At 57.4% G+C, this 68,838-nt stretch overlaps 2 protein-coding genes across 2 annotated transcripts; one reads left to right on the top strand and one right to left on the bottom strand.

The window, feature by feature from the left end:
• Positions 1-10,829: 10,829 nt before the first annotated feature.
• Positions 10,830-46,247, bottom strand: CSPG4 (chondroitin sulfate proteoglycan 4). Its single transcript, XM_043489401.1, has 10 exons — positions 46,052-46,247; positions 27,265-27,428; positions 22,023-25,550; positions 20,401-20,883; positions 19,905-20,081; positions 18,105-18,303; positions 17,891-18,025; positions 17,625-17,791; positions 13,859-14,042; positions 10,830-13,581 (listed from the first exon to the last, which is right to left on the bottom strand). The coding sequence occupies exons 1-10, from the start codon at positions 46,137-46,139 to the stop codon at positions 11,747-11,749; spliced, it is 6,960 nt and encodes a 2,319-aa protein (XP_043345336.1). The 5' UTR covers positions 46,140-46,247; the 3' UTR covers positions 10,830-11,746.
• Positions 46,248-57,090: 10,843 nt separating this feature from the next.
• ODF3L1 (outer dense fiber of sperm tails 3 like 1) lies at positions 57,091-60,959 on the top strand. Its single transcript, XM_043434317.1, has 4 exons — positions 57,091-57,458; positions 58,472-58,582; positions 59,702-59,815; positions 60,435-60,959. Exons 1-4 carry the CDS (start codon positions 57,338-57,340, stop codon positions 60,911-60,913), a joined length of 825 nt encoding a protein of 274 aa, XP_043290252.1. The 5' UTR covers positions 57,091-57,337; the 3' UTR covers positions 60,914-60,959.
• Positions 60,960-68,838: the final 7,879 nt, after the last annotated feature.

Consider the following 68,838-nt stretch of genomic DNA (forward strand, 5'->3'; position numbering starts at 1 on the left):
CTTTTTCAGTTTGGGGCACTCCAGGTTCCCTCAAGTGTCCCCTTGCCTTCTGGGCCTCAGGGAACCTCAGAGTGAAAGTGAAAGTGAAGTGGCTCAGTCATGTCCGGCTCTTTGCGACCCCGTGGACTGTAGCCCGCCAGGCTCTTCTGTCCATGGGATTCTCCAGGCAAGAATACTGGAGTGGGTTGCCATTTCCTTCTCCAGGGGATCTTCCCAACCCAGGGATCGAACCTGGGTCTCCCGCATTGCAGGCAGACGCTTTATCCTCTGAGCCACCAGGGAACCTCAAGGGGCTGGCAACATCGTTCCACAGCCTCCACCGCACATCCAAGCATCAGGTGCTCTGGGAAGCTGTTTAGAGACCCTGTGCAACCCTTTGTCTTCTGAGGTCTGGTTCTGCCTGGGAAAGGCATTCAAGTCCCCACTGTGCCTGGATCTCCCAGCATCTGGGGCATCTACCACCCCCGGGGCAAGTGGTACTGTGGTGGACAATGGATGGCCAGTGTTTCACAACCACCCAATATGCAAGAGGTAATCAACATCATTTCACAGACCGGGAAATAGGGCCCAGTGAGGGAGGTGCAGAGTAGCAGACTGGTGTGAGTGGTACCCAGGGTCTGGGATACATCTGGTGGGGAAGCAAATGGCTGATGCCTGAGGTAGGAGCTGGGGGCTGGCTGGTGCCTGGAGGTACCTGAGGCCTCTTCTGGGCTTAGTCCCTTGGCTGCCATGGAAGGAGTGCTCTGGGTGAGGGTAGCATGAGGCTCCAGCACACAGCCCTGCTGCCCCCCAGACACAAAGCCCCTTTCCCTCCACCGCTCAGAGGCAGGATCCGCGTGGCTGAGTCTGAGTACAGATCCACTCTACACCTGCTTGTCGTTGGGATGTTACTCAACGCTGCCATGCTTCCACTTCTCCATTTATAACAGGAATTCCAGATGGCTATGGGGGGGGGTCTATGAGCCAAACACGTCAGCAGGACAGTGCCTGCACATAGCCAAGGGCCCAGTAAGGAGCAGCTGGGATTACCAGCCTCTGAGCAGCCCTAGAGACAGGCGGGACCAGGAATACCATTACCCCACTACATGAGTGAGAAAACTGATTGGACGAGCTCTCTAAGGCCACCCAGTGGGTGGATGTCAGGGCTGGACCCGAGTGCACAACAGCGGCCACTGAATGGCTGCCACGTGCTGCTCTGTGCTGGGCACTGGCCTCAGTACCCCCGTAAACTCTCTCCTTGCTCACCATGGTCTGGAAGGTGAGAACCACTTCTGGACCTCTCCAGCAGACGGAGACTCAGAGGCAGAGTCACCTGCGTGAGACGGTGCAGCTGCTTGGTGGCAGGCAGGACTGACTTCTGCCTGGACACAGCCGTGCCCTTCCCATGGCACCAGGTGCCCTTCCAAGGCTGGCAGGCTGGTTGGTGGGCAGGGGTGGGTGGGCAACTGTCCTGTGGTAGAGACAGTGCAGGAGTGCTAGGAATCGAGGGGAATCACGGGGGAGGTGGTGGGGATTGGTGGAGGTGACCATGCGCCTTCAAGGCGTTAGGTGGAAAGGCAGAGGGCTTGGCCCACAGAGAGCGCTGAGCAAATATTTATTGAGTGATCATTTTCTGTGGGCTTCTCTGATGGCTTAGATGGTAAAGAACCTGCCTTAGGCTGGGGTGTGGGAGCAGGATCTGAAGGCAACTGGACAGATGAGGCTGGGGGCGGGGGGGGGGGCTGGGTTCTGGTGTCTAGGAAGAATGTGAGTCAGAAGCCTCCTTGCTTGAGGGGCTAACATGGGAGGTGGTGGTGAGGGTTGGTAAGGAAATGCTAGGACTGGGGACCCTGTGGGTGCTGCGGCTGAGCTGGAGAGCACGGGGGCTACAGTCCTGGGGCTTCTGTGTGGGGCCGGGTGGGGCAGGCAGGGTGGGGCGAAGGCTCTGTGCCTGGTGTCCCAGAGTGTGTGTGCATCCCCCTGTGTGCTTGCTGGGGGGCTGACCCTGGGTGTGAGGTCCCCACCAGGGCGCTCTTTGCCTGTAGCCAACTGGTTGCACATCCTCCCCACTGTGTCCCTAGCCCTCACTTCCAAGCTCAGGTCCTGCTTCGGAATCATGCTTGAAAATGAATATGAAAGTTGCTCATTGGTGTTCGACTCTGTGCGACCCCATGGGCTATACAGTCTGTGGAATTCTCTAGGCCAGAATACTGGAGTGGGTAGCCTTTCCCTTCTCCCGGGGATCTTCCCAACCCAGGGATCGAACCCAGGCCTCCCACATTGCTGGCAGATTCTTTACCAACTAAGCCACAGGGGAAGCCCAAGAACACTGGAGTGGGTAGCCTCTTCCGTCTCCAGGGGATCTTCCCAACCAAGGAACTGAACCAGGGTCTCCTGCATTGCAGGTAGATTCTTTACCAACTGAGCTCTCAGGGAATCGTGCTTAGCTTCTCTCTTTTTCTCGCTTTACATCCACCCATGAGCAAAGTGCCTCAAAAGAGACCCCACATTGGATCCATCTCACCATCTCACCATGAGTCCCAAGCCAGTCCCATGCTTGCCCAGACTACTGTAGTATTCTCCAAACACTTCTGTTGTCTCCTCCTCCCAAGGATCTAACAGGAGCCAGAGTGAACTGTGTCTCTTTTTTCTTTAATATTTATTTGTTTGGCTGTGTTGGGCGTATATATGTGTACCTGCCACATGTGGGCACGTCCTTGCGGCCACTACAACTACTCTAGTTGTAGTTCATGGGCTTAGTTGCCCCTCGGCACGTGGGATCTCAGTTCCCTGACCAGGGACTGAACCCACGTCCCCTGCATTGGGAGGCAGATTCTTAACTACTGGATCATCACAGGAGTCTCCAGAGTGGTTTTTAAGACCATATTCTAAATCAAATCACATCTGTCCCTTGCTTTCGACCTCCAGGGCATCCTGCTGTTCTTAAGAGAGATTCCTAACTCTTATTACAGCCACAAGGCCCCTGTGATCTCACTGTAAAATCCTGTGTATTTTGGTCACAGAATTCCAGACCTACTGAACTGCCATTTCTCAAGCTTGTTATACCTCAGGACCTTTCCATTTGTGGGTCCCCTCTGTCTGGAATGTTCTTTTTTCTGCCTTCTAAAAAAAAGCTATATGTAGCATCTAACTTGGGCACTTTTAAGTACTTGTAGAGGAGACTGTGTGATATCTAGAGTTTGCTGGAAGCAAGGAATGCTGGGAGTAAGACACTGGCCCAGGGTTGATAATTGTTCTTCCTCCCAAATGTTTGTGTGGTTTGAACCTCAGTTAATTCAGGTCTTTGCTTAAAATATCACCTCCTTGGAGAAGCCTTCCTTGACTTCTTAGTTCTAGTGCTTTGTATCTTTACCCTGCCTTCCCCCCTCCGCTTCATTTTACTTATTATCAATTGCCAATTAAATATGTACATGTATTTAACTTTTTATTTTGGAAAGTTGCCAGCATATACAAAATAGAGAAACTAATACAGTATCATGGATCACTGTGTGTCCATACCTGAGCTTCAACAATTATCAACCCTGGGCCAGTATCTTACTCCCCCACATTTGTTGCTTCCAAAAAACTCAAGATATCACACAATCTCCTCTGCAAGTTAGATGTTAAATATATCTGTTTGTTAGAAGACAGCCTTCAGCGGACCTGGGGTAACTCTGTTGTGCCCAGCATGGTGCCTGGCTCATAGCTGGTGACCGAGAATGTCTACATGGGAGTGTCTCGGGTCTCTGGGGAGAAGGTGTGTGTGGGTTCTGGTTTGCACAGGTCGGCTGCTGTCAGGGAGTCAATCTGCACATGTCTGCATGCACGGCCGCATGTGGCAGTCCCTTAAATTGTGTGTGTGTGCACACACGTGTGTGTTGCCGCAGCAGCTGGTGGCTGAATGCATGCTTCCCGGCTGATGTCATCTCCCACACCCCCTAGGAGCCAGTGACTTGCTCTGGGGAGTCGTTCCCTCTTCCTAAGCATAGTGTGGGTATGAATGGGTGGGAGGGATCAGATCCTATCCACTGCCCCCACCCCCACCCCGCCCTGCTTTCGAGGGCTGGGTTCAAGGCCAGAGTAGAGAGCCCCTCCCTGCTCCTCTCTGGTTAGCGGGAGGCTGTGCCGTCCTAGCCGGCCGAGCGGGCAGCCTCCTTCCCTCCCTGCACCGCAACCCTGCCCTGTTGGCTTGGCTGGGAGGGGTGTGGGGTACATACGTGAGGGTGGTGGTGTTCCAACCTGACCAACTCTTCAGGCTCCTCGGGTGACTCCTGGGTAATTGGGCAAACAGGGCCACTCACACTGGGGGTGACTGGGTGCAGAGCTCTGGTCCAGGTCTCAGAGTCCCCCACTTCCTACCCTGGTTCTGCGTCATAAGAGGTGGACCCTGGGGGCATGGGCAGTGGGAAGGAGTGCTTCCAGCTCAACACCAGGCTTACTCTTGGGGGCTGCTTCTGCTCAGACCTGGCTTCCACAGGAGCGTCTCTCAGTCTGCCCCCAGACTGTCTGCTCCAGGGCCTGTCTCCTCCTCGCTCAAGCTCTGCATCATCTTCCTCCCTCTTAATACTCTGACTTAACCTCAGGTAAGTCCTCTGACTCAATGGGGAGGCGGGAGGTCAGAGTGGGGCTGCTGGCTTCTCCTACCCAGAACCTGGCCCCTTGCTGCACACCTCACTCTACCTGCCCAAGCCCAGCAAAGCACATGCTCCCACGTCCATCTTCTTCAGGTGGGGGATGCATGCATCTGGCCTTCCAGGAAGACTGAACATTTGTTCAGCACCTACTATGCACCAGGTACTGTGACGGCTGTGATAAATTACAAAGATCACAGTGACACCAACCTGGAAGCACCTACAGCAGGCCAGATCCACGCCAGGCAATTCAACAACAATGGCTGTTACAACTGCGACTCATCACAGTGTCAACATTTATTGACTGTTTGTTTACAAACGTACTGAGTGGTCACTGCGTGTCCGGGGCTCTTCTAAGAGCTTTGCCACAGCCATGACCCTTTGAAACAAAGCCTTGGTCAGTTGCTCTGCTAGGTCCTAACTCAGGCAGAGGAGCGGGAGCTGGCCTGGGCCTCTGGCTGGCCACATTGCACAGATGCTGGAAGGGACAGGAGATGGGGCAGAAATGAAGCAGCAGGGCTCTAGGCAGAAAGCAGGCGGCCTGCTCCTCCCAGCGGCTCTATCCTCTCCGGTGTCAATGATCCCATCACGAATTAAAACAGGTGGGTGGACTTGTACAAGTTCACTGGGCTGGCACAGTCTCCACCTGTGCCCTCCCTCCTTCAGTTCATGGATTCCGCCCCCAGACTCTGAGGTCCTCAGGGCAGATGATGGGGCAGAAGGGCGAAGGTCCTGAGGCCTGGAAGCTTCTCGGAGTCCTCAGACCTTGCCCCAGCCATCTGTGCAGGTGCCACCCTCTCAAGGCAACCTTTTAGCCGGGTTGACTCAGAAGGGGCCTTTCCCCCGAGTCACCGCCTTCCAGGAGTGCCCAGGCTCTGCCAGCCTCGCCCACCTGCCTGCTTGCTCAACAGCCCTTTACAACAGGCTCCACCTTCCTCAACAAGACCCAACAGGGTTCCCCCTGCCGCTCTCTGGTTCTTGGCGGTCTCTGCCCCGGTCAGCATGGCTGGCAGCCCTGGCCCACCTGCGCTTGCCCTGCTGCCTTTGTGGGAACCAGGAATCCCACTGCTGGGAGAGGCATCCTTGGCATCTGGAGGGGTTTGGAGACTGGAGGAGGCCCAGCTCTGCCAGCGGATTGCTGTGTGACTGTGGCAAGGCACTCCTGTAAGATTGGGACTCTGAGCCCCCAAGCTGAATACAGGCGGTCCCGCAGTGGTTAGACCAGCTGGGCCAGGAAGGTTCTGGCAAGGGGCTGGAGTAGCAGGGGAGCCTGAGTGGTAGGGGTTCTAGTTTGTCTCTCCCTCCTGCCCTGTGTAATCCATTTTGACTCTCTCTCTGGTGGGCTTCCACATTTAACTTGGTCAAAGTGTTCTGCCCATGAGACTCTGAGCAGATAGACCTCTTTGGGTGGGAGGGAGCCATGGTTCGGGTGTGGAGGGACAGAGAAGAGTCTGGGAGGGAGAGAGTCAAACCTGCCCTTTAGAAACCTGAGGTCTGCCTGGGCTCGGGAGGGGAGGCAGGAGCCAGAGCAGCCGTGGGGAGCCTCGTCAGCTCTCCTGGGGGATTAGGGAAGCTGGGAAAAGAGGTCTGGGTGGGCCTGGTGGTGAGAGACCTCTTGGGTCTGTGGGGAGGGGCTGTATTCTTGCAATAGATGTTTCCTGACCATCTTTGCATGCCTCGCATTGGGCTGGCATGACCCTGCCCTGAGGGAGCACACAGCGTTGAACTATGCTTCCTACAAGGTGTAGACCTCCTGCAGGGAAGGGCTGCAAGGCTGGGACCTTCTCCCAAGCTGGGGGCCTCTGAGATCTGGGAGGAGAGGGGACTTGGGTGCTCCAGGGACAGTCCCACTAGCAGGGCAGCACACAGACTGGAGGTCAGAGTCAGCGTTTATTTAGGGGGTGCAGAAGAGTTAGCTTGGAAGCCTCCGTCCAGTCCCTCCTGCTCCCCACCCTCTCCACCTTCTATGGAGAGCTCTGGGGAGGCCCAGCCTCACTTCCTGATCATGCTGGGAGGTAGCGGGCCAGCGGCTTCTTCCCTCTTCTGACGGGAGAAGGGAGCAGGCCGTGTTCTGCCCTGGAGGAGACCCAACGCACTGACTGGTAACCTTGGCTGGACACCTCCCTTCTTCGTCCCTCCCTCTGCAGGTGGGGAGGGGCCAGGGAGGGAAGCGCGGGCTGGATCGCAGACGGCGGGGTGCACAGAGTTGCTGCACTGGCCGGGGACCTGTCTGTCGCTGGGAGGTAAGGGTGGGAGTGGGCAGCTCCTTGCCGACTCTCTTCACTGGATCAGACCTGCCTGCCAGCCTCACCCCTGCTTCAAGGACTTAGACAGCCTAGCTAATTTGGACTTCAGGACTGACACCTGAGCCCTTTGTGACCTCACAAAGCTTCAGAAGGAAGCCTTGGGTGTAGCTCCAGGCTAAGGGCTAGCTGAGCTGGCAGTTCCTAGGTTGGGGGCCCAGGGAGCCGTGTTAAGGTAGAAAAGTCACTTCTGGGCCACTGGTTGATTTAAGCAAGGGCTGCTTCTGTCTTTAGGGGCTCCCAGGACATCAGAAGGGTGAAGGAACACAGTACCACCCACCAGTTATCCTGGTGGCCACAGGGGGCTCTCCGAGGAGTTGGCACCTTTTATGACGACAATAGCCGTCAGTTAAATACTGTACCTCATTGCACAGAGAATGCACATGTGAGCAGTAGGTGGGTTGGGCATGCTCGGCATTAGCACTGCGTGGCTGCTCCTGGTGTGGAAAGACCCAGCGCTCTGTAAGGAGAAAGGAAGCAGCCAGAGCCGGAGGGCCTCCCACCAGCCAGCTCACGCCGCTGGGTTAGGGCACACACGGTGTGGTAGTTACTCACTGGCATGTCTGGGGCTCTTCAGGAAGGGCTGGGTATATTTCTGTTTGCTTCTCCCACAGGATTTTTGGCACCAAATACCCTTGCCAATGCCTGAATAATCCCAGCGGTGATTACCCAGGCATGACATTAACTATGAGAGGACCTAGGATGGGGCTGTAGAGAGAGGAGTCCAGCACGTCTGGTTGGCCCCATCTTGGCTCCAGTCACTTGTCAGGGCTCCCTCACATGTGCCAGCCAGGAACAGCAGACCCAACCTGAGAAATTGGTGGTGTGTGTATGTGTGGGGGGGTGTTGCTGCTCAGGTACCTCCAGCCCTTTAAGATCTGGAATCTTCAGGGCCCAGAGGAAGATGCTAACACCCTTGGCAGTTCCCTTTGGTCAGGAGAGATTGGTTGTGGGGAAGGAGGACCATTTCTCTTCCTTCCTATTGGAGGACAATGGTTCCAGCTCTGTGGGTTCTACAGCTGCCCCGGCAACTCCACTTAAAGGGCCAGCTCACAGAATGAGGAGAGGGGCTCAAAGGAAGCCCCCCACCCTTTTTTTTTTAGCATCTAAGAGGCTAAACCACTGAGGGTGGTGGGCAAGGCTTCTTCCAAGCTGGGGACCTGGGCCCCTCTGGCAAGCCCTACCCTGCTCCCCACACCCCTTTCCACCATCTTTCCTACAGTGGGGTCACTTCCCCACTGTGCGGAAGTGAGTTCGGACCTAGTGATGGGCCTAATATCCCAGGTACCACATGGCCAGCTCCTGGGACTGTGGGAAGACCATAGGCAAGGGGCGCTCAACTCTGGAGTTTGTATACTTATAAGTGCATGTTTGTGTGTGTGTGTAGGGGGTACACAGGCAAGTATGTATCTCTGTGTTGTGTTTCTGAAGGTCTGAAAGTGCACAGCTGTGAGCACAAGCCCACACTGTGTGTGTGTGTGTGTGTGTGTGTGTGTGTGTGTGTGTGTGTAACAAGGTCAGAGGCTCCCGGACATTCCTGAGTGCTTGTACACAGGCTGGCGCCTATCCTCAGCCTGGGAGGAACCGGCTCCTTAAATGAAGGAATGGTGAGTTATTTTGTAAAGTGGGTGGCAACCTCCTTAAGTTGGGGGTGCTTATCTGAAATCCGCAAGGGATTTACCTAATAAACCGAGGCCCCGCGTTTAGAATGGGCTCTGAGGATGGTGTGCCAGTCAAAGACCCTCTCCCAGGTCCTGGCAGAGACGCTGGCACAACGCCTGGGTGCCAGCCCACTGTCCAGCCCAGGCTTGAAGGAGCAAGAGCAGTATCGGCCTGTGCCAGCTCGCTGGGGGCAGGGCAGGCTGGGCCACGTGAACAGAGAGGGTGTCGTCAGGCCTCTTGGGGGAACCTGAGCCGAGCCAGATCCTGCCTGGCGGGTCCGTCACCTTCATCTCAGCTTACACTCCCAGGGAAACTGGCTGCTCTGGGTGGAGGCTGGCCCTAGATATCAGGGCCCTGAGGATGCAGCCTTGAACTCCAGAGTGAAGCTAACCAGAGAGTGGGGCGTGGCATGGAGACGCCCTTGGCAGGGCCCCTGGGTGAGGCTGGCATGGGGTGGATTGGAGAGGCCAGGCTTGAAAAGGAAGCCAGAGCCAGGACTCTGAGCTCCGGGTACAGAGGGATCTCTGCAGAGCCGCCACTTATGGGTCCTGGCCACCTTCCATGAAGGGGAGGCTTTCAATGTGGCAACAGGAACTGGCTGTGCTCAGGGTTCTTGGTCTACCCAATGCAGGAGACATGAGACACAGGTTCGAACTCTGGGTTGGAAAGATCCCCTGGAGTAGGAAATGGCAACCCACTCCAGAATTCTTGCCTGGAGAATCCCCATGGACAGAGGAGCCTGGTGGGCTACAGTCCGTAAGGTCGTGAAGAGTCAGAAAGAATGAAGTGACTTAACGTGCACGCATGGCTGCCTGCTCTGCGAGGCTCTAGACAAGCCTCTTGCCCTCTTAGTCCCCCTGGGTCCTCTGGGGGCCCTTCCTGCAGTGACCCACCAGGATTCCAGGTTTCCTTCCCAAAACTTCTGAGAGTGGGGGAAGTCCTAGGAGGCTGGATGCTGAGATGTGAAGGGCATCGTGGGGAGGGGTGGCCCAGGGACAGAAGCGTGGGAGGGAGGGAATCTCCTCTCTTGCCCTAATTCCTGGTTCAGATGCTACAGATGTGGAAACAGCAGAGAGGTGATGCTGCTGAGCTGCCAGAGGCTGGCTGGGGCCCCCCACCCCCAAAGCAGCTGTGCTCAGGTCCCAGACGCCCCTCCCTTCCCCCTTCCTCCTCCCCCGGCCTCCCACGTCCCCCCAGAGCTCAGACCACTTTCCTGCTGTTCTTCTGAGGACTCCAACCTGCTCCCAGGGCCTGGGCTCTTCTCTGGGAGCTAGAATCTGTCTCCATTGCCCACGACCCTGGGAGACCCTCTGAAGGGAAAGGACCAGAGAGTGGTGGCTCGTCAGCAACTCATGAAAGACCGTCTGAGGCTGCTTTGTCTCAGATCTATCTCTGGCTACAGGGACAGACGACTTTTTGGAACATTTGCTGCTCGCTCTGCCTTTGAAAAGAAGCACTCTTGGTCCTCTCGTTGGAAGGGTTGGTTGTTCAGTCCCTCGGTTGTGTCCGACTCTTTGTGACCCCATGGACTGTAGTCTGCCAGGCTCCTCTGTCCATGGGACTGCCTAAGCAAGAATATACTGGAGCGGGGTGCCATTTCTTACTCCAGGGGATCTTCCCACCCAGGGATTGAACCCGTGGCTCCTGCATTGACAGATGGGTTCTTTACCTTTGAGCCACCAGGGAAACCCTGTTGGAAGGGCAGAGACCAGCAGAAATCTTCCATGGGAAAATCTCCAGGGAACCGAGCAGGGGCACCTGTGGTGGTCCCCTTCTATCCCTCTCCCCATGCCCCAGCCCTGGGATCCCCAAGTCCCCCTCTATCCCTCTCCCCATGCCCCAGCCTTGGGATCCCCAAGTCCCCCTCTGTCCCTGGCCCCATGCCCCAGCCCTGGGATCCCCAAGTCCCTCTCTCTCCCCATCTTTGCTGTTCCAACCTCTTGAGAGGTGGACAGAGAAATAGGGCTGTGGAGCCCAAAACTGAGGCTAAGACATCTGCAGCTGGGGCTTTGAATGTTTCTTGGTTTTGTTTTTCTTTTCTTCAAGCTCTTTGAAGAGGGCCTAGTTATCTCTACCAAATCAAAGCCCCATCCCACAAAGACTGGCCCACCTGCCCGCACACGTGGAGGCAGAGATCTGAAAGGCTCTAGGAGGTGGAAATTCAGGCCCCATCTATCCTGGTGACAGGCCTGGGGGAGTGCAGGCTAGTGTGGACGGGCCCCCAGTACACAGTCAGACAAACAACACACAGCTGTCCAGAACCTCTGAAGCACCTTTTATCCAGGCCTCACAGAGCCCAGTGCCCCCAAGTACCCACCCCACAGTCCTCAAGGGGCACAGGCATTGCAGCAGTCCAGGGCTTGAGAACCTGCATGCTCCCCAGCCCAGCCCTCTCCAGGGCCACAGACCCACTCTCGCCTAGCCATCAGTCCATCAAGGTGGGGCCTTGGGACTGAGCTGGCCTCAGACCTTTCTCCATCCCTTACCCCAGGGGCTCCATCAGTCTGGGCTGGCTCAGCACCATGTTAAATAGCTTCCTTGCAATCCCCCTTAAATAAAACCATCCCAGAGCAACCCACCCACCTGGCACCCTGGATATATGATTCCACTGCTTATGCTTTTGAGAGAGTAGGGGGGGACCCTCTCCTCCTGCCCTCTGCCCCAGGGAATAGCATCTCCCTGAAAAACCAGGGGAAGTTTTCCTCCCCATCCTGGGGCAGAGATGAGGGCAGGCCTGGCATGGCATGGAAAATCCAGGAATCCCCATCTGGCCCCGCCATCCCTCTCTGCTCCTTGCCCTCTTAGCAGCCTGGGTCAAGTGTGACTTACCCAAGGTCACAGACCCAGGACTCAGAGTCCTGCTTATCTAGGAGGTGGCTCTGGTTTTGATCACCCACACTTGCTCCAGGGCAGGGACCTGACTCTGAGCCTGCCTCTGTTCTCGGCCCCTTGCAGTTCTCTTGGCCGGAAGTGAGCCGGGGAGGTTCCAGCTCTTGTCTCCACTTGGTCCTGGATCCCTGGGCCTGCTTCCCAGCACCCTCCACACCCTGGTGTCCCCAGGACTCTCTGGCCCTGGGGAGACTCAGACTGCACCAGGGCATGGGAGCAATGGGGCCGGGGCCCAAGCAAGCCTGTCCCTGGCCCAATCGGCATCTGGGCCCAGGCCAGGCCTCACACCCAGTACTGGCCGTTCTTGAGGGCAGGGTTGGCTGTCCGGCAGAACTGCAGCAGCTCGGGGTCAGGCTGGCCCCCCGATGGGGGCCCCTGGCCAGGCACTGCCGTCAGTGGGATGGCCTGGCCTGGCTCCACCTTGCGGAAGGTCTCGGCGTCACTGACCAGGCCGTTTCGGGGCTTGGCAGTCAGCACCTGGACGTTGTGCTTGCCTGTCTTGTTGCGTTTGCGTAGGTAGAAGAGCAGAGGCACGATGAGGGCCAGGAGCAGGAGGACCAGGCAAATGGGGATGATGACGCTGAACATGTTGGCCTCCAGGAAGCCCAGGAAGCCCCCGCTGGCCATGGGGGGCACGGGGCTGGAGGTCGCTGGGCTTGGCCCGCCTGTGGGGGTGCCGCTCTCTGGCTCCCCGGCTTCGGTCCGAGCAGCCTCAGGCAGACTGAGCAGGGCCACTCTGTAGGTCCGGGCTGCGTTGAAAGGCTCCGTGGCAAAGTCCAGCGAGGCCACAGCGGGAGGGACACCCCTTGCCCACAGCTCCAGAATGAGACTGTCACCCGTGGGGCCGGGAGAGCTACCCTCTGGCCTGCCAACCTCCAGCCCCAGCCGGCCATCCTCAAGGTCCTGCTGGGTGAACTGCTCCACAAGCTGGCCTCCCCGAGGCTCTGTCCTGGCCCGGGGCACTCGAACCACGCGGCCATGCCGGGGTCCTGCTAGGAGCCGGAAACGCGGCACACTGCCGGTGCGGTTGGCCAGCTCTCCCGCATCTAAGACAGTGGGGTCCAGGCGCAGGGTGGCACCCTGGGGCCACGGCCCACCTGTCCACACGTGCAGCAGAGCCCTCACGGTGACGTTCACCGTGGCGGATGCGTTGGCACCCCTGGCCAGCGCCAGGATGCTGAACTGATCGTGAGGGGAGGAGAAGTTGGTGAAGGCAAAGACCACGTCTCCCTGGTCTACCTGGAGCTGGCTGAAGGCTGTGGCAGGCTGCCCGCCCACCAGCAGATGTCCATACCGGGGCCCCTGGGTGAGGCGGTAGGCTGCGTCTGGCTCCTCCCGATCGGAAACCACGCGGAGCTGCTGCCGGCTCAGGGAGGAGCGCCCTAAAGCTTGGGGCACCTCCAGAGGCGCCCGCAGCTGCACCTCAATGGCTGAGGGCAGGACGTCCACGGCCAGGGACATGAGCAGCGGGGGGCTGGCCCCGTCGGACACGCTCAGCTGGAACACGCCCACCACGCTGCTCCCATTGGCCACGAACGCCAGGCGTCCTGCATCCACGTCAGCCTGCGTGAAGCGGGTCACCGGCCCCGGGCTGGCCCCCGCCAGGCTCAGGAAGCCGTTGTGGGGGGCCCGCTGCACCTCATACTCGATCTCCCCGGGAGTGGAGTCTGGGTCCACCACGCTCAGCTGGGCCCGGGAGACAGGGCTGCGGGAGCCTCGGGTGAGCCGGAGTGGGATGGAGGCCTGAGGCTGCGGCGGCCGCTCATTCACATCGCGCACCGTGATGGCGAAGGCCTCTGAGGTCTGCGGTCCCGCCACGGAGGTCCCCGCCGGCCCTTGGAGGTGGGCGCGGAAGCGGAAGCCATCCTGCTGGGTGCCCCCGCCGCCGTGGGCGTACACCAGCTGCCCTGCGGCCAGCTCAGACTGCAGGAAGTGGGGCCGCCCGGCGTGGAGGGGCTCCTCGGACACCAACAGCTGGCCCCGCGTGGGGAACTGCGTGATCTGGAAGAGTACGTCATGCTCCAGGCGTCGGGGCGATGGGACGCTGGCCAGGAGGTTGGCGGCGTCGAGGGCCGCGGTGGTGATCTCTGCCCTCTGGCCTTCGGAGACCCAGAGACCTGGGGACAGGACACAGGCTGTGAAGGTCCCGTCCACCAAAGGGAGAGCCGTGGACCTTCAGACCAGAGTCTTCAAGGCCGGGTTGTCCCTACCCGCTGAGACCAGGCACCCCAGCCTGGGCCTCAGGGTCCCAGGAGGACTGGGATCATATCCCCCTGCTGACCCCACCTGCCCATCCTCCCTGTAATATACCAGGTCCTCAGAGCTGACATGAGCTGCTGACCTTTGGCCTTGTGCCCCCCACCCCCAAATTTGCCAGCCTATGATGCTGTTCACCTTTGTTCCTCCAGAGGCGGCTGGGGCGCTGGGGACAGGCAGCCTCGAAAGTCACGGTCACGGCAAGGGTGGCGACCATGTCGGGGGCAGGGGGTGAGGACAGCTGGAGCTCCAGGGTGTCATGGGCCTCCCAGAAGGGCTCAGAGGGCATCTCGTGCTCAAACAGAACGTTCCCAGCATATACCTGCGGGGACACCCCACTGGTTGGATGGGATCCTGCAGGGCCTGGGACCCCCTCGGAGGCTGGCGCTGGCACTGGGCCCTGGGGTCTCCCTGGTAGACCCCCAGAGCCCAGCCACCCTCTTGGCTCTCCCCAGTTTGCCTCGCTCTATGTCTCCTTCATCAGCTTAGCAGGTCGCCACAAAACAGTCACATGACAATGAAGAGCTAGGCTCTGGATCCGGACGCCTCTGTCAAACCCCAGCTCTGCCACCTTGGGCGAGTCACCTCATGTCTCGGAGCCCCTGGGAAAGCAGTACTCTATCTGTGCCTCTGTCCACAGCAGCTCGGTCCTCTTTTGTATGAAATCCCTGTCCCTCCTCCCTACTGAAGCCACCACTTCTACCAATGCCCATCTTCTCCCCACGGCATCAACGTCCCCCCAGACGGATCAGTCCCATCATTAGGGAACTATGCTTTCCGTCCATCTTAAAGAAGAAACCTCTCCTGACTTTACTTTTTACACCAACATTCGTTCTTCCACCTTTTAGGCTCTTTGCAGCAAAAAGCCAGAAGGAATAGTCTATACTTTCCCCTATGCAGTCTTGAGCACACTGCCCCCAGACTTGGGTTCCTGCTGTTGCCAAGGGGACCATGGCCTCCATGTCACTGAATCCAGAGGCCAGTTCTCAGCAGCACTGGACACAAGTGAGTGTTCCTTCCTCCAGCCTACCGGATGGCTTCCAAGTGGTTCTGCTCCCTTGGTTGACCTCCAGCCTTACTAGTTGCTTCTTCACAGACTCTCCTGCTGGTCCTGCCCCTTCCCCCCGATGTCTGTGGTTTGGCCTTGACAGTCTGCCTACAGGCACTACCCATGTACTCTCACTGGGTCTCACATCCTCAGATGCCAGCCATGAGACGACCCCTTTATTTGTCTCTCCAACCCCGAGCTTCACTCTCCTGAACTCCAGGCTCATAGCCACCTGCTTCCTGGGCAGCTCCACTGGGATGTCTGAGGGACATCTCAAACTCAGCATATCCGAGACGACCCCTGACCTGCTCCGCCTCTCCCAGCCTTCCCACTATGGAGGGCATGGCTCTGTTCTTCCCATGGCTCGGGTCCCCAGAGCCTGAGTCACCCCTGATTCCTCGCTTCCTCTCTTAACAGTGTCATCTCTGGCCTGGATCATTGCCGGAGCCTCCTAACTGTGTCCTGGCTCTCTCTCTGCCCCTCACGCATGTGTGCTAAGTCACTTCAGTCGTGTCCGACTCTTTGCAACCCTATGGAGCCTAGCCCGCCAGGCTCCTCTGTCCATGGGGAGTCTCCAGGTAAGGAGTGGGTTGCCAGGCCCCCCTCGAGGGGATCTTTCTGACCCAGGGATAGAACCTGCATCTCTTAGGTCTCCTGCATTCGCAGGTGGGTTCTAACACAGAAGTCAGGGTGAGCCTTTAAAAATGTAAGTTGGGTTCTGTCAGTCTTGCTCAGACAGTGCAATGGCTCAGCACCCTTAGGTTTCAAAGACCCGATGTGACCCGTTACCTGCGACCTCACCTCCTCCCTCTCCACTCCAGCCACGCCTGCTGTTCTCTAGGGCCAGCTGTTAAACACCAAGGAATAGTCTCCACTTCCATCAAGAAATCCACTCCCTCCCCTTCTAATCCCAATGTGTCTTCTTGGCTTATCTTTTGTTTTCCCCTTTTAGGAGACACAGGGAACTATTTTCCTTCTCGTGGAAAAACAGGACTTGTGCAATAGTGAGGAGGAAGCCGACTGGGGTCACAGTGTGTGGGAGGCTCTAGGCTTCCATCTCACTATTGCACTGGGGTTGTGGTGAAGTGGGGCACCCTGCCGAGTCAGGATGGGGAGCAGAGCTGGTCCAAGCAGGAGGTGCTCTTCAGAGGCTGTCCAGGAGAGGGGAACACAAACTTTTTAAGAAACTGGAAATCAGGTTGTGTGTGGGTGAAATACCCCAAAGGTTATATCTTGACCACTAATTTAAAAATATTAAATGCATGTGCAAGCCAAATAAAACACATCTGTGGGCCAGCTGTGGTCCACAAGGACTGCCAGTTGTGACCTCTGGCCCGGTGCTGACCGATGAGCAGGAAGGAAACAGAGACCCTCGGGAGCTGAGTGGGGGGAAGCTGGAGGTCTGGGTACATGAGGTACTTGTGGGTGGGGGGGCTGTCTGGTTGGGGATGAGGCAAGTCACAGGCGAGGTGAGGAGGGGTCCCTGGCTTCTGGGAACCAGCAGCATCCTTTGCTGAAAGAATCTTGGACTAGCAATCCGAAGGCATAGCCCCGGGATGGCTTCAAATAGCCACGGGATCCGAATAAAGTCCTTTGACCTCTGTAAGCCTCAGCTTCCTTATCTGTAGAATGGAGACACCTGGCCCCTGTCTCCTCTCCACTCCCCCCAGCTCAGAGTACTGTGCCACCTAGGCACTGTCAGATCCCACCCGGTTCTGCCCTGCCCCCTTCACCAAGGGGAGGGTGTGTCTGCCTCAAAGCCTCCTCCAGCTTCCCTGGGTGGTGCTGCCAGCCTGGCCCCCTGGTGGCCATTCAATCTAGTCCACGGTGTGGGGGAGGGGCCTGAAGTCCTCTTCCTGCTCCACCCCCCTCCCCGGGCATCCTGGGATTCAGGGTGCACAGCTGCCCTGCTGAATATTTAATTGTGGGGGGGGGTGCTGGGAAGGGGGGCCATAGCAGATGCTGGGAGCACAGAGAACACGAGCCTGGGGGACGGTGATGTGAGAGACCTGAGAACCTGTTCCCACTCTCATTAAAGTTCCTTCCTGCCCTCACCTGGAAGACAATCCCACCCCCACCCCCCACCGCCATGCTCCGCCTTCAGGGAGAGCCAAGGCTGCCCTGGAATGCCTGGCGCCTCCTGCGCTTACAGGGACCTTAATTTAAATGATGGCTGCTGGCCCCACTGGCCCAGGTAGCACAGAGTGCTCTGGAACCCCCACAGAAGCAGCCTGGTGGTCTGCCTCTTCCCATGGTTGAGTTCTAGCTTTCACTGGTGGCCTCTGCTCAGGGACAGCTGTGTCCTGAAGCTGCCCTGAAGCATGGATGGCAGCTTCACCCCCAGCTCGACTTACTCAGCTGCTTGTGTCCACTCATCTGCTTTCAGGACCCACTCTGCTTCTTTCTGGCTCTTCACCTGAGCCCCAGGCACACATCTCTGCCCTCAAGCCCACCAGCTGCCTTCATCCCAAACTCTATCCCCCCCAAACCAAACACTGTCCCTCACCAGCCACTGGGGGTGTCTAGTGTCCCCTATGCAGTATACCCTTGCCCTAGTCCCCTAAGGTCCAAGTGCAGTTCCTTCTGGAAGCCAAGTCTGAGAATCTGATCCCTGCTCTGGGCCCCTAGAGCCCTGGTCTCCTGCATCCTTCTTCCTTTCTCTGGAACACTAAGCCCCATCCCTCCCCCACCCCCCAGCCTGGCAGCTTCTGGAAGGTGGGGCATGCAGGGCCTGGACCATGGCAGGCCCAGGGAGGCTGGAGCTGGGACCCGTGTCCACAAGTGTGTCCAGGGGGAGAGTGGGCCTTAGACTGGATGGAGTCTAAGCCTCGAGTGGCTGAAGACAGCGGCCCTTACCTCTGCCTGAGTGAAGTTCTCCAGGGCCTCCCCGGTGCTGCCCTGCTGGGTGTGGAAGAGCCGGCCAAGCCGGGGGCCCCCCAACACCCGGTAGAGCAGGTGTTGGGGGTCAGTGCCCGCACTGGAACTGGCTCTCAGGCTCTGGCTGCTGAGCGGCTGGACGGACCCTGCAAGAGGCCAAGGGGGACTGTCGGCCTCTGACCGGGAGCCAGGGCCAGACCCACGGTCGCTGGGGAGGCAGAGGGGCCCTGGCGTGGCTCGCCCACCTGGGCAGACGGTCAGCGTCCGGCTGCCTTCCAGGGAGAGGAGCAGCTGCTTCTGGGCCGTCACCCGGAAGAAGTGTCCCGCGGAGCTGTGCTCGCCATCAGACAGGCTGAAGCGGAAGCCTCCGTCCAGGGCTCCTAGGACGGGAGGGGAGTTGAGCCTCGCCGGCCCACGCGGGCGCCCAGCCTCGGGGCACCCCCACCTCCCCGCACCCACCTCTGTGTGAGAACAGCACGAGTCCGCTGTCAAGCTGGGCCTGGGTGAAGCTGTGGATCTCGGTGCTCGGCGCTGTACTCAGCACCACCCGTCCATTGCTGGGCCGCTCCAGGGTGTAGACCAGGTCCTCGGGTCCGGAGTCGCTGTCTGTGCCCATAAGGGCCTCCGCTGGGATGGGCACCGTGGTCTCCTCCCACATCTGGGGATACAGGCCTGTGAGGGGTCTGCTCCCACCAAGCCCACCCACTTCATTCCTCCCTGGCCTGGGCGCATCGTCAGGGCTCCAACTGTACCACCATACGGGGCTCCCCCGCACAAAGGGGCCCTCCACCCCATTCACTTTCCCCTGTTGGCCCAAGGTTCCCATGCCCAGGCTCCCAGCTCTCCATCTGCCCTAGTCCAGCTTGTCCCTCAAGACCAGCTCATGTACCCCTACCCCAGGAAGCCCCCAGCTTTCAGCCCCCAGAGACCCCCCAACCCTGACCCATAGTGCCACCTCTGTGGTTCACCAGCAGGGCAGGGGTCTCCCTTCAGACCCTCCATGGTGAGTCTGGGTAGGAGCACGGGATGGGAATCGGATCAGGATACTTAGAAATGGGCGCTCTTTCCAGGTGAGGGAGGGGGTGGGAGGCGTGGTGAGCTGGAGAGGCTGGTGGCAGGCCACTGTCTTGCAGTGCTTGATGGGGGCCCAGGTGTTCCCAGTGCAATCACTAGCCCCCAGGCAGTTGGGTAAAGGCTTCCTGGGTGCAGGCAGCCCCTCCCCAGGCTGAGTGAAGGGGAGACCCCACAAGCCTCCATCCTGTCAGCAGGACAGAATCACGTTCCGAGGGTCCAGTTGGGTCAGCAACTTATGAGCGGTACTGGGAAGGGGCTCCCTGGAAAACCAAGCACGCTGGGATTCCCTCTCCCAGCCCAAGGCTGACCTCAGCCAGAGCTCTGGAAGGAGGGCCATAATGTATAGACCGGGCCTTAGCACAGGGCTCCTGGCACAAACACGGTAGACAGCACCACCTGGTGGCGAAACGGCACACAGCGCCATCTGACTGTGGTCTCTGGGCAGCCCTCAGCCTGAAACCTACCCTCTGCTGGCCTCCCCCGCACCGGGCTGTTCCCCACAGGCACATCCTATACACCAAAGATTCTCATGTCACAGACAGCCCAAATCAGCCCTCTTCTGAAACCTTCCATAGCTGCTGCTGAGCCAGAGACTATACCCTAGAGGTCAGCATTCAGGGCCCTGCCCGTCTGCTGTCCTGCTGTGTGGCCCTGGTCAAGCCACACTCTTTCCGTTCCATCGGTGACTCCCACTGTGACCCTGGAGAAGTCCTGTCACCTGTCTGGGCCTCAGCTTCCACCTCTGCTGGATGGGGACACCACCACCCTGCAGTAGTGTAAGAGTCAGGGGACTGGGGAGTCAAGCTGCGGCCTGCACTTGCTGGGGGTGGAAGTGGGGAACAGTTGGAGTCCACCCCTAAGGGTTAGAAACAGCTTTCTTCAGTAGTCCTGGTGCTGAGAAAGAGCAAAAGCTTCCTGATGAGGGTGAGTCCAGGGAGCAGCGGGATCAAGCATGTCCATTCACAAGGCTGTCTGCTGCTCTTGTAAGTGACCAATTACAAAGCCTCACACCTGTGTTTTATTTTTGGTGCGGTAGCTCTTCTCTCCTCCCAACAACCTAGGGCATCATGGGGCAGGATCCCCATTTTACAGAGGGGGAAACTGAGGCTCACAGAAGGGGAGCTACGTGCTGGGCTTCTCTGGCAGGGACGGGGACAGTGGGAGGCGGTCCTAGAACGCTCTCACCTGCAGGCCTGTGTTTGTGGTGAGGATGGGGGGCTGGTCGTTGACAGGCAGGATGGTGATGGTGAAGACCACGGGGTGGCTTTGGCGGTCCATCTCTGAGGCGTTAGCCACTAGGACAAAACTGTCTGCCAGCGTCTCGCTCCCATCATGCACGTAGCGGATCAGCTGCTGTTCCACCTGTGGGCAGGCCCCAGGCCAGAGGTCAGGCCCCAGCAGGCCTGAGTCCCCTGGTGGGTCTCAGGCCCAGCACCCTTCATGCCCTGCCTTTGGGCACGGGAGACTGACTCCTTCAGAGCCTCTGTTTCTGCAGGCGGCGATGGGGACCGTCATTTCTCCCAGAGTGAAAGAATGAAGGAAATGGGGACACTCATCTCTCTCTGCTGGAGAAGGAGGGTGAGATGAGATGCCCTGGAAATGTGGGCTCCTGCCCCCTCTCCCTGCATACCCCCAGACTTGACCCCCAGAGCTGGGCTGCACTGGGCCTCCCTGACCGTACCTCTCTCCAGGAGAAGGCGCTGAGGCTCCTGTCTTGAGGCCCCTCCTCTCTCTGCAGGGCCCCATGACGCGGCGGCTCCAGCAGCTGCAGGTGGAGGGCCGGCAGCGTGGGGAAGTAGGGCCCAGCGACGCGGAGCAGGGGCGGGGCCAGGGTGCGGGCACCGCCCTCCGGGACACTGAAGTTCTGCGCCTCTAGGGGGATGGCGGCGGGCAGCACCTCCAGCTCCACGCGGACGCCCTCGAGGGGAGCACCCAGGCCTGAGGACACATCCAGGGAGAAGGTGTCGCTCCAGACCTCGGGGCGGGAGTGCAGGTACAGGACCCTGCCCGCATCCACTGCCTCCTGGGAGAAACGGTGCACGGGGTCCAGGCTGGGCGGCTCGGCTGCCACGGCGCCGTGGGACAGCATCACCAGGTAGCCGGCGCTCGGCGGGGTCTTCACCGAGAACACGATGTCTGCCGGCGGCACTGCCTCCTGGGCTGCCTGGTTATCAGAGGGGTCACAGCGGGAGCCTGTTGAGGCCTCTGAGACACACACACTCTGGTGGAAATGTATACAATCACACAGCCTCAGGTTCAGTGACACGGACGTACAGTCTTACCACACGCCAATGTGTGCACCCGGACACACACACGTCACACACGGACAGACACACTGACTCGCCATGCCACGCTACTGCCACCAGAGGGCGCCCCGTCCTTCTGAGCGACCTGGATTTCTACACTACGGGGCTCTATGGAGCTTGCAGACCCGAGTCCAGTCCAGGGCCTGGAAGGAAGGTGCTCCCTCATCTGATGACCCAGCCATAACAGGCTACACACCACCCCAAGCTCACATGTCTGATTCTTCCCCTCTGCCTGGAAGACTGTCCCCCTGCTCTCTGCTGTTAAACCCCAGACTTTTCAAAGCCTAGCTCTTCAAAGCTGCCTTCTCCTGGGCAAAGACTTCCAGCCACCAGACATGTTTAGTCACCATCTGCCCTGAAGTCTTGACAGGTTCAACAACCACAAGAGGCTCAGAAGTTGGCAGCTTATTCCCAGTAGGAGAATAAGGCCCAGAGAGGGCAAGCGACTGGTATGAGGTCACACAGCAAGGCAATGGACCTACTGGATGGCCTATGGTTGCTCAGTGAGGTTCCTGGGTGGCCAGCAGCCCTCAAGGCCTGGTCTGAGGTCCAGGAAAAGAACTGAGGACACAGGAGCTGGCCAGGGGGGTGGGGGGAGCCAAACCTGTCTCTAAGGCCTGTAATCCTCAAAGTCTGCACCTGTCAAAACCCTCCAGACAGCCTACTCCTATTTGAATGCAGATGCTCAGGCTCCACATCAGACTCTGTGGTCTGGGTAGAGCCCAGGAATCTGCATGTTGGCCACAGCGTGTTCATGTGTGCATGTGACATGTGCAGGAACATGCAACCCACAGGCAGCCGTGCATACACAACAATGCCCAGACACCCTCAGGCACACAACATGCAGATGCACAGGTACACACCCAAGGCACATACACACACCTGGCCCAGAAGCCACCACACTTACATCCCAAACCATCCAAGCAAGCATGCCTGGCATGACTGCTGGGGGTAGGGGCCCCGTTTACCCGGCCCAGACCCCTGCTCAGCCCTTTACCTCCAGTAGGTCCCTTCTGATCTCAGCTGCCTCTCCCTGGAAGACATAGATCTTCTTGTGCCGGACCAGGTGCAGGGGGGCCACTGGCCCCTCGATGGCGATGGTCACTTGCAGGGTGGCTTCCGTGTGCACAGGCCCTGCCTCCACAGAGAAGGCGAGGGTATCGCGGGGGCTGAGGCTGCCGTTGTGGCTGTAGAGAATGGCTCTCTCCAGCAGGTCCTGCTGCGTGAAGCTGGTGATCGGCTGGCCAGCCCGGAGCAGCTGCCCCCAGCGTGGACCGGATGTGACCTGGTAGTGGACCTCATCTCCACTGCGGATATCTAGGTTGGTGTCCAGGGGGAGCACAGCTGTGTCAATGGTGCCCTGGCCTCCTTGAGGGACCACCAGGCCGGAGCCATTGGCCACACGGAGGTAAGGCTCAGAGGCCTGCACTTCGAGCAGCGCGGTGGCTTGGTGCTGCCCATCAGACACCTGCAGCTGGATCCAGCCGCGGTCGGCCCCCGAGTGCACAAAAAGGACCCGCCGGTTCCTGAGATCCTCCTGGGTAAAGCGGTATATAGGCCGAGAGGGCTCGTCCACAGCCACGATACTGCCGAAGAGGAGGTCCTTGCGGGTCAGCACCAGCTGAGCATCTGCAAAGCCGGAGTCGGCATCGCTGAAGGCCACGTCGTCTGTGGTCAGCAGCCGCTGCCCGCCGCGAGCCACGTGGAAGATGCGGCTGATGGTCTGCACAGGAGCGTGGTCATTCACGGGCTGGATGGCCACGCGGAAGACACCCCGGACCTCCTCCCAGGCCATGTCACTGCTGCCCTCGCCCTGGCGGGTAGCCACAAAGGGGATGTCATCTTCCGTGGTCTCCGAGTTGTCGTGCTGGTAGACCAGCCGGCCGTGCAGCAGGTCCTCGTTGGTGAAGGATGTCACCATGGTGGCCTTGTCCTGTGCGTCCCGCCACACCAACCTGCCGTGGCGGGGTCGCTCCATGACCTCATAGAGGTAGCTGGCGCTGTTGAGACTCTTGACGAAGAGGTGGTCAGCAGAGAGGACGCCCTCCCCACCCTCGGGCACCGAGAGGAGGACGTTGGTGAGGACGGGGGCATCCGGATCACCGCCGATGTAGATGGGGAAGGTGTACAGCGGGGAGAAGTGTGGCGGGGCCGTGACGCGGAAACGGAAGGCATCCTCCACTGCCTCTGAGTCACGAGCTGTGGCCCCGTAAGTCACCCGGCCGGCCCGCAGGTCATCCTGGGTGAAGCTCTGGCCGTCTGACAGCCGCGTGCCCTGGAGCTGAAGATTGCCCTTCCTGGGGGCCTGCACCACCTCATAGAGGAAAGTGGCGGGGTGCGGGCCTGCCTCTTCCAGGCTGGCCTCCAGGTGGGCTGTGGTGAGGGCCTCCTGCTGGGTGTTCTGGGTGTGCAGTGGTTCCAGCCGCAGCAGCCGCACCGTGGCTCTCTGGACCGTCACTGGGAAGGTCAGATTGCTCAGGGCCTCCTGGCCCACCTGCACCTCCAGGGCCACGCTCTCCACCGTGTCCTCGGCGTGGTGCTGGGGGTCAGTGCTCAGGTACCGGACGCGGCCCTGCTCCACGTCCCGCTGGTGGAAGGCCTGTGTAGATCGCCACTCGGTGCCCTCCGCCCCGCCTGCCCCCTGCTTCTGCAGCTCTCCCAACCGCAGGGCCCCGGTGACTCGGAACAGCACGCTCACATCCTGCCCCACGGCATTGGTCTGCACCGACAGGTTGGCGGGCAAGACAGGTGCAGCGGAGCCCTGGGCCAGGCGCAGCCCCGTGTTGTGGAGGACCTGAATGGCCGGCCTGACGGCCACCACCTTCAGCGTGACTGGGGGGCTGGCTTGCAGCCCATCACTGACCCGGAATGTCAGGTCCGCGGCGGGCCCGCCGCGATGGACATAGACCAGGCTGCCTGCCTCCAGCTCCCGGCAGGAGAACTCGGTTGCTGGCTCCCCGGGCTGGTCTCGGCGCTCCACGGGTAGGCCGGTGGGGGCACCTAGGAGCTGGAAGGTGAGGCCCTCGCAGACAGAGTCTGGGTCGTAGGCCTGGAAGACCTCCGGCCCCAGGGGCTTCTGAGTGTGTTCCAGGATCACCATGAGGCTGCCGTGCGGGAAGATGACGCGAGGTGGGTCATTGACAGGGTTCACCTGAATGGGCAGGATGTATGTTTGGCCCCTGCGAAGGCAGGAAGGCACAGCCCCCCGAGTCGTCACTGACACCTCAAGCACCAGCTGGTCGGAGGGGTCCTCGGAGCCATCATGGACAAAGCGGGCCTTGCGGTTCACCACGTCCAGGAGGGTGAACATCTTCCGCGCCTGGGCGCCCGGGATGTCCAGCTCCAGCTCGCCGTGGCGGGCCCCGCGGCTCACGCTGAACAGTACCTGGGACTTTCGCAGCTCGGCCTCATTCAGGTCCAGCGTGGGCTGCACGTGCCGCCACTCCAGCCAGGCTGTGCCTCCCTCGGCCACCACCAGCGGGCTGACGGTCAGCAGCTGGGTGAAATTGGCAAAGACGGGAGGCAGCCCCGGTTCTGGCACGCAGGGCTCGGGCAGCTCCATGGCCGACCACACCTCTGGCGCCAGGGTGGAGAAAGCTTCGTATGGGCCGTAGGCGTCTTCCTCGTACTCGTCTTCCTCCAGCCTGCAGCTGGCTGCCATGTTGCGGGTCAGCAAGGCTTCCTGGAGCCCCTGCCTCTGACCGTTGACGCTGAGATCCTCCATGCAGCCCAGGAGGGAGACGTTGACAGCCAGGCCCAGGCGGTGCTCCTGGAGGTGGCGAGAGGCCTCGGCATCCAGCCCCCCGAGGAGGAGATTGCCTCGTGGCTCCAGGTAGCTGAGGACCCCACGGTTGGAAGTCCGTGTGGGGTACTGGTCCACGGAGATTTCCAGCTGGTGAGCATCCACGTGGATGCTGACCTCGTGGGGCTGCCCGTCGGCCACAGGCATGCTGTTGTGGAGTAGTACAGTGCCCTGGCCCTTCTCCACCACGGCCCGCAGGTGGCCCTCAAATATGTCCACGTAGATGAAGTCCCCCTGCCGGCCCCCAGCCTGAAAGGCCAGGGGCGCCTTCTGGCTCCGTGTGGTGAGTGTAAACTCCAGGGTGCCTTCGTCCCGAGTGCCCCAGGCAGGGAAGGCGGCCAGCGAGTAGGGCCCAGAAAAGCCCATGGCCACGTCATCACCGGCAGAGAACTCCTCGGCACAGCCCTCAGGCACATCCGCCGTCAGCGGCCGGAGGAGGCTGCGGCCATTGAGGATGGCTGTGTGGAGGCAACCCCGCAGGGGTCGGCTGGCTCTCGTCAGGTAGGGCAGGTCAAGGCTCCCCGTGCCCCCCAGGAAGAGCCCATAGGGGACCTCCAGGGGGGCCCTCTGGACTGGGGCTGAGGCATTCAGGAGCCCATCGACTGACAGCAAGGCCCAGCTGTCTGACACGGTCAGCTCCACGATGTGGGGGACAGAGTCGCTCAGCAGCGTCTCTGCCGGGGTCTGCACCCTCACCTCCTCCTGGCCCAGGAGAAGCCGGACCTGAGGAGACACAGGAGGGAAGGAAGCACATTGCACCCAGCACTTCTGCAGTAAAAGCGTAACTGGCTTCCCACACTCGGGGTCCCCGAAGCAGAGGGCCTAGAACAAGCGCTTCTTAAGCCACTCCTTTCTCTTTCCTGCCAGCTCTTTACTCATCCCCCAGACCCTCCCCAGAGTGATTTCTGAACCAGGCCCAGAAGGGCTCAGGGGACCCCGATGTGAATCAGATGTGGTCCCTGCCCACCCAGACCTGTCATAAAGCAAGATGCTTTCCTAGAGATTCAGCCTGGGAAATCAAGATGATTTCCTAGAGATTTAGGCTGAAAGAATGTCTCCCTTCTTTCCTTGGGTGAGAAGTGCCAGAAAAACCTCCTTGGAATACAGAAGATTCCTCCCCTGGAATAACGGGCACCTGGGAATCCCCTGCTGTGTCCCCCAAGTAGAGCAAAACCCCTTGGAGTCACTGAGGCAGCCAGGCTCACTGTTCAGGGATGGGGCACCCAACCACACGCTCTGTGTTTTGACTTGTCCAAGGTGGGGGTCCTTGGGGAGAGAAGAGACATGGTTCTGTCTCTAGGACATTGACCCCAGAACTGGCCCTGGCGCGGGGCTCCCACAGCCAGATGGTAGAATGGGTAGAAAGAGCAGAGCACTAGGAACTTATGGCCTTGGGAGTCCGTGTATGGAGCCCCTTTCTAGGAGTGGGGCATCAATAGACCCGGCAGGAAGAAAGAACATCAGTGCCAGGGTGTACCAGGCCATGTTCAACAGTGACACCTTGTGGCAGTGAGAGGCAATGGCGGCATCAGATGGACTGGGGACCAGAGTCCTCTCCCCACTGGAGTGTGGAAACAGATGGCTCCCCCAAAGGTGGACTAAGACTGCATGTCCTCAAACTCTTCATGGTTAGGGGAAAGCCTCCAGAGACGGCCAGAAGACTCTTTGTGAATAAAACTTGTGGTGACTTGAACGATGAAATAAAATTAAGGAAGCTGTGGGGCTTCCCAGGTGGCTCAGTGGTAAAGAATCCGCCTGCCAGTGCAGGAGACACGGGTTCGTTCCCTGGGTCAGGAAGATCCCCTGGAGAAGGAAATGGCTACCTGCTCCAGTATTCTTGCCTGGAGAATCTCATGGACAGAGGAGCCTGGCAGGCTACAATCCATGGAGTCACAAAAAAGTTGGACATGACTTAGCGATTGAACAGCAGTAGCATTCCTGGCTGTTCCATCACCGACAGACAGTGGTGATACTGTCATAGTAGTGATAGAGGGTGGCCAGGGCTTTGCCAGAGGAATGCACAGGGGTGCTGGGACCCAGGAGAGGGGAATCCGCCCAGGTGAGGAAGGGGTGCCCACGCTGAGACTTCAAGGAGAGGCTGGAGTGAGGCAGGTGCAGGGAATGAATGAAGCTTGCATCAGGCAGAGTGGTGAGCAAAGGCCTGCCAAGAGCAAGAGACCATGGGATGGCAGAGAATGGAGAGCAGTCAGGGTGCTCAGAACACCGAGGGCCGGCGAGGGGTCTTGGTGAGCAGCGTGGCTCGAGAGCAGAAGGGCAGAGCCGGTTCCCGAGGGGGCTCACACTTCTGCCCATCTCACCGTGGGGGCGGGGGGGCCCTGGAGGCCTCAAGGTGAAAGTGACATGCACAAGGTCACAGTTGGTGGGGGGGGGTGCACTGGAAGCTAGAGAAGGAGTCCAGCAGGGCGACGTCACTGACCTGCAGGCGTCCGGAGTAGAGCTGCAGGAGCAGGTAGTCAGCCGGGCCTGCCGCCAGGAGAAGCAGGGCCTCGGGCTGGGCCGTGGAAAACTCCAGCTGTAGGGCTATGTCGGTCAGAGCCGTGGCCACAGGCACCTCCAGGTGGTTCTCTCCGAAGAAGGAGGCTGTGTGACAAGAGAGAGCTGTGGTGAAGGGCGGCCCTGTGCTTGGAGGAAGAAAGGTGCCTCAGGGTGGACGGCTGGGTGGTAGGGACAGCGCTTCAGGCCGGGGCTCCCCCACGGTTCTCCACGGTGCCCCCCATGGCCTCTGCTGGTCCTGGCACCAGAAGGCACAGCCTCACCTCATGTCCAGCCTGGACCCTGGCTCTGAAGGAGGTCAGACCCAGCAATCCCAAGCATCGAGGTCTCCTCCTCGGGGGTTTCTGGGGCCAGAGGCTTCTGCCAGCTCTGGCTCTCTTCCCCTGGGCCCTAGAGGAATCCGCATCCTGGGTCTGGCTCCTTCCTGGCTCAAAGGGAAACAATCACTGGCCTAATCAACAGGTCCGATGGCCACAACCCCCAGGAATGAAGCTCTAGGAGAACCACTGCTACCCAAACTGATCCCTGATCAGACTCCTTCTCCGAGGCGCCCATCTGGCTTAGCTCCTGGATTGGCTGGCCACGGCTGAGCCCTGGTGGCGGTGAGTCCACCCAAGAGCAAAGGCTCTGAGCCCAGATGGAGACCATGTGTGATGCCAGACCCAAAAGGGGCCAAAGCTTCCTCCATCACCCTGTATTGCTTCCTGCTGCTTAGATATTAATGGTCCCTGGTGAGCTGTCAGATCCGGCCCCATTATTTCCACCGTGGCCCGGAAGCCAGGGTTCAGCTGAGTTCTCCAAGCCTGGGTCTCAGACTGAAGGCAAGGCCTGGGAGTGGCTGACGGTCTGATGGGGCCTCCCACGACAGGAGGTCATATTTGGGGTTTCCCAGAGTCACTGTGTAGGCCCTATGGGACGCCTTCTCTTTTTACGTTGTCACCCCCTCCAGGAAGTTTCTCCAAATGAGCTTCCCTTGGCCTCTAAACTGCTGCCACAATTTCTGGTCCATTCCTTTCATGGAGACTAGTGCCAAATATATTACTGACTCTGCCCCCTTGATGTCCAGGGCTGGGGTGGGGTAAGGGGAGACAGGAGGGGGTTAAAAAGATGATTCATCCTCCTTGGGCTTCTCTTAAATCCTCTGTGAGTCAGTCAAGCCTGTTGGCCTCATTAGGGATGATCTGACACCAGCCATCTATGCGCTGTTCCCCAGGGGGCCTGAGCCAGCTAACCTGCACCTGAGGAAGCTGCATCAGCCACTGGAGGAGTCCCAGACTCGTGTGCCCCAAAGGCAGTCAACACAGCCTGTAGAGATGGAGGGATGCCCAAGAAAGGTGAAGCTCTCCCCTTCAGGCTGAGCTGAAATCCCTTCTACTTATCCCCTCTTGCCAGCACTTGCTAGCCACACCAGAGCCTTCTCTAGAAAGCTAAAGAAATCAAAGCAAAATCACAAAGCCATCTAGGCGGACACGGCTCGGTGGACCCAGCACACCTTGGCGTCCGCGAGGGGCAGACCAGGGAACTGGCAGCTGGCAGGCGCCTACAGGGCTGTTTAATCTGCGAGACCACAGATTCTGAGGAACAAAATGCAGCACACGAAGATGGGGGCAGCCACAGGCAAGGAGCGGAGGCAGGTGGCCCCCCGTAGGATGGAGCCACCACCACGGCAAAGCTCAGAGCGGCTGGCAAGAGACGACCGTAACACTTTCAGGAATTTTGTAAGCCAGGTGACGCTGCCCAGAGAGCTTCTTTATACCACGGGAAGAGGCAAAACACATCTATCAGGGCTCCCTCTCTCCCGGAGAGCCTGTTGCTAAACCTTCACTGGCCTAACATGCACTGGCTGGGGGCCCCTCTGTTTCCCAGCTGTGTGCGAGTGAGCCCAGGCCCCCACCCACACTCCCTTTCACTAAAGGTGGGTGCCAACCTGCCAGGGCGCGGTCCAGCTGGGGACCAGGCAGGAACTGAAGCAGCTGGCTGGCTCTAACCATTGAACCACCTGCCTGCAGCGCCCTCCTGGCGCGGGGGAGTGGCAGCCTGTTTGGTCCAGTTCTCCAGGCCAGAGCGGGAGGGCGTCAGGAAGCAGAGGAACTTTCCAGAGAGAGCTGGGGTCTGAATGGGCCCATTGAGGGGCTGGGCCCTGCTGTTTCCTGTGGGGCCACGCGGGAAGGGCTCACACAGGCTGCCTTGTGCAGCCGGCAGCGCACAGGCCGGGAAGCCCCCTCGCCCCAACAGAGGCCTCTGAGGCCTTGCTGGCTGCGGTTTTGGAAACTCTGACAGCGCCATTCCCCCCATCCCCTGGTCTCCTTCTGCCGCCTCTCTAACTGTCTCTGATGGGTGGCAGGGGTAAAAACCAAGAGTCCCTGTCCTGAGCGGTGGGCCTGGGGAACAGCTGGAGAGGGCCTTCAAATGGAGAAGGCAGGCAGGATAAAGACGGCATGAGCTAGGAATCAGTCCTGGAGGGCTTCCTGGGGGAGGTGAGGGTTATGTAGAGGAGAGGGAGGGAAATGGGCAATCTCGGAGGGAAGCAAGGCCAAGAGGCTGATGTACAGGTTCTGGAAATGTTGAAGACAGAGGAGTAGAGAGGAGAGCAGCAGGGGCCACACCAGGCTCGGCAGCCTGATAGGGATGCCAGGGCAGTGAGGGGGAGAGAGGAGGCCTCATTACAGCCTGGAGGCCTGGCCTTGACTCTCCTGGGTCAAGAAGACCCATGATTCATCAAAACACCAGTTTAGGCCTGCAGCAGCTATGTGGGCTGTCCTCTGGGCGAGAAGGAGTCCAATTCAGGCCTCAGTGTCACCATTCTGTAAAATGGGCACCCCTTCCCACTCTCTCCCACTCCTGTCTGTAGGGATTAGTCCTGAAAGTCCCTTTCTGGCCTGAGGTCTGCTCTCAAAGGTGAGTGTGCAGAAGGTCAATGGTGTGGGCTGCTTGGGCAGCTCCAAACTTTTGGCATGGGGGGATCAGGATGCCTCAGAGGGCCCGGGGGACAAGCAGGAGGGGCAGGACGAGCGCCCCAGGTATGGGTTTCACTGCCTGGAAGAAGGTACACAGGCGGGTGTCCAGGGCTGCGGAGATGTATACTCGCCTGTGTGTGCCAGTGTGTGGGTGGCTGCTGGGAGTGTGTTTTGGGTTTGCGTAAGGCTGTGTGTTTGTGCATGTGTGTGCGTGTGGGCCGGGAGCTGCCAGGACAGAGCAATGATTGTGCCTAGGCCTGTCCTGCCCCTCGGTGCCCGCCTGCCGTGACTTGGCTGCTCTGGGCTCCATGAAAGGGGCAGTGTATTCCTGGAGGGCTGCCACCCCTCCTGCCCGGCACCCATCCGCCCGAGAGGTTTGCTGAAGGTGGAGCATCCCACAGCTTCCCGCCCTTCCTGCCCACGAACAGGGCGCTGCTGTCTGGGTCCAGGGCGGGCGCCTCCATCCCTCTTCCTGAGACGAGGGCCGGGGGCACAGAAAGAGTCTGTCTCCATCCCCGCCGCACCCCTTCCTCACACATGGAGGTGAAGCCTAGGCCAAGGTCCCCCAACAAGCCACCCTCTGGCAGAGCATGGGTTACGCTGGCATCTCCTGGCTCCCTGGGCCACTCCTAGGATGTTTATGAGTGAGGACCTGGTCCCTGTCCCTGGGGGACCCCAAACATGAGGCTTACTTGCATCATGGCATTCAACCCTCTGCCTGACAGCAGGATTTTGGCCTCTCAGTCTCTCACGGGCTCCCCAACCACCCCCCAGGCTGGCCAGGGGCAGGGGCTCAAGCAAAGGTACCTTTCCAGTCCTGGGGCTGCTGCAGACCCAGCTCCTTCCAGGTCCTCGGAACCCCTGGGGTTGGCCAAGTCTGTCTCTCCCTGTCTCTGTCCCACGGCCCCCTTGTCTCTGCCTCTGCTCATCCACTTCTCTCCCTCTCTTGGTCTTCAGCCCCCTCTTCCCCTTCCCATCCCGGCTGTAACTGGGGGTACCACCCTTGCCTTAGGACAGTCCAGAGAGCCAGACCTACCCCCCCAGCCCTTGGTGATGGTTGCACAATATCAAGGTTCTCTGTGGCCCTTGCCTGGAGGAGGGCACTTGGCTTCCATTTACCAGACAGAAACTGAGGCTTCAGAGGAGAAGCAATTTGACAGAAGCAGAAAGCCTGCAGCTCCGGGCCTTGCCACCTGTCAGAACACTGCCTGCCTGGGCACCCCACCCCACCCACCCTCGGGCAATCAATTTCTGTGTGCCCCGCTTCCATCACATTCCTGGTCGCCTGGGGGCAGCCAGGCGGCCCCGCAGCCGGCATGCGTCATGGGCAGCAGCAGCATTCCTGGGTGTCTGCTGCCGCCTGACTTTATAAGGGAGAAAGTTCGGGAGCCCAGAGCTGCTGGGCAGGATGGCTGGTGGGGAATGCCTGGCCCTGCAGTCAAGGGTGGGGTGGTGGGAGACCTGGACCAGTGGATGTGGGGGAGATTCAGCTAGTGATGCTGAGATGGAGCAGGAAGTGAGAGGTGGGTGGGGAGAAAAGTGGGAACCCACACATTCATTCATTCACCATTCATTCACCAGTATAATAACGTAGCCATGGGAATGTAAAAGGGGAACGAAGCCGAGAGACACAGAAAGCCTGAGAAAGGTATGAAAAGTGAGCTTAAAAAATAAGACCCCCCCCTCCTCCACAAAGACTGAATTCAGGAATCCAGACGGAGACCTGAGGTAGGAGATGGAGGAAGAAAAACCAAGAGAGAGCGGGCAGGATGTGGGACAGGAGCGGGGAGGGTGAGGAGGCGGGGAGATCTGCCAGCCAGCAGGGGGAGGAGGGGTCCCACTCTGGGGTGAAGCTGGGCTTCTCCTCCAGGACCTCTCGGGGTTTGGCCCCAGGGGTGACAGATCCTGTTTCTAACCAGATCCTTGGTACGCAGCAGTGAGGCTGGGAGAGTCCCTCTGAGGGAGTCTGAGGGGCTGCGGAGAGCGCCAAGGCAGGGCTGAAGGGCTCTCTGTCTCCCCTCGGGGAGGGGTGTGTGTGGCCCACCTGAGGGCTGAAAGCCGGGCCTGTGATGCCAGGGATGGGCTGGGCGCTCTGCCCTGTCACCCAGGTTCTCTGGACCTCATGCCTGATCCCCTCCTCGCGCCTCCAAGGGACTCATTTTTTCTTCACCAGCACTCTGTTCCCAAGCCAGGGAACCTCTGGGGAGGCCGGGGTGGGGTGGAAAGTTCCCTCTGATTCAGAACCAGGGCTTCCGCCCCCAGGATTGCCAGTGAGGCCACCGCCCCCTCCCATTTCAGAGCTGGGAAAGCGAAAGTGTGGGGATGAGAACTTGACCCCACAGAGCACAGTAGACCCCTGAACAGCCTCAGGGGGCTGCGTGTGGGCATGAGTGTGTGTGAGTGCAGGTCAGCGCCACGCATCACGGCAGGTCAAGGTGAGTGTGGGCAGGTGAGGATTCGGTGCCTTGGATCCAGTCTGGCTCTGGATGCTGGACCATGACTCCCTGGCTACACCTGCTCCCAGGGCTCCCAGGTGAGGGAGAAGCTGTCATCGCACCTACTCAGGTGCCTGACCTTCCCTCATCACATCCCACAGTCCTCCCCCAGCCTCAGCCGTCCCAAACCGAGCTATGACCTTCCACCCAGGCTGTTTCCACTGAAGATAACAAGGGGGAAAGTTAGAGGGATGACTTCAGGTCAGACCAAAAGGACAGCGTAGCCTGCGCATGGTGATGACACTGGGGTCACAGAGCCAAGGCTAGATGGCTCAGCACCTGTGGGGCTGGCGCCTAGGAGATGCTCACACGCCTGCAGACCCACAGTGCTCATGGCACTGGCTCTGCTACCCTGATTCCAGACCAGGGACTGACCCAGAGCCACCCTAGGGGCCCGCCAACCACCCGCGCCTCTCCTGGCCTGCAAGCCATAGCCGTAGGAACAACAGTAGATGATGGGAGTCAACTTCCGTGGTGGCTTCCCTGGTGGCTCAGAGGGTAAAGAATCCACCTGCAATGTGGGAGACCTGGGTTCAATCCCTGGGTTGGGAAGATCCCCTGGAGAAGGGAACGGCTACCGGCTCCAGTATTCTTGCCTGGAGAATTCCATGGACAGAGGAGCCTGGTAGGCTACAGTCCATGGGGTTGCAAACAGTCGGGCACGACTGAGCAACTTTCACTTTCACTTTCGTGGGAGTTAAAAAAGCAGCCTTCTTGGGAGACAGTAGCTGTCTCCATAGAGCACAGGTCTATGAGGGCAGGTCCTCCTGCCCACCTCCCCATCTCAACACTATGGAGACCTCACTGGGGTCAAGATGACCCCGCCCTTCCTCACTCTAAGAACTCTCGAGCTGTAAGACTCCCCCTCGGGGTACTTAACCTCTTCAGTTGCCTTTCTGGCTCCTTGCAAGGCCCAAAAGGCCAAGGCAGGATAACAGTTTCCTTAGCTATTGGCTGATCTCTGACCCTGGTCATTGGCCTTGGTTATCATTTAATCAAGCATCCGAGGCCACCCGTGCTGAGCGGCATATGCTGGGGAGCATTTCCAATTCACGGACCCCCTGTGGAAGGTGAGCACCCCTGGAAAGGAAGCAGGGGATGGGTGGGGGTGGGAGATGCCGAGTTTGGTCCACAGGCACCAACAGGGGCAAGGCTGGTGCCCTGGGCGCCCAGTCACGTGTTCCAACCCTGGGGCCACGTGGGGCACAGAGGAAGTGGGAGGGAAAATGAGAGGTTTTGCTGGAAGCAGCAGCCCAGAGTCCACCCAGGCTGGAGGGTTGGGGTGGGGAGGAAGCAGGGCCCTCAAAGAAGTCTTTGTGGAGCCTCTGCTGCTCCCCGGGGTGGGGCGGCCGCAGTGCGGAGCAATTCCCAGCGGCTTTTCCTTGCCTTGTAATTTGCCTCCTTCTAGGGCAGCTGGGTGGATTTCCATGCCCTTTTCCACATCCCCTTCCCTCCGGCTTTCCTGGCCGCAGAAGCAAGGTGGGATCCTCATCTCAGCGGGCCTTGGCTGAGAAGAAAGAGAGGGAAGGACCCTTGCCTGGCGTCGGGCCTGCAGCCCCCAGTCCCCAGCAGGGTCCTTGTGAGGTTGCTCCCATTTTACAGGTGAGGAAACTGAGGCTTGAAGACGGCAGTTGTCTGTGTTAGGGTGTCAAGATGGGCTGCGGCCGGGCTGGGATTCAAGCCCCTGTGCATGCAGCTCCAGAGCTGGGTGCTGTGGATTCAGGGAGGGGTGTGTGCACACAGAAGCACAGAGGGGAGGGGGTTAGTCACTGTCTGTGAATCGGAAGTGCAGCATCTGCTTCTGGCCCCAGGGGGAGGAGGGTGTGAGAGCTGGCCCCTTGCCTGAGCAAGACACACTTTTTCCCTTCCCTTCCTGTCCTAGGGGGCTCCCTCTCTCAGGGCTGGGGGTGGAGGTGGGAGGGAGTGAGCGGGGCGGGGGAGCATCTGCTTGCCATGGGTGGTTTGGCAGCCGGCCTTTCCCAGTGTGGCTGGCTTGGGGCCGGCCGGGCCAGGGAAGGACCTTCTTCAAGGCTGGCTGAAGGAGGCACGTTCCAGAAACCAGTGATAAGTGCTACTCATGCCCACTGGGGTCTTGGAGGTCAGAGAAGAGGGTGGAGAGGCAGGGGTGTTGGCTCTGTCCGGGGTAAGACGGGGCTCTCTGGTGGGCCAGCCCCTGTCGTGGCCAGAAGCCAGAGCCTGGAAGCCTGTTGCTCATCTCCAAGTCTCCCCATCATTCTGGGCTGAGAAACCGCTGAGGGCAGGGCTGCCGGAGAGATGTCTCAGGGCTTCCCCCAGCCTGGCAGGCAGATCTTGGAGACAGTGAGTGTGCAAGCTGGGATGGGGATACTGGAAGCAGTGACTGTGGCTTTGGACAGAGGCCTAGACCCATTTGGCTCAGATTGTGCTCAACAGGCCGAGTGCTCGGAGAAGCCACCACCATCTGTGCCTCAGTTCCCCCACCTGAAATATATGATAGAGGAGTGGGGTGACCCCACAGACAGAAGTCTCACATCTAGGAGACTAGGGGAAGCAGAGGCTTGGATCAGGGATCACCCACCAACCTATACACACACCCTTGGCCTCTGGCTAGCCCAGCCCAGCAGAGAGTGGCTGGTGGAGAGGTGTGATTTCTGCAGCAGGCAGAGCAGAGCCGCCTCCAGCCTGAGTGGCCACAGGTCTGGCTAGACTGGAGGCTCTGGAGGACAGGACCCAGCGCCTGTATCCACAGGTCAGTGCATCTGCCATCCTGAAGGCCCACACACATGTACCAGCAGAGCAAACGTCGGCGCCCAAGGGGATGCAGGGACAATGATGGTGACATGCCCGCAGGAAGGCTTTCCTACCAGCACTGTTGTCTGACTGCAGACAGGCTGAGAAGCAAGTCCCTGGCACTGGTGCTGTGCCTGCAGGAATGTGCGGCCTCAGAGGGTGGACCAGGAAACCTCAGTGACCTGGCTGGGTCACTGTGCTAACCAGGATCCACCAAGATCCCCAGCCCGACACCCCCTGCCCCACCGCTGGGCAGGCCTGACTCCTCTTGGAATAGTTCCGAGCCTAGCACCTTCACCTGCCGGCTCTGTAGACCTCTCCAGCCTGTCTGCACCCACTGAGCTCTGCCCCATCTCTGGCCCCCTCTCTTCAGCCCCCAACTTCTTCCCGGGGTTTGGGCACTGCGTCTTTGCTCTGGTACGCCTAGCTCTGTCTCCAGCACCAAGTCTCCAGGGCTTGGGCCTGCCTGCCAATGTCCCCTGGACATTTACACCAGGAACACCCATGGGAAGCCCCCCAAACCCAAGCCCACTTGTTCAAGCCAGACTCAGCATCATCTATCTTCCAACCTGCTCACCACCCAGTGACGGGCCCACAGGCACCCGCTGCTGGGCAGAAATCTGAAAGTCGCTCTGACCCTCTCCCTCCTCCTGACCTTGAATGAACTTCCCATCCATTCAGCCCCTGCATCGTCCTTCAAATGTGTCTCCCATCTTGCTTCTCTGTGCCATTCCGCAAGACAGATGGTCACCATCCCTCGCCTGGCTTAATGAATTTCCTGCCTCCCTTTGTTAATCGCAGCCACAGTTAGCCTAAACTGAGTCGCTCCATCATCCTCGCTTGCCTGGATGCCTTCTATGGCTCCCCAGTGCCTCCCACCAAGCCCCAGACCTCTGGTGTGGCATTGAAGGTGCTGGGTGACCCTGTCCCCACCCCGCCAGGCTCTCCTGTTCACTCCTCCAAACACCCAAAGGTGCCAGCCTCACCAGATCTTGGCTGTTTTCCCTCCACACCTGACAGGTCTGCACTCCGGCCTTTGCTCAGGCTTGGCTTTCTGCCCAGCAAGCTCTCCTTTTCCTTTTGCCTGTGAAATGCCTTCACGCTCCTTCAGGAAAGACAGGCTCCCCACCCTTCCCCGCAGCCCATAGCTCCTTCTCTGCATTTGGGGTGCAAAGAGACTCCACCGTGGCTTGAGGAGTTGTGTGATTATCACCTCTCTCTGTTAACACTGTGAGCCTCTGGGACAAGACTGGGGACGGGAGGTGGCGAGAAAGGGAGGAGAAGGCCTGGCAGGGCAGGGGGGTGCCGTGTTCCCTGGCTGACCCAGCCGGGAGGGGCTGCACCTAAGAGGCTTGCCCCAGCTCTGCCCCTGCAATTTGTCTTACCTCCAGGCTTGCTTCCAGTCCTCCTCTGCCCTCCAGGGCCCCAGTGCCTGCAGGTTGGGGTGGGGTGGGCGTGGGGTGGGACACAATGGCTGGGGCGCAGTGGGGCACTGCCCCAGCTGGAGAGTGCTTTTCTGGGCCTGTGGTGACAGTCTGGTGCTTGTTTTGAAAGAAAATAGACTCTGAGCCCCTATTTATAGCTGGAGGCCATAGCCACAGACAGGAGATGGATGGCGTTTGAGGCTGTGCAGTCCCGTGCTCAGGAAGGGGCCGGGGGTGGAGCCATTCCCAGGCCCCCTGCCCCCCTTTCTGAGCCTCCAAGGAAACGTCTGAGGGATCCTAACGTTCCCTGGGACAGGATGTAGCCTGCGCTCTGGGGCGGGAAGGAGGGGGCTTGGGTGATGGAAATTTTCTCACAGCATGGGTCCCAGGGGCCCAGAGTCCATGGTGGGAATGGCTGGAGGTGAGGGTGTGTGATGTCTAGGAGCCTAGGAGGCGGAGAAGGGCCTGCAGAGGGTGGGGGTGCCGGCTGCCACTGCGACTGGGTGATGGACAGAGAACAGGCCAGAGAGATGGGGCAGCCAGAGAGGGCCGGGCAGCGGTGGGGAAAGAGATGGAGAGACGGCCTTGGGGAGAGACGGGGAGAGGCGGGGGAGGGGGGTGGGGCGGTGGCCCAGCTGACATGGTGAATAGAGGGGAGACAGAGGGAGCGGGGAGGAGCTGAAGTGGGGGTTCTGTCCCACAGTGAGTCTTCACGGTGCTCTGGGCAGACTGGTTAGTGCGCATCGAATCCAGGTGAGGAAGGGCAGGAGTCAGGCATCTCTGGGGCCTGTACCCCAGAAGGCCAGACCGCTGCCCACTCCCAGCACCCCCAGGGCTGCAGACCCTGTGTGCCTGGCAGTCTAAGGCTGGGAGGCCCCCGGGTGCGTCTGGAGGCAAGCAAAGCTGTGGGGGCAGAGCTGATGAAGGGCTTTGTCGCCAAGGTCTCTGAAGGGCTGTCCTGAACAGGGGGGCGGGGTTGTTCCAGGACTGCTGGGGACAGGTCTGGGTTCTGACTTGCTGGGTGGGGAGTTCCCTGGGCCTGGAGGGGTTCCAAGCCGAGGCGGTGGCCCGCGCTCACACCTGCCGCCAGTTTCTACTCAGGCCCCTCCCTTGGTTGGGCCGTTGGGGGCTAGGGGGTGTCTATAGTCCTGGTCATGTGTCATGGAGTTATAGCCACAACCGGTGACTCAGACAGTTAAAAAAGGAGCAGCTCTGAGCAATGACTCAACTGGCTCTGGAGGGGCTGGGTGGGTCTGGCTGGTACAGGATGGGGTGGTCTGGGTTTATTTTTGGTGGGGTGGGGCTGGGGCCAGGGGGCTGGAAGATGGGAACCGGGGGTGGAGAGGAGCCGTTGCTCTCATCCCAGGAGAACCCCAGGGCTCTGTGCCAACTTAGAAAAACGGTTTCTCCATGCCAGGGAGCTCTGGCAGCCTGGGCCTCCTCTCAGTCCTGTTCTAAGCCCAGCCTGCCTTGCTGTGTGGACCCAGACAAGCAGCCGGCTCTCTCTGGATAGAAGCAGAAGTCTTTCTCCTGCTCCCCAGAGGCTTCAGATCAGAATTTTAGAGCTGACCTTGGAGAATGGACATTTGACCCAGAGACCCAGAGAGGGACAGAGGTCTGCCCAAGGCCACACAGCAGGGCCAGGTATCCCAAGGGCTGCCATCACACATCTGGCTCAAGTCCTTGCAATATCTCTCCTATTCCAGGGCTGTCAACAGTTGGAGGGGCAGGCCCCCGTTTGAGTACCTTCTCCCTGGAGGGGCTCAGCTGGGCTCCAGATGAGTGTCTGGAAGTACAAGGGCCAGATGCCCAGAGATGGAGCCTGAGCTGGGGACAGGAGCCTGGACTCTATTAGCACACTACCAGGGAGCTGGCCAGTCTTTGCCCAACAGTCTGTTCAGGGGATGAAGGCAGAGGATGCCCCCACACTGGGATCATGGCTTGTGGGGGCCAAGGCTCTTTACCCAGAGAGTCCGTCCAGTTGGCACTCCCCTAGGCTGCTCACCCCAGTCTTCATCCATTTCCTGAGACCTTCCCTCATCTCTACCAATTCTGATCTCACATATCCACAGACTCAGGCATCACCTATACCTCTGGTGGGCCCAAGCAGGGCAGAGAGAATCCCTAGTTCTTCATTCGAGATCCTCTTGCTACAGATGCAGCCACTGCTGCTTGTTGAGTGGCAGTAATAGCCCCACAGGAGCTCCTGGGGAACCATCTCACATCACTGGGCCCTGGCCTCCAGCCCCTACCATCAGAGGAGCCCGTGAAGGGTGGGGAGAGAGCAGGGAAAAGACAAGCTTCCAGGCTTCTAATCCTATAAAGGTCTTGATGCCTGCTCCTTCTCTCCATCCCCATCCATCTACTCCTGGGATAGGAGTCATTTGGTCACTCATTCAACAGATTGGTTGTGCTGCATCCTGGCTCAATCATTTCTATCCAAGGGGCCATTAGGCTTTGGGGTGGGGCTCAGAGGGGTTGTTCTGCTTCTTTTCATACAGGAGGGCTGTGTGGACCTCAGCCCAGTGAGTCAATCAGATGTAGCCCCCCCAACCCTTTCTGAAGGGTCCTGGGCTGGCTGGCAGGCAGAGGCTGGCTTGACAGCTCCCCTGGGAGCCTGCCTCCCATTTTCCACATCACTTTGCCCCAGACAGACCCTCTCCTAGGGCCACCTCATTCAATCTCCTGCTTTGGAAACTTTCTCAAAGATTCCTAAGCAGGAACCCCGCATTCCCACCCTGCTCCAATGATGGGCCTGCCTCCCTCCAGAAGAAGATGATAATAATGGAATATCAGCAACCTCAGGGGCAGGCACCTACTGAGCATTTACTCCAGACAAATCCTCAACACACAGGAGGCAGGAATTATTTATCCCATTTTAGAGAAGAGAAAACTGAGGCTCAGAAAGGCCTGGTCACTTGCATTGAGTGGCTGGGTGGTAATTGAATTCTGAGCTCTCTAACACCGTGTTCTTGACCAGGTGAGCCTGGCCTCCTGCCTCCCCCAGCCCTGCAGAGCTGAGGATTCAGAGGAGGAAGAGGTGGGGACTGAGTCAGGACTGAGGGGCGGGCGGGAGGGAAGCTTACTCTGAGCTGCTCCAAGACGCCCAAAAAGGGTGATTCGTTCCTTCCCTCACCGCGGTGAGAAGCGTGTGTGTGTGTGTGTGTGTGTGTGTGTGTGTGTGTGTGTGTGTGTGTCTGGGCCTGAGGCTGGCCTGGCTGGCCTCCAGCCATAGGAGAGCTGCGCGGGCCCCAGTTGCTGTACGCAGGGAAGCGGCAGGGAGGGGCTGGTGTCGTGGGAATCAACATCCTGGGCCCACTGATATTTATAGCTGCCCCCTCCTGAAATATGGGGAGGAGGGGCTGCTCTTAGGTGGGAACGGAAGTTGGTCTCCTCCTCCCCGCCCCTTCGATCTTCCCAGAGAGCAGGATGGCCCAGGCTAAGGGGCCCTGGCTGGGTGGTGGAGCTGGGGGCTGTGTCCTGAGCTGGGGGCTTCCCCCAGGCTGCTGGCTCGGGGCCTGGACACTCTCCTTGTTAAGCCCTTAGCCAGGCTGTTGAAAGTACTCTGTGTGTGTGTGCACACATGTGTGAAACCATGCACACACACACACACACATATGCACGCATACCTACTAGGTGTCACAGTGATGGAGGTCATGGAACAGGGGCAGCGGCCAGGTGAGGGTGGCGGGGGGGAAAGGCCTGTAACCCCACAGAGATGGAGGGTAAGGCCCTGGAAGTGTGGCAGACCAGGCTGTATCCCTCAATAATCAATGGTTAGAAAAGGCATCCCAAGCAGGGGGTGATGCTGGAGCTGAACCTTGAAGGACAGAGAGAAAAAGAGAGAAGACCAGTTGTAGGCAACAGCATTGGCAGTGGTGGAAGGGTCCCAGGGATTATTGATTGTTATCTGATGGTTTAGTTCACCATCCAGACAATGGGACACAGCATAATCCTTGAACATGGGTCCCAGCTGATCTACTGGGGAGAGAGAGGGCCCAGCCAAAGCCCTGGGTCCTGCAGGCAGGTGGAACCATGGCGGGTGCTGTAATCTTGATTTGGATTCTTTGAAAGCCAGGAAGTCCTCTCTTGTATCTGACCTGACTCTTCCCTGCTCTCAGAATGTTTTAACTCAAAGCAATTAATTAGTTTTCAAGTTTTTTAGTTTTTTTTTTTTACAAAGCCACAGAACGCTTTATCAAAACTGTATCTTACACAAAACCTCCATCTATAAACACATGTTCATGGGACTGCTATGATGAATCAGGGTGGCACAAGCATCCTGTATTCCCAGATATGGGAATGTAAAGTCCCGGAGCGCCTCGGACACAGTCTGAAAATCTCTGTTGGCTCAGTGATCTCTATGCTCCTTGTGGGCTCCGTCCTGGGCTCCTCAAGATCGTGGTGACCTCAGAGAAAAGCAGAGGGAATGTCCGCCCTCTGGGAGCTGCTGGCCATATGGGGAAGGCCACACCCAAACCAGGATACAAGGACAAGGAGCCAAGAGGCCTACCACCCACCCTGCTAAGGACTTGCTATCTGACTGAGAAGACAGCAGGCCCTCTCTGGGTCCTGATTTCCCTATGAACAACCTGGGGCAACTGGCCTGGGCTGGGGAGTCTCTGCAGTGAGGTCTGGGAGGGGAGGCCACCTCACTGACCACCAGGACACTTAAGCCACGAGAGACACACACTGAAACAGTTTAGCCTGAGCAGTGGCAGGACGCCTGGCTGATACCCATGAGCACTGGCAGAGCTGGCTCTTTGGCAGGCTGGGAGCGGCAGGGGTGTGGGCAGGAGCTGAGTGGGAGGCAGGAATGGTCAACAGGAGAGGCGCTGTCCAGAACATGGGTGAGCCATGCCACCAAGCCACCGTGACGGCAGCCCCAGGGCACTCCCCTGCATCTGAAGCCACATTTGCCATCCCAGCAGTTGGGGGCGGGGTGGTAGGCATTTTTGAAGAGGATCTGCTTGTGCCGTGAGGAAGTGGGGAGGGTCTAAAAAGGTGAGGGGCACTTGCTGGAGGGGTCTGCGGAGATGGACACAGAGATCCGGGGTCCTCAGGGGACTGTCTTTCTCCTAAAGACCTGTCTCTCTCCCCTGGTGGGGGCGGCCCACCTGGCCTGAGCTGGGAAAGGTGACTGTTGTTGGGGTGAGTGAGAACACCATAGCCCGTGTGCCCAAAGAGTGGCCTGAGGCTAGTCCCCGATGTTCTCAGAGTCTCAGTTTCCATATCTGTAAATGGGAATGTTTCGTGACTTGCAGAGCTGCCATAAGGCTGCAGGACAACGTGGCCAGTGCCCACTCAGGGGCTTTCTCTGGAGTTATGGACCCTGTTGGGAGTTACAGACCGTTCTGAGTAGTAGAAAGAGCCACGAGACCCTACCCCAGGGAGAATCCAAGTTCAAAATTGTTCATATGAATTCAGTTCATTCAAAAATTACTCACATACATTCAGTAATAATGGTACTACAGTTCTTCTGAAACACACTCTAAACCTGTACCTGGAGAAGGAGTCTTTTATTATTATATTTTCTTGGTCTCATCTCCAAGCCTGTGGGATCTTAGTTCCCCGACCAGAGATCAAACCTGTGCTTTTTGCATTGCAAGTGCAGAGTCTTAACCACTGGACCACCGGGGAAGTCCCTGGAGAAGGAGTCTTAACTCTCAAAGGCTCTATAGTACCATAGTACCGGGCACACACTGGCTAAGGGCGTGTTAGAAGCAAAAGGGCAGCTGGATGGGGCGGGAGTCGGGGAGAGGTGGTAAAAGAGCCGAGGGACCTGGAAGGGAGGAGACTTGAGTCCCAGACCCAAAGGCCCCCTTGTTTACTGAGCCCCAGCGCAGCTCAGCAGCCCTGCCCCCCCATCTTGTCCTCACCTCTTTCCCTGAAGGCTCCACCCAGCCCAGGTCTGGGAGCTGGTTGTGTACATGGTTTCTCGGGCCCACAGCTGTGTGCACCAATGTGTGTGTGTATCAGGGCTGTTTCCAATTCCCCCCCCACCCGCCCCATCCTGGGCAGCACGCCCAGTTCCCTATACACTTCCTCTGCGCGCTCTGCAAACCCTACTCCCCTCCCGCCCTTCGTTGGCCGCCTGGCCCACCTGGCGCAGCCCCCTCCTTGGGCCCCCCAGGCGGGCAGCACTGAAAGGCTCTTCTTGTCTTGGCCGGGCAAGCAGGCGGGCGAGTGTTGGGAAGGGGGGCTCAGCTATACTTGGTTCTGGAACAGCACTTTCAGAGTCCGGGTGGGCTGGGCGGAGGGCACTGGCCCTTGCCCGGCTCTAGAGGGCTGGAGCCCCAGCGTACACACACACACACACACACACACACACACACACACACACACACACACACACAAGACTCAGAGGCTGTCTCTGTCTCCGGTCAGAGAGGGTCCCCCAGACCATCCTTAGAGGCAACGGAGTCCTACCCTGGCTCAATTCCTTGCTCTGATGCTCCCCTGCCCCCACACTAGCCCTGCTCTCTAAGACACCCCCATCAGTTCAGGGCCCCCACCCAGATGATACAAGAACCCTCTCTGCCTGGCACTCCCTCCTGAGTCCCACTTGTATCCCTCATCTTCTGCCTTTCAAAGTCAGCTACAGTAGGCAGGGAAGAGGTGCAGAAGCCACTAGCCCTGTATGCTCTGTGCCCACTCTGACCTCCCAGTTTCGCTTGTGCTATACCCCCCTACTGGAACCACATCAGCTCCAACTCAATCTCCCCAGTGCTTGTGGCTCTGCCGGGATTCCCATAAGGCTCAGAAGGGAATGGACACCACACTTATCATGCACACTGGCCTAGGGGCCCAAGCCTCACTGACTATGCAGGTGGGGAGCTCCCACAAAGTGGGACTGGGGGGTTCCTCCTGGGCAGCAGGGCTTCTATGTGGGTTAGACCACTTTGCTTCCCTCCTGGGCCCTCAGGTTCCCTGTGTGTACAATCGGAAGGTTGGCCCAGGTGGTCTCCAAAGGTGCTTGACTCTCAGGCCCCATGACCCGGATGCTCTGGAATGTTGACGAGTGCGGGGAAAGCATCCCAGTGTGCCTCACTCTGGTACCTGAGACTCAGAGGCTTTTGGGGTAGGCTTTTGGTGTCCAAGAGGGGTGGCAGTGATACCTTCCACGGGTAAGGGCTGCCCCTATTGCAGAGACCAGGACAGGGAGCTAAGCCAGGCCTGGGGACAGAGGTGGGCTGCTGGAGGGGAGCTCAGACTGGGAGGGGGAGAGGGTACTGGCTCCCTCATCCCCTCACCACTTCCAAATCCCTCCTATAGGAAGGGGTTGCTTGATGTTTTTAACCCCACTGGCACCATGCTGCTCTCCTCTCTAAAACCTGCGCTGGCTCCCTACTGCCAGCAGGGCTTGGGCTGTGAGCTGCATTTTGCCATTTCAGGTTTCTCTGCCCCACCCCAGTGGCTCTTTCTGGCTTGTGCTCAAAAATACATGCCTTCCAGCCAGGCTACTGGCCTCCTAATCTCCGCTCATACCCATCTCAGAGCCTGTGCTCACTGACCGCCTTCCCATCCTCCAAGGCTTAGCTCAAGGATCACCCTCTGTCCTGTCCTAGCTTGCCTATGAATTTCTCTTCACCATACTCTTCGTCTGGATCTTTGCAGACATGATAGGAATTGCTGTTTGAGTTTTAATGTGCTTTCCTGCCTTCTGAATGAGTCCAAGTCCAATCTGTATTTCTGTGCACTCCCCACTGCCCAGCACAATGTCTGCACATTGTTGATGCTGGGAAGGTATTTGGGAATGGCTCTCAGTTGAAGCCCAAGGAGGTGGGTCCTGGAGTCGCTCCTTTGGCTAGAGGCTGGGGGCTGGGCGTGCACCCATCTCTCTAGTCAGCTCAGATGCCCCCTTCCCATCTCTCTAGAGGCTTAGCCTATCACCCACCCCGTGAGACCTTGAAGGATGGGGTTCCTGGGGATGCGAACAGGGAGCCTGGGGATCCAGCTCTGCCTCATTCCAGTGGGGGGCTCTCCCCTGACTCATTTCCCTTTTGGGTACCGCGTGATTACTGTCCATTTTAACTGGCTTCCCCATCTGATGGGGAGAGGGGTGTGGCCTAGGTCCTTGGAAGGGAGACTCAGGCCCTTCTTCAGCTCAAAGTTGTTCTTGGGAATGGTCCCGAAAGATGTAGGCTGAAGCACTGATTCATACATACATGGGTAGTAATGACTGATGAACCCTGAGGCCACAGTTCTTATGGCATAACTAGACCATGCCTTCACCAAGGGAAGAATGCCATAATGGTGGGATTTCTGGCATTGGAATAGAGACTGGATATGTCCTAGCACCTCTCAGACGGCATTCCATTTCTGCTGGAGTCAAGTACCAATGCCTGGGACAGGGAGGTGTGCAGGGGGTTGCCCAGGGCTGTCTGTCTGAGGGGCGCCAGCCCTGCCTCTAGGAGGCTGAAGAGTGGGTGGTCCTGTCTGTCACCAGCTAGGCTTTCTCAGTGAGGAGAGAGAAGACAGGAAGGGGAGGAAGGGGTGGTGGTGGAGACAGAGAACACACCCGGCAGAGTGGGCCACAGCTGGAGGAGACCCAAGGATGCTGGAGGAGGTGGAGGCTGGGGTGAATTCGGGACCCCACACGGGGTGGGGAGGGTGGCTTCCTCCGCATTGCCCACCTTGCACACTCCCCGTTCCTGGTCTGGGTGTCGGAAGTTGGGGACTCCCTGTCACCGGGTGTCCTTTGGGCATCGACTCGGTCACAGAGAGCCTGCTGGATATGGGGAGCCCAGGCGGCACCGGGGCGTCCCTTCTGGGTCTAGAGGACAATCCTGCACAGAGCCACGCCCTAGACAAGCGACCCAGGGGCCAACCTCAGATAACCAGAGCCGACGTGACCCCCAGATAGCGAGCTGTCGCTGGGGATCTTGCCTCCCCTGGGGGTGGGGTGGTACCCACAGAGACCCCAGCCGGGAACAGCAGAAGTGCAGCCCCCTTGTTTCCCCGACTGGGGGCCACTTCTGGGTGCTCCTGTCCCTTTTCTCTGCCTAAGAAACCCTCCACCGCTCCCGCCAGTCTGGGTCGGGGTCTCCCGGCCCCTCACTCACCTGTGGATGCTGGTCCCACCAACACAGCGAAGGTCAGAGCCAGGGCCAGGGCGGGGGATGGAAGCGGGAGCCGGGGACCCCAGCGCATCGCGGCGGCGGGCTGGGCAGCGGAGTCCGGAGCCTGGAGCTTGGACGCTGGAGTCTTCTGAGTTGAGAGAACTGGCGCGGGCTGGGGCTCCCGGCCGTCCCGCCGCCTACTTAACACCGGGGCGGGGCAGGCGCCGACCCGCGCTCCGGTTTCAGGCCGGGGCTCTCCCGGCCGCCCCCCCACCCCCAGCCGTCTTAAAGGGCCCGTGCTGGTTCTCCTCCCCGTCGAGGGTGAGAGGATCCTTACAGCTCGGGCAGACCCAGGTTCCACCTTAGAGATTCGGAACAAAATCCCAGGGGAGCCCGGACTCCCCGGGACTCCTGGGAGAACTCCTTTGCGAGGAGATGTGAGCTGGGCTGGTCCCCTCGCTTCTCTGCCCTCTGCTCTTGCAAGGATTGTGGGTGCGGGGCGTCCTCACGCCAGGTCTGGGAGGAAGGACAGATGCCCTCCACCCCACGGACTGCTTTGGGGCTGCTTTGCCTCTGAGGTGTCTTGAGGATGCCATTTGGTCAGAGAAGCACCAGCCTGAAGTTCTGTACAGCGAAGTGCCCACTGGCATTGCCTCTTTGACCTTTCCTGCCTCAATGACTCGGTCAGTAAAGGAGAGATGTTTTAGATTCTCCCACAAGGCAGGAGGGATCCTCAACTCCATGGGATCATTTGCCTCAACTGGACCCTGCCAAGTGGCTGTCGACCACTTCTGCCCTCCTTTCATGGAGGAGGAGACTGGCTCAGAGCTGGAAGTGGTTCTCGAGAGGCCCCCAGATGGACAGTAGGTACCTGGTCTTATGGGACCAGAACCCAAGGCCTCCTGAATCTGGTGTTTCAACTTCCTCTGGGGCGGCCTCCTAGAAATCTGGCCCTGGATTTATCACCTACCTAACAGTTTCAGGCTGGGGCCCTGCTCTCCTTGGCTCCTTCCCAGGGCAACAATCTCAGCCTTGTCCCAAACAGGAGAAAGGGCAATCTTACTGTAGAGCTTCTGGCGTCAAGAGGCTCTGCTTGCCCTCTGTCTAGTCCCAGCATTGGCATCGCCTGGTCTTGGTTTCTTTGCCCAGCGAATGGGTGGAAGAGCACCCCTGGAGTGTCTCCCCTCCCTTCCTCCATCAGACTCTATTACCCTTGCCTGCTTTAGCCCACCCCCAACCCCATCCCACCACTCACTCTCTCCTCAACCTCTCCCCTAACGTGTGGGTATGGCCCTTCAAAGTTTGCAACAAAATTGTGCCCCGTTCTGCAAATGAAGAAACTGAGGCTGAGGGAGGTTAAGGGACTTGAGCAAGTCTACACAGCTTCCCTGGTGGCTCAGATGATAAAGAATCTGCTTGCAATGCAGGCGACCCAGTTTTCATTCCTGGGTCGGGAGAATTCCCTACAGAAGGGAATGGCAACCCACTCCAGTATTCTTGCCTGGAGAATACCATGGCCAGAGGAGCCTGGTGGGCTACAGTCCATGGGATCACAAAGAGCTGAGCATGACTGAGTGATAAACACTTTAACTTAAACACAGCTGCTAGGAGGTACAGTCAGGTCTTTGGCCCCAAACCCACAGTACAGTGGTAACTGGGGCTCTGGGTTCAAATCCCAGCTCTCCTGCTTAGCTGTCCAACTTGAGCAAATCACTTCATGTCTCTGTGGTTTCCTTCTTTGTAAAATTGGCTTTGTGAGGATTAAAGGCTTTAATGTACCTCAAGTGCCTAGCCCAGGGTATACAGCAGGTGCTCAACGAATGCTTGTCTTTTTATCCCTCCTTGCCCTGTAGGCCTGCTGCACATCCTCCCTGGGTCTCACAGTTTGCATGTAACTTCCAGAGGCAGCTGCACACAGTAGGTACCCAATAAATGCATGCTGGGATTGACTTAGAAGCCAGCTGCTGCTGTTCTGTGGGAATTTTGGCAAACCTAACAACTCCCCTCCAGTTCACCCTAGGAGGCCTGGGGTGGCTGGGCTGTGCTTAGCTGGTCTTGGTGGCAGTAAAGCCATCAATTCCATACTTGTCCCCTGTTTTTCCTTCTCTCCAAGTCAGCAAGGCACCTGGTCCTTGTTAGGGACTAATTACTGGCCAAGTGTGGGGGCCAAGTGTGGGCCCCAAGTTGCCGGGGCTGCTGAGAAGACAACATTTGGAGGAAAAGAGCTTTTTTCTTAGGAATGAAAAGAAAGAAAGGAGGAGAGGACTTTTGCTTCTTTATGAATCAAAAATATGGGTGGAGATTTCCAGCCACCCCATCTGCCCATCCTTCCCCCTCCCCATCTTTTCATGGCTCCTCCCCATCCCCACCCACTCAGATTTACCACAACTACCAGGAGTTATTGGTCTGTCTGTGGAGCCTCCAGACGGAGTTCCCACCCACAGCTTAGATTCAAGTCGGGATTCGCTTGCAGCCTCCCCCTGCCTGGTTGCTAGCTGAGGAGAGAAACACAGGCCTGGAAAAATAATGGCAACTGGCAGGGCAGTAATAACCCACTGTGACTTCCCTGCTCGGGCTTCTCAGTTTACAAAACATCCACCTGGTCTCTTGACAACCCTGGGAAGCGTGTGTGTTGGGGGACAGTGTTCCTTTTTCACTGATGAGAAAACTGAGGCTCTAGCGGTAAAGGGATGCTGGGGCCCTGGAGCCAGCCTGCCGGGCCTTTGTTCAGCCTGTAGCCAGGGATTTGAGCCCCGGATTGGTGCTGAGCGGCGTCATATCAGGAAGACTGGCGCAAAGTTGAGGCCTTTTGTCTTGAAACTGATCCCTGACCACCTCTTATCATCTCAGAACAAAGGCCATGGTCGGGCAGTGCCTGCTCCTCAATTGTCCCCCCTCCCCGCCAGCCTCCTCAGCGTGCCCCCCACTAAGGCCCCCACATCCACATCTTGAGTAGAGCCCATCAGGACCTCCCGAGCATCCTCAAACTTCTTCCTCTGTCTTCTGACTTTCTCTGGCTTGGGTTGACCAGGTGTCCCTAGTGACCATCCCTGACCGCCCCTGCCTCTCTGGCCATATCTCACCGTCCTCCAGGAAGTCCTCCCTGCCTTCCTTCCCACCCTGAACTCCCTTTTCACAGACTCCCTCGGTATTCTCCTAGTGCCCCCCACTTCCCCCCGCCTCCCCGGGGCACGACGAGTTGAGACAATACTTCCTGTCCTTTCAGTAGATTTCTTCCCAGCAAAGCACAGGACAGGGCGCCCAGGATGGGGGAAGAGGTGGGAAGACCTAGGATACACTTGAAGAATGAGGAAGGATGCCCACGGCTGAGGGCTGAAGGAGAAGTCAAAATGCTGCCTCAGTTTCTCCAAATGATGGGCTTCTGGGAGGACAGGCGACAGAGCCTTGCATCACCGGCTTCTCCACTGCAGAGTTCAGTCAGGCGTGCGGGCCAGGTCCTCCCGGTCACCCCCATCCTTACGCCGTTTGGATGAAGAGTGCCCGCTCTGGCTGTGGCCGTGGCCGTGCCATGCCTTGGGTGGGGCCTGGCACGCTGAGTGCCTCTGTGTTTTGTACCCTGACTGCCTAGGCCCCACCCAGGGAGCCTGTGGCCAAAGCCAGATCGCGGGTAAATGGCGGGTGCTATGCCCTAGTGGGGCAAAGCCTCAGCTCCCGTTGCACAGGTCCTCACCTCAGGGAAGTGGCCTTCCACCATGAAGGATCTAGTACCCAGGCCACTACTGTGCAGTTGGGGCTTTTGGTCTCAATTCTGTGACCCCAAAGTCACATGGCCAGGAGCTCCACGGTGGTGGGCCCCAGGCCTGGGCCCCTGACCCAGGGCCTAGGCTAGGAGTGGCCTTGCTCCTGCTCCTGGCTGGAGGCATCCATGAGGCTCCTCCAAGCGCAAGGCAGCCAGGACAGGAGGGGTGGGGCCTGCTATTCCCAACAATTACACAGTTCAGGAGCTGAAAAGTTATGTTTGCTGCCCTTGGGAGCCGGCTGTGGGCTGTGGATGGGAGGCCTGTGGCAGGGTTTCTCCTGGCCAGGGGCAGGCTCTCCCCGTGCCCAAGCTGTCCTGGGGAGGTGGGGGTTGGGGGAGGTCGGGGACCCTCTCAGGGCCTCTGTTCCCAGGAGCAGCACTCATCTTCCACACCACGTCCACAAAGGCTTGTGGCTTCAGTGGCTGTGACCAGCTGGCCGCAGCTGACTCCTCCTGGGGTTGTGCTATTTCTAAATATTGGCTCAGGCTGTTAACCCCTGCTCTGCTCCATCTGTGGATATTCAGCTTGGCTGCAGAGAGAGCCTCTGGGAGTCTTCGTTTGGATGGAAAATATTCGTGAACGTATTTGCTCAGGGTCTAGTGTGGGGCAGATCCTTTTGGGGGCTGGGGTGGGGCTCCTAAAAGAAGGGTGAGAAATACCTGCTTAGGATTGGGGATGAGGCTTCAGTGGGTGTTAGGAGACATGGTCTGAGCTGGCAGCTGGGCAGGGCAGTGGAAAGAATGTGGGGTTAGGAGCCAGAGGTCTTGTCCTGCCAAGCCTTTTCTGTGTGGCCTCAGGCGAGTCACTTCACCTCTCAGCACCTTCACCCTCATCTGTAAACTAGAACTGCTACGGTGCTTGGATGACGCCCTCCAACGGAGGCGCAGGGGCTTTATGAACTGAAGGGCAGCACCTGTTGGTTATGAAGAGGGCAACTCTTGATGCCAGGGTTGTGTTCTCTGCACATCTCCCAGGAATCCTTTGAAGGAGAGGTAAAACTCACAACCAAGAGGTGGTTGGAGTGAGCTGACAGGGCTGTCTTCAGCCTGTGTGGGGTTTAGTGCGTGTCCCACTTCACCTAAGAGTGTATAGCTTGGATTTCAGCCCCGGTTGGTCCCATTAGCTAGGGGTCCTTGTACAGTGAAAACACCATGAAAGCCAGCCTCCAAGATGGCCCTCATCTTCTGGCATTCGCAACCTTGTGGAGTCAGTGTCCACACTGAATAGGGCTGACCTGAATGGCCACTGAAGGTGTCCTACTCTTTGCAACCGCCTGGACTGTATAGCCCACCAGGCTCCTCTCTCCTTGGGATTTTCCAGGTGATAATACTGGAGTGGATTTCCATTCCCTTCTCCAAGGGATCTTCCCGACCCAGGAATCGAACCCAGGTCTGTTGCATTGTAGGTGGATTCTTTGCCCTGTGAGCTACCAGGGAATGGCCAACAGGGCTTTGCAGAAATGATGGAGTATGATTTCCCGGCAAAGTCACAAAAGACATGGTGACCTCTGCCTTGTTCTCTTCTGATTACTTGCTCTGGGGAAAGCTAGCCACCATGAGCTGAGGACAGGTGAGCAACCTGCAGAGAGCTCCTGTGGAGAAGAGCTGAGGCCTTTTGTCAACGGTCAGCACCGACTCCCCATTCAGCTGAGTGAGCCATCTTGGAAGCGTATATGCCAGCCCCAGCCATACTTTCAGATGACTGTAGCTCCTGACTGCCACTTCTGGAGAAATCTGGAGCCAGAACCATCCAGTTAAGCCACTTCTAAACTCCAGAGCCACAGAAACTGTGTGTGATGATAAATGTTTATCACTCTTTTATGTTCTTAAGCTTTGAGGATAATTTGTTACACAGCAAGAGATAACTGATACAAACTTCCATGAATGTAAATTGTAGTCTAGTCAGCCAGACTGGGCCTGTGTCTGGGTTTAGAAAGTAGGACTCTGTTCCCATGAGGAGTGACCTTTTTCTTGATCAATCAGTGGATTGAGTCATTCATTTATTCCACAAACATTTCTTAAGCACTCACCATATGTCAGGACACTTTGTTGGGGACTGAAGCACAAGGGTAAGTGACAGGAGCCCTGCGTTTGGGAACTCATCGTCTCCGTAAGTGACTTGATGATTATTGGATGTGGGGAGTAAGGACAAGGGAGATGTCCAGGACAAGCCAAGATTTCTTGCTTGGATACTTAGATGGGTTATGGCATCATTCATTGAGATAAATGGGGTCAAGGGGCATCTCATGAGAACTCTGGGCATGTTAATTTTTAAATGTTTTGAGAATCTCAAGTGATACTGTGCAGGCTGTCAGATACATGGATTTAAACTCCTAAGAAGGGCTGAACCAGAGATATATATATTTGAGAATTGTTGGGATACAGATAATGGAAATGAAGCAACAGAGGAGATGAGAGTTCCCAGAGAGAGGAGAATGGTGGAAAGGGAGAGGAAGTTCCCAAGACTGAACTCTGAGACACCAACATTTTTTTCTAAAAAAAAAAAAATTTTTTTTACATCATTTCAGACTTACAGAAAAGTAGGAAGGCCATCACAAATATTTCCCACATACTCTTCACCAACATTTCCCAAACGGTAATATTTTATCACATTTTAAATTATTTTCTATGTATAGACATATTTTTTGCCTATAAGAATTTTTTTGGGAGTAAGTCACAGACATAACGCTACTTATCTTTAAATGCTTCAGTGTGTATTTCCTGGGAACAAGGACCTTCTCTTTCCGAACCAGAGTGCAATGACCCAAATCAGGAAATTAAGGTTGGTATTATACTTTTAACTAGCCACAGACTTTTTTCTGGTTCTTTCAATTCCCCAATAATATCCTTGCTGGCAAAAGAAAATCCTGGCTCTGACGTTACACTTAGTTGTCCTGTTTCTTGAGTTTCCATTATTGTAGAAAAGCTCTTCAGTATTTTTTTGTCTTTCATGATATTGTCATTTTGGGCACGTATAGACCTGTTATTTTGTAACATGAATGTTGATTTGAGTTTATCTGGTTTCTTTGTAGACTCAGGTTTATGTATCTTTGGTGGGATCACCCCAGAAGTGATCCTATATCCTTTTTTAAAAAATGGTTTGTTTGGTTGTGCCGGGTTTTTGTTGTGGCATGACGGATCTTTAGTTGCGACACGCAAACTCTTAGCTGTGGCGCATGGCGTCTAGTTCCCTGACCGGGGATGGAACCCTGGCCCCTTGCATTGGGAGTGTGGATTCTTAGCCACTGGACCCCCAGGGAAGTCTTGATTCGTGTCCTTCTCAGTGCATCCTCTCGGGAGGTACACAGCATCTATTTTGCCCCATTGTCGATGATGTTAACTTCCAACACTTGGTTGAGGTGATGCCTGCCAGGATTCTCCCTGTATTTTCTCGTTTTTCCCTTCGTAATTAATGAGCGTGTGCCAGCACTGACAGGTCAGGTTGAAGAAGAAGAGCCAGGGATTGTGAAGGGGCCGTGGGGATATGGGAGGAAGACCAGAACATCTTGGAACCAGGAAGAGAGGCTGCAAGAAGGAGGGAGTGATGGGTCATTGAGGCCCAGTGCTCCTGAGAGGCCAATCTGACGAGGGTGAGAAGTGGCCATTGGCGGTGGCTTCCACATGCGGGTCACAGTTTAGGTGGAGGATGGGCCTGAAGCCAGCTTGTAGGGAGTCAGTGTTACAGGGAGGTGAGAATGAGACAGCAGGGAAAACGCCTCTTAGGGGAAGCTGACTGGGGAGAGGTGTGTGCAACCAGGGAGATACTTTTAATTTTTTTAATTATCTTTTTTCTATAAAAAATTTGTCTTTTTGTCTATAGCAGTAATTAAAAAAAATTTTTTTTATTCAAGTGGGATTGATTTACAATGTGTGCCAATTCTGCTTTAGAGCAAAGTGACACAGTTATACACAAATAGACATTCTTTTTTCAAAAAAAATATGCTTTTCTGCTATGGTTTATCATAGGATATTGAATATAGCTCCCTGTGCTAGATGATTTTTAATAGATGGGAGAGATGCAAAGTATATAGAGTGTGATGGGAAGGGCCAGGTGAGGGGTTAAAGGAGAGGATGGCAGTGGACAGTGAAATATTCTTGAGATGCAGAGGAGATGGGAGAGGGTCTTGGTGGGCCCTCCTAAGCCCCAGGAGGGAAGCAGGAGCAGGTGCCAGTGGAAGCTGGTGGTTCTGACTGTGGGAAGGAGGCTTTGAGTCCAAGGTCAGTCTGACGGCCTCTGTGCGCTCTGTGAGCAAGATGCAGAGCAGGGGGCTGGAGGGAGGGCCAGGTACCAGGAGGGGAATAAACCGTGTTTGAAATGATCTCTGGGGATAGGGAGAGAGCAAGCTGACCAGCACGGAGGTGGGTGGCTGGGTGGCATGGACTCAAGTCCAGGGTCTAGGGACCATGAGTCTATTCCCAACAGGTCTTGCAGGAGGGCAGGTCAGATGTGGTCACTCAGGGCTGGGATTTACCAGCAAAGGTGTTGGACAAGGTGGGCAGCCTGAAAGAGGAGCGGGGGGAGGTGCTGGGTCACTGATGGAGTCTTGGTGACAGCAGGCAGAAGTGGAATGGTGAGAACAGGGGATGGTGTTCCTGAGAGGAGGGTGAGAAACCCAGAATGTGCTGGGGAGGGTAGCTGGGAGGGAGTGGAGAGAAGGCATTTGGAGACTCTGGGAGAAGGAGGTCTGGGAACTGGGAGGCCCAGAGTGGTGAGTGGTCCCTGGGGAGGCCTAAGTGATCAGGGTAATGGCAGGAGTTGGGGGTGGGGAAGAAGACCATGAGTCAAGGCTGCCAGGTTTGTAAGTCAGGACAGATGGCGATTCTGAGAGATGAGGAGGGGCACCCTGGATCCTGGGGTCTTCATGGAGCCATGCCCTGGTCAGGGAGGCGACACTGCCTGGGTGGATACCCAGGAGACCAGCGACCTGCTCCACCTTGGGCTCGGAGGAACAGAGCAGTAGCTTTGGAGAGAACTGAGGGCTTTCTCCAGGGTCAACTACGTTTCAGTTAAAGTTGGAGGGAAGGGAGCCTTTGGAGTGGAAATGAGGTGATCTTCCAGGGTGGAGAGTGTTTCAGTTTCCCTAAAAGAACCAGGCACAAGGATGGCAGACAGCAACAGTGTGTGTAGCGGGGTCAGAAAGGCTCCTTGGGCCTGAGATATTTGGAGACCACCACTCTCCACCAGCCCAGGATGGTGAAGGCAGCAGCCCAACATCTGGCCCCTATTAGTATGAGGGGACCATCAGGACTGGGGCCCAGCAGGCTGCAACTTCCAGCAGGAAAAGCTGGCAAGGATGAGGGTGAGGAGGCGGCACCGCCCGTGGCCCGAGGCCAGATGAGGCTGGGCCAATCCCAGCCTTGCCCAGCCCTCCCCCTCCAGAAATCAAAGGCTTTGCTGCCCCTCGGGTGATGAGAAAGACACAGGAAGGAACTGCTGTGCTGGGTGTGGGCACCCCGCCCTCTGTTTCAAGCCTTCAGCCCCACAAGTGGGGGGCTGAAGCATGCAGCATACCTGGCTGGTCTGCTCTGGGTCCTCATTGTGCCTGCTGGTCGGAATGAGTTCAGAGCATGGTTTGGTTTCCATTTGATCAGAGGCTGTGATCCAAAGAGATCTCTGCGGCTTGTGTTCTGGTCCCGTCTTTGCTACTAATGTGATGGAAAGTTTTGGGCAAGTCTTGGGCCCTTTCGAGTCCTCAGCTGTATTATCTGTGTACCGGGGCTATGACAGACACCCTCTGTAAAGCCGGTGGTCATCTGTGCCCAATATGGAAACCACTCTAGATCATATCCCTGGTCTGAGCTGTGAACTGGTAGGTGAAGCAGGCCCCAGGGCCCCCGAGCCTCCTGTTTTTTTGGGATGAGGGGGTGTGGAGCATTTCCTCAGCCCCGGGGCTCATCCATCAATCACCTGGCAGCTAAACATCTTCCCTATTCTTCAATGTTTGCTCTTACACTCCCACCACTCAGGGGATGCTCTTGACCACAAGCACAGGAAGTAGCTTCTTCTTTTTTAAAAAAGTAATTTTATATATTTTTTGGCTATGCATGCATTGAAGCACGCGAGCTTTTCTCTAGTTGCAGCGAGTGGGGCTCACTCTGTAGTTGCAGTGCTCGGGCTTCTCCTTGCGGTGGCTTCTCTTGTTGTGCAGCACAGGCTCTAGGGCGTGTGGGCTTCAGTAGCTGCGGCACGTGGCCTCAATAGTTACCGTTCCCATGCTCTAGGGTACAGGCTCAATAGTTGTGGTGCTTGGGCTTAGTTGCTTTGAGGTGTGTGGCATCTTCCCGGACCAGGGATCAAACCCCCATCTTCTGCATTGACAGGTGGATTCTTTATTACTGAGCCACCAGGAAAGCCCCAAGGAGTAGCTTCTTGAGGCCTCAGCCCCACCCTCCATCCTCCTTTATTTGCACCCATTCCCTGCTCGAGATGTCAGCAGCAGTCAAATATTCCTAGACATGGATCCCTAAAGACACCATCCCTGGGATAGGAATCTGAGAAGTTATCAGACAGTCACACCTTAGGGTGAAATAATTGGCTTGATACTTTCCCGAGAAAAAAGTAGACTGTGATAGAAGTTGGGGGCATGTCCAGAATCTGGGGGATAGGTGGGAGGGGCGGAGAGTAGACCACCACTCCAGGGGGCTGGGCAGGTAGCAAGAATCCCTCACCCGTGACCTGTCCACTGTTTCACCACCTCCAGGGCACCCACCAGGAGTAAGAGTCCCTTGGACTGCAAGGAGATCAAACGAGTCAATCCTAAAGGAAATCAACCCTTGAGTATTCATTAGAAGGACTGATGCTGAAGCTGAAGCTCCAATACTTCGGCCATCTGACGTGAAGAGCTGACTCATTGGAAAAGACCCTGATGCTGGGAAAGATAGATGGCAAGAGGAGAAGGGGATGACAGAGGATGAGATGGTTGAATGGGATCACCGACTTGATGGACATGAGTTTGAGCAAGCTCTGGGAGATAGTAAAGAACAGAGAAGCCTGTGTGCTGCAGCCCATGGGGTTGCAAAGAGTCAGACACAACTGAGCAACTGAACAACAACAAACCCAGAGTGAAGAGCTGGGTCTGTCACTCCACTTTGCCCTTTCTGCTTTCTCATCCAGGGTCTTGGGGCCCCTCAGGCTACTTAGCCAGGTGGGAACAGGGACAGTGGGGTTGAGTTCTCAGGGTTCCACAGCTTTGCTTCCAGCGTAGAATTTCTACGCCACAGTCCAGGCGCCACGGCAACTGGAGGAAATAAACACTTGGGGTTTCACATCCAAGTTCTGCAGTGATGTCATCCTTAGCTCCTGCCTGCGGGGCCCTGCAGCTGGCTGCACCCCAGACAGCTTCAGCTGCTCAAGTAGGAGGACTGCTTTCCTTCTCAGCCCTCACACCGCCTGTGGCATCGGGGAGAGAGAGAGTAGACACACGGGCTTGGGCAGGGGTGCCCGGAACAGGTCTCACCCAGGCCCAGCTCCTTGCCCGCTGCTCCAGGTCTCTCAGTAGCTGCTATTGCCCCTCCGCTTGGCCCCAGACATGAAACTGTCCAAGGGCGTCAAGAACCCTGTGTTCTATGGGCAGCAGCCAGAGAAAAAGGTGCCAGTGTCCTCAGGGCACGAGATAAAGCAGACCCCTGTGGTCCTGGCAATGCTCAAAGGTGAGAGCAGACCCCTGACCTGGGCTTGGGCTCATTTCTCTCTCTGAAGAGTGGCTGAAGGTGTCCTAACCTTGCAGCCCTGCCTCTTATAAAACCCCTTCAGGCTCTTCTCAAAGCCACAGAATATCTGCACTTCCAAGCTAAACTCCACAAGCAGAATTAACTGCTGGGAATTTGGGGAGGGTGGTGGGAAGGGGTTTGAAGTGAGGCCAGTTTTGGAAAAAGACTAAGGATTCAATGGCATCTTTAGTTCATATTAGCTTTCCTCTCTTCCCTTGAGTCTTACTCTCAACTGAAAGCAGACAAACTAATTCTTATTACATTGTTGATGACTGGCTTTTGCTATACGTGGGGGTTGTTTAGTATGTGATTAAATGTTTGGGCTCTGTTGGCTGATGTCTTAGAATTTTCATAAGACCAGCTTGTGTGACTTTGTGTGAATTGATATTTCTATTTCAGTTAGAGGCTGAACATTTATAAGATGGGAAAAACAAGAATATGTATCTCACAGAGTTCTTGAGAGGCTTAACTGAGATAACCCATAGAAAGTGCTTAGCATAGTGCTCGGCACAGAATAAGTTCTCAGTTACTTGTAACTATTACTTTTCTTATTATGCATTGCCTGTCCAAGAGAAATTGCATTTTATCTAGGAACATTAACTTTCCCCAAAGGAAGCGGCTCGATAGTGGGATTTGTGGCAGTGTGACATTAGGAGGAGCAAAGACCCCAGTGTTCTTGTTTTTTTTTTTAATATTAATTTATTTGGATGCACCAGGTCTTAGTTGTGGCTCATGAGGTATTTAGTCGTTGCATGTGAACTCTTAGTTGCAGTATGTGGGATCTAGCTCCCTGACCAGGGATTGAACCCAGGCCCCCTGCATTGGGAGTGCAGTCTTAGCCACTGGCCCACCAGGGAAGTTCCTGCAGTGGTCTTAAGCATACCGTATTCAGGGCTTTCCCTGCCTCTGATCTGGCAGGCCCAGGCTGAGGGCTTCTCTCTCTGTGCTCACAGGTCCGGGGCCTGCCAAGTACCTCTGGCCATCCTGCACGGGCTACATAGACCATGACGTCTCCATGTTCCAGGAGCCGGCCTATACCCTGCATGCCCGGCACTCGGAGAAGCGTGAGTGCTCGCTACACCTGTTGTCCCCGCGGGCGTAGGGTTATTAATATTGGATGTTTGGGGCGGTGTGAAAGGGGAGGAGTCATTACCTGTAGCCACAGGTCCCCGGGAGCCCAGGCCTGTCCTGAGTGGGACACCCAGGTGGCCTGCTAGGTCCAGAAGGAAGTCGGCAGGGGGCCAAGTTACCCGTCCCTCTGAAGGCACCTCCCAGCTGGCCCTCCTGAGGGAGCTGTGAAGTGACCTGTTGCATCCAGCGGGCAAGGCCTCCTTTCTGACTGGTCCTTGGCCAGCACCCTTCAGTTCTGATGGCTGTGGGTTCACGTGCCAAAGCAGCTGGGCAGGAATAACTGAGGGATGGGGTGGAGGGAAGGGGGTGGGAGTGGTGGACTCAGGGCCTCCCGGATGGCTTAGAACCCCCTGGAAGGCAGGGAGCTGAGGGCCGGCGAAGAGCTGGGGCTGATGGCCACGGCTGGTGAGAGAGCAGGCAGCAGTGTGTATCTGGGGGTCTGAGATCCAGGCACCTCGCTGGGGTAACACACCCTTCTCAGCAGGGGAAACCCCGCCCTTTCTGGGGTTGTGTCCTTTCTTCATTCTAATAATAGCCACCATGGACTTTCCTGGTGGCTTAGCGGCAAAGATTCTACCTGCAATGCAGGAGCCGCAGGAGACATGGGTTCGATCCCTGGGTCGGGGAGATCCCCTGGAGGAGGGCGTGGCAACCCACTCCGGTATTCTTGCCTGGAGAATCCCATGGACAGAGAAGCCTGGTGGGCTACAGTCCATGGGGTCGCAAAGAGTCGGACACAACTGAAGTGACTTAACACACACACACACACACACACACACACATGCCTGTTATTGTCGCCTTGGCACCAGTCCCTGGCAGCTGTTACTTTATCTGTTCCTCTGAACAAGTTTTAGAGAATGTTAGGCCGTGTGTTAAAAGATCCATTTTACAGATGAGGAAATAAAGGCTCCCCAAATCCCCAAGAGCCCAAGGCATTAGGAAGGCACCCTCCATCCTTTTCTGGGGTAGGGGGGTCTTGCCTGGAGGCAGAGGCCAGACTCACCCTGGGGTGGCCTCTGGGGTGACCGGCCCTTTCCTTGGCTGCCTTGCAGGGATCATGGACATACGAAGCCCCGGGCCTTGCTATTTCTTGGATCCTAAGATAACTCGGTTTGGGATGGCCAGCTGTCCTCAGGTTCCCATGGCAGAGCACATCTCTAACCTGCGTAAGATGGGCTGGAAGAGGAAAGTCGGGGGTGGGAGGTTGGGGGCTGGGAGGTTGGAGGGTGGGAGGTTGGAGGGTGGGGATCCACGTTTAGGGCACAAGCAGGAGCAAAGGGGTCATGACTCCCTTCACCAGATGTGTCTGCAGATGCTGGCACCTCGGTGAAAGGTCACTTCAAGACACCCATGTCACCAAGTCTGGGTCACAGTACTTAATGTCTGGAGGCCAATGTTCCATGTATGTTGCAGGGTGATATGGTAAAAATATCACAGGGCTCGCGTCATGCTAATGAGTTCACAGACTACTGATTGCAGCACGTTTTCTTGGTGCTGTCACAGGGACAATGACAGCCAAGGGTGGCGTTCTGATGATGCTCGGGCTTTTTATATTATGAAGACAGTGTCACAATCCTGATGCCAGGATGGTGAAGTCCTTCCCCACCCTCGTCCCAGAGCCGCATGCAGGGAGGTGATGTTCCCGCCCGATGCTAAGGTAGTTATAGTAAAGTCACACCAGGCTCACCAAGACCTTGCCCCCTCCCTAGACTCATTAGTTGGTCACCAGGAGATTCAGCCTGGTTCCGGCCCTGAGACCCCTCCGCTTCATTCCCCTACATTCAGGTCTGAGCCCCACCCCAGCGCCCTGCCATTACCACCTGGAGAAGACCCACCCGCCTGGGGAACGCAGGGCTCCTGAGTACTCCTTTGGCTTCCGGTGCCCATACCGAGTGATGGACCCCAATCCGGGCCCCAACCAGTACCAGATGCCACTCCTGCTGGGGCCCAACCTCCCTGCCAACAAAGCTGCCCCTTGCTATAGCTTCGCCCACTTGGACAAGAACTGGTTCTACAAGAATATGGCAACAGGCCCCGGACCAGCTGCACACACCCGGCCGGAGCCGTCCGTCTATCAGAACCGCGGCCCCGTCTACAGCATGGCCAAGCGCTTTGGCTACTTGGCGGACCACACACCTCGGCCTGGCCCCGGCTCCCACAATGTCCAGCAGGTCACGGTACACAAGCCCCGCCCGCCCGCTTTCACCATGGGCGTCAAGCATTCAGCCCACCTATGCCCGCTGATCGTCGACGTTCACGACTGAGGCCCCACCTGGTCACTCCTCCCCGCCACCCTGTCCCCAGAAGTTATTTTTCTATACCAAATTGAGCAACTTACTCAGGTTTTAAGTAGCAGAGCTGGTGCCTGCTGTCTCCAGCACGTAGAAGGCGTTAGATAAATATTTTCATTTATTTATTCCTTGGTTTTGCAAACACAGCTGCTTTCTTTGGGCCCTGCCCTGGGTGAGGAGCTGGGGATACTGGGAGGTGTAGGAGAGGTCCTTGTCCAGGAGATGTTCTGCTGTGGCTCATCAGGGGAGACAGCTCTGTGTCCCCCAAGGAGCTCTGGGTAGAGACCCCGGGGAGCTGAGTTCCGGCCCCGAATCTGCCCCTGGAGTGCTGTGTGGCCTTGTGCAGCTCACACACCTCTTTGGGCCTTGGTGAGCGGGGAGGAGGCACCTAGGGGATGGCCAAGTTCCCTCCAGCCCCTGAATTGTTTGATTCTGATCCCAGATGGTGGCCAGCATCCGAGAGAGGAGTGAGGAGCAGGGTGAGTGGGTGTGCGCACAGGAAGGAGGGGCCATGCTGGTTGGGGATGGGGGGAGGGCAGTTTTCCTGGGGGAGGAACCCCAGGAATGAGCAGAGACTGTGAGTAACATGGAGCATATCATTGGTGGAGGTAAAGATGAAGAGGATGGCACACAGGTGGGACCCAAGGGTACAAGAGTAGGGAACCAGGGCGGGCTCAGAGGACGGGCACCTGGGCTCTTGGAGGCTGGCCTGCAATGAGACTAGATGGTGGGCAGCTTGACGGGGACTCAGGATTTGTCCTCAGGGTGTTGGGGCTGGAGGAGATGTGGTCTTTTCAGAATTCCTTGGGCAGTGAGAGCAGGTTGGGCAAGATGGGCAGAGCCTGGAGGCTAGGGATCAGCGTATGGGGGAAGGAAAGGGGAAGGGAGCTTCTTTAATTCTTGGAGGAGGGTCTGTATGTCACATGCTGTCTTTGGAGTCACCAGTGTGTCCCCGCCCCAACCACTTAGCCCTAGTGTCTAAGCTCTAGTGTCTTAGCTCTAGTGTCTGGCAGCAGAGGAGAGGGGAGAGCTGTGAACTGACCAGTAGGGGGCAGTGTTGCCTCACTCATGAGTCCAGGCAGCGCTCAGAGCCCCTACCCCTTCTGGCTTTGCGGGTTTTGAATTGCCTGGTGCCCGCTCTCCTGCTGGTCTCTGGGGAGGCTGGGGTCTTGGGGGCTGGTGTTTGTCCTTCTTTAATTCTTGGTATCCAGATCCCCTGTTCTGATTGCCCTCATCCCTAAGACAAGCCCCTCTCCTATCTCCCCTGGCCACAGGAGATGTGGGGAGCACTGGCCCTGCTGCTCTACAGCCCCTGGAAGTGAGAAAAGGGCAGCAGGAACTGTGGAGGGAGGGGGGCTTAGGGAAGCAAGAGGGGAGGCTGAATCTGCCCCAGACCTGATGGCTCAGGCAGAGGCACGTTCCTCCGCAGCCCCTGTCCCCGAAGCAGAGGGAGGCAGGAGGAAGGGGCTGCTAGGAACCAGTGTCTGATGGCTCATCCCTGCGAATTTGAGCAATATGCAAGTTTTATCTTTATTTTTAAAATGTTGTTTATTCATTTTTGGCTGTGCTGGGTCTTTGCTGCTGCATGGGCTTTCTTCTCCAGTTGCCGTGAGTGGGGGCTACTCTCTCGTCGCGGTGCACGGGCTGCTCACTGCGGTGGCTTCTACTGTTGTGGAGCACCGGCTCTAGGGCACATGGGCTCATTAGTCACGGCGTGTGGGCTCACGCCGTGGTTCTTGGACCCTAGAGTACTGGCTCGATAGTTGTGGTGCACAGGCTTCGTTGCTCTGCGGCATGTGGGATCTTCCCGGACCAGGGATCGAACCCGCGTCTCCTACGTTGGCAGGAGGCTTCTTTACCACTGATCCACCAGGGAAGTCCAATATTCAGGTTTTAACTGAAAATGAAAATGGTATTGAAGAACTAACTTTAGGTAGAAAGGAGCAGAGACTATCTTTGGAATATTAAAAAGAAACAAACAACTGAATATTTAAAAAGGGGGGTTTGCAGAAAACCCCACTGGGGTCATTCTTGACTCTGGGCTTGAAATGTCCTCCCCTTCCCACCCCAGTGTGCAGGCCTGGGGTATTGTGTCTGTCCTATCCTCCCCACTCCTTCACAAGTCTGGTCTGGGCAGGCTCGAGAGACAGCCAGTGAGCTCGGGGACCCATCTGTCTTGCAGCAGATTAGAAAGACGTCGTTTTGCCGACAATGCCATTTATCATGGTGGCTGCAAAAATTAGTGATGCTTGGGCTGAATGTGTTGGTTGGGGGCAGGGGCTGGCAGGTGGCAGTGGCTGATGCTCTCCAGTGTCACCAGGTCGGGGAAACTACAGGCCAGCCTCTGAGTAGGGGTTTTCTGATTTAATGATCAGGTCATTCCAAGGCCCTCCATTAGAAAAAAGAAGAAAACTGAGGCCCAGAGCCAGGGAAATAGCTTTGGCCAGATGACAAGATAATGGCCTGTCTCTAAATAAATAAAGGCTCAGTTCATGACCAAGGTCAGGGCTCAGTGTGTGACCAGGATCAGGGCTCAGTATGTCATCAGGGTCAGGGCTAAGTGTGTGACGGGGTCAGGACTCAGAGTGTGATTGGGTTTGGTAAGCAGAGTCAGGCTCAGTTTGGGGTGAGTTATTTTAGGACTTACATAGTCTTAATATGTTATATTATATTAGGACTAAATGTTAGTCTTTACCTCTGTGGCTCGGTCTGGGGCAGACCTTCAGCCTAGTGGCCCCAGATGCTACCAGATAAGGATGGGCCAGGGCTGGGTATTTGCCCCAGAGCTAGAACTAACCCTTGGTTTGTGGTTCCCAAGGAAGGATAGCAGCCTGGAGGATTCAGTATGAATCTTTGACACATGTAGTTTTTTCCCTTCTATTTTTTGGCTGCACCATGCAGCATGTAGGATCCTAGTTCCCCGACCAGGGGAGTGAACCCATGCCCCCTGCATTGGCAGCACAGAGTCTTAACCAGTGGACTGCCAGGGAAGCCCCAGGGGGATGAAGATGTTCAAAACAGAGATGGGTCCACAAATAATGGGCTGTGGCCTCCAGAGAAGATGAATGGGGCCTCCCTGGTGCCTCAGCCCATGAAGTGAGAGGGTCATTTAGCTTGAGACAGATCTTTGGACCAAGCAGTCCCCAGCTCTTGGCCTTGCCTCCCCTGTGGTGGTGACTAGGTAGATGACCTGGAGAAGGTCAGTGGGCATGGCCTCTCGGGGCTGTCTGGGTGCTGACTGCACCCCTTCTGAACAACTTGGGAGCCACGCTTGACCTGGCCGGAAGCCCTGGTCCGACCCTTGCAGGACTTCAGCCTGTACCCTCAGGTACTTAGGTCCCAGACCACGCAGACACAATCGTTCACTCATTCAGCAAACATTTGCTGAGCTCCTGCCCTGTGCCAAGCTCTGAGTGTGCCTCAGAGTCCCAGCCACACCTTCCAGGAGTTCAGAGGGTGTCTGGGTGGGAGGATGAGAAGCAGTGCTCTCCAGGCGTGGGCAGACATAGGAAGCTGGTGAGGGTTACGTGCATGGCAGGACACCTACCAGAGCTTCTGCCCATCTCTCCCGGGGGTGGGAGGAGCCCTGGCCTCCATGGGTCACCCCTGCCTGGGCTTGGTTGTAAAACTTCAGTCACATGACCCTCCTGGACACTGGCCAGGTTGTGGGGGAGTGGGTAGGTGGCCATCCTTCTGTTGTTGCTGGAGGGACCCTGAGGGCCAGAGGAGCTGGGGCGATGGTGGCCCTGGGCCAGGAGTCAAAGAGGGGCCCTGCTCGTGGGAACACACTGCCACACCGCTCACAGGCTCACAGGTAGGGGTTGTGTGCAAACACTTGTCCTTTACCCACACATGCGTGGGGACAAGGCACAGACGCTCCTTACAGCACTGCTCACACGTGCACACGCATGCACGCACATGCTCACACCACACGCCCTACTCCACACACATGCCCCGACACCAAGCCCACGCAGACACACAGACACACACACACTACACACATGTACGTTTACTATCCACACCCTGCTCTCTCCAAGCACCTCCTTATCTCACACACATACTCACCTCTCCCCAGGCTCCCTCACAGTCCACTGCCCCGGAGAATCAGAGCAGATAAACCGTGAGAAGCCCCCTCTCCCCGCCACTCGACATGCCCAGGTGCAGTTTGGGTGGGGTGGGCTGCAGGCAGGGAGCTCAGGAGGGTCTCTGGGCTCAGGATGGCGTGGGCGTGATTCCCAGCCCAGGGTGGGGGGCTGAGGAGCAGCCCTCCAGTCATCTGGGTGGTGAGCCCTCACTGACCAAGACAAGTCAGACCCCTTCTCCCTGCGCCCACCCCTCCTGTTCTTGGTCCTTGGCTGGGGTGGGGACGGGAAGCTAGTTGGTGGACAAATGCCCCTGGCTTCCTAGAGGGGTCAGAAGCTGCCTCTCCAAGTTCGCTGGAGGCAGAATCTGTTGCCGACCTGTTCCTTCCGGCTTCTCCTCTCCTCGCCGAGTCCATGTTCTTCCATCTGGGTCTTCTCCCCTGTGTCTTTCTGCCTCCCTCCGCTCTCTTCTCTCTGTCTGCCTCTTGCTCCACGTGTCTCTCCACCTAGTTTATCCTCTAGAATAAAGATCGACACTTTCAGTTACCCCCAAAACAACAGAGCCGCTCTTGGAGGCCCCCACAAGAGGAGGATTGGGTAGGCGCGCGTGTGCGTGTGGCCCGTGGGTGGGGCTGGGGGGCACCCACGGGGCCTGCTGTCCTTTGTTTGCGGTTTCTCCTCTGGAGCCTTCATTTTTTCCTAGGAGAGTGGAAGCACGTTTCCCTTCAGGGGAGGATGGGAGACAAAAGAGAGAAATAAAAAACTGTCATGGTTTTCTTGTAAACACAGTGTACGGTGCAGAGCAGGGACTCAGCAGGAGAGAGGGACCGAAGGAGAGGCAGGCACGGAGAACAGCGGGGGCTGAGAGACGCGGGGAGGAAAGGTGGGGGGTCAGGGGCTATTGCTTCAGGGCCTGGGTGGGTGTGGGCTGCCAAGGGGAGGGGGAAGGGAAAGGGCTGATCTCCCAGAGGGTAGAGGGGACTTGAGGAGGGGGAGACCCTTATACTGAGTGCCAGACAGGGCCAGGAGGGAGAGAGCCTCTGGGCAGCTATTATTCTCTGAACATCCTCCCCACGCCAGGCTCTGGGGACGCCAAGGTGAGTCAGATAGACACGTGTCTGCTCTCGTGGGGTGTCAGATATACTAGAAACAAAGAAGTAGCTTTGTGTGTTCAGTTCTTGCCAGGCACCACACATCTACATAAGCTGAGGATCAGACAGGGTGGGGAGCCTGTCTAGTGATAATGCACAGCTAGGGGTGGGGGCACCAGGATTTCAGCCCAAGCTTCCCTGACTCCAATCCTCCCTTCACATGGCCTCTGCTAGGGGGCCGGGGGCTGGGAAAAAGTGTTAGAGATCTGGCTCTGTCATGCGTGATGTGTGACCTTGAACAGGTCCTTCCCTCTTCTGGCCTCGGTTTTCTCATCTGAGAAGTAGAGAATGCAGGCTGCTCTGCAGGGCTGTGGGGAGAAGCGCTTGTCTGGATGTGGGTGATCCCTCAGCTCTGGCTCGTGGGAGAGTCAGCTGAGGGCGTGGGGAAGCAAAGAACATCTGGTGATGCTGGCAGGGACTGGTCAGCAGCAGCCACAGGGAGGCCAGACTCCGGCTTTGCTCCCTGCTTCCACCCAGTGGCAAGATTTGGGTACTGCATGGGATGGGTCTGGATGCGCTTATCTAAAGGTCAGAACTGGAAGATGCCTTCTAGAGAGTGTGGTCTGCTCCTGCCTGGCCCTGTTTTGCAGGTGCCTACAGAGGAGAGGATGCTGAAGCTGAAACTCCAGTACTTCAGCCACCTCATGCAAAGAGTTGACTCATCGGAAAAGACCTTGATGCTGGGGGGGGATTGGGGGCAGGAGGAGAAGGGGACGACAGAGGATGAGATGGCTGGATGGCATCACCGACTCAATGGGCATGGGGTTGGGTAGACTCCGGGAGTTGGTGATGGACAGGGAGGCCTGGTGTGCTGCGATTCATGGGGTCGCAAAGAGTCGGACATGACTGACTGATTGACTGACAGAGGAGAGGGACTTGCCCCCAGATCACTCAAGGAAGCAATTTGTGCTGGGGCTGGTCTGGGGCTGGGATTGGTTTTCAGGGAAGGGTACTTTCCCTTAGCCCTGTGGTGTTCAGGAAGTCCCCAGATAGCCTCAGAGCAAGAGAGGTAGAGCTCTGCACCCTCTGCTTGATGTCACCTCTTCCAGGCAGCCTCCCAGGATTTCCTTCAGCAGGAAGGGGTCTCGCTCCTGTTCTGCAGCCCTACATGTACCCTCTCCTTTTCCTCCTGCTCCACCTGCCCTAAACTGCCCTACCCCCACCCCTAGCAAATCAGGGAGCAGGGGGCCTTTTGAGACAACAGGGATGAAGGAGGACAATCTCCAACACCTATCGAGCACTGCCAGAGAGGAATCCAGCTCTGCCCTGGGACTTCACCTATATTGTATCACTTGAACCTCATAATGACCCCAAGAGGTCAGGACTATTTTGGAACCTCACTTTTCAGGTGAAGAATCAGGCACAGAGAAATGGTGACTCTCAGATAGAAACTGATAGAGCAGAAATTCAAACTCAGGTCTGTGAATTCTCTGGAGAAGAGGAGCCCTTATCTAGAGATGAAAACTATCCTAGAGGCTATAGGACAATCAGCTGGGATCAGACACTGACTTGACTCGTTCAGGGGCTTGTGGGCGCAGGTCTCAGCTCCACCACTGCGCTGCTGTGTGTCTCTGGGCAAGGCCCATCCCTCTCCGGACTTTTGGTTCTTCATCTGTGAAGTATGTGTGTGTGTGTGTGTGTTCTGGATTCCTTCAGAAATTCATTCTGGAACTTGGCATGTCCAGCCTTGAGCCCTGGGATGGATTTATTTGAAGGGCACTGTTCCCAGGGATGAGCAAGTGGCAGGTCTGGGAAGGTGGAATGCTGGCCTGGAAGCTGGGGCCCTTGGGTGCACCTACCGTTTGGGTGTCAGTGTGTGGGGCTGGGGGGATCGTGGGAAGGTGTGAGCTGTAAGTGCAGGAGACGGGACCAGACTGGGGACAGGTGTGGGGTCAGGGGCTGGCCCCTGGGCCTTGGAGCCTTTCTCTCAGCTGCCTGCCACAGAGGGGATTTTTCTTGGCAGGAAACATCCTCATCAATCAGCCGCAATCGGGGACTGACGGGCGGCCACTCCCCGCTGGCCGGGCTTGAGGCAGACCCATAAATCCCACTCGAGGCTGGGCTGTAAATCCCTGTGATTCACACCCGGCCACTTGGAGGACAGAGACATTGGGGCCGTGGGACAGGTGGCTCTCCCCTGGGCAGCACAGGTGGAAGAGCTTATTCACCGGCCCGGGGGCGCTCAGCACCTCCCCTTAGCCTCTATGGGAAGTGTGGCTGCTGACCCCCGGCACATCCAGGCCCAGCCTGAGCCGTCTCTGTCAAGACCCCGGCCACATCTGCCTTCAATCTGGGTCAGTCCTGTGCCCTGGCCTGATCTGGGCTGAATCACACCAGGGGTCATGCGTGTGGACACTTTCTGTGTCCTCTGAGGTCATATGGAGGAAGGACCACCCCACTTACTTCATAGCAACTTCTCCTGCTGCTCCTGGTGATGGTGTATCTTGGTGCTGATGAGGACAAGGTGGAAACCAGGGCCCGGTCTGTGTATTTCTCATTCTGGGGGGCCTGGGGGGTCTGAACCCACCGCTTCTTGGAGAGGGAAGGGCCTCAGAGACCCTCTGGCCTGGGGCTGCAGTCACTTGTCAACTTCCATCAGGACTTTGTCACACTCAGATGCCAGGTTTTCTTCTCATTTACTGAACATTTTTCTTCAAACTGGCTC

Source organism: Cervus canadensis, chromosome 17 (genome assembly GCF_019320065.1).
Source record: "Cervus canadensis isolate Bull #8, Minnesota chromosome 17, ASM1932006v1, whole genome shotgun sequence".
Lineage (NCBI taxonomy): Eukaryota > Metazoa > Chordata > Mammalia > Artiodactyla > Cervidae > Cervus > Cervus canadensis.

What these genes read in the sequence shown, in the direction of transcription:
- ODF3L1 (XM_043434317.1), top strand. Translation starts at nt 57,338, where the DNA reads ATGAAACTGTCCAAGGGCGTCAAGAACCCTGTGTTCTATGGGCAGCAG. An exon ending in GGTCCTGGCAATGCTCAAAG is followed by an intron (nt 57,459 to 58,471) that starts GTGAGAGCAGAC and finishes CTGTGCTCACAG; the next exon opens with GTCCGGGGCCTGCCAAGTAC. An exon ending in TGCCCGGCACTCGGAGAAGC is followed by an intron (nt 58,583 to 59,701) that starts GTGAGTGCTCGC and finishes GCTGCCTTGCAG; the next exon opens with GGATCATGGACATACGAAGC.
- CSPG4 (XM_043489401.1), bottom strand. Translation starts at nt 46,139, where the DNA reads ATGCGCTGGGGTCCCCGGCTCCCGCTTCCATCCCCCGCCCTGGCCCTG. An exon ending in TCTACTCCGGACGCCTGCAG is followed by an intron (nt 25,551 to 27,264) that starts GTCAGTGACGTC and finishes GTGTCTCCTCAG; the next exon opens with GTCCGGCTTCTCCTGGGCCA. An exon ending in CGTGCTGTTCTCACACAGAG is followed by an intron (nt 18,026 to 18,104) that starts GTGGGTGCGGGG and finishes CTCCCGTCCTAG; the next exon opens with GAGCCCTGGACGGAGGCTTC.